This window comes from Adiantum capillus-veneris, chromosome 30 (genome assembly GCF_014529385.1).
Source record: "Adiantum capillus-veneris isolate H3 chromosome 30, ASM1452938v2, whole genome shotgun sequence".
Taxonomy (NCBI): Eukaryota; Viridiplantae; Streptophyta; class Polypodiopsida; order Polypodiales; family Pteridaceae; genus Adiantum; species Adiantum capillus-veneris.
In genome coordinates this window covers 104,551,714-104,623,802 of record NC_140960.1, presented here as the reverse complement: position 1 = coordinate 104,623,802, position 72,089 = coordinate 104,551,714, and the positions used below count along the sequence as shown (strand labels likewise).

General features: G+C 42.6%; 1 protein-coding gene across 1 annotated transcript; it reads right to left on the bottom strand.

Annotated features, from left to right (window-relative positions):
- Positions 1-38,830: 38,830 nt before the first annotated feature.
- LOC147418561 (uncharacterized) lies at positions 38,831-66,946 on the bottom strand. Its single transcript, XM_086507120.1, has 2 exons — positions 66,060-66,946; positions 38,831-38,942 (listed from the first exon to the last, which is right to left on the bottom strand). Exons 1-2 carry the CDS (start codon positions 66,944-66,946, stop codon positions 38,831-38,833), a joined length of 999 nt encoding a protein of 332 aa, XP_086363246.1.
- Between the last annotated feature and the right edge of the window lie 5,143 nt (positions 66,947-72,089).

Sequence of the window (72,089 nt, the reverse complement as noted above, 5' to 3'; positions counted from 1 at the left end):
CGTGACATGTGACCTCTTTCACCACAAGTCCAACATTCTCTGCTATCTGGAGTATGTTGCTACCTGCTTGATCCTGCACCACGACCTCTTTGACTCCCCCTGCCTTGAGACTGGTTTCCCCTGCCACCTGTATTGTTTTGATTTGATTGACCTTTCAGAAATTGGCCCCTGCAACCCCTTGGGCCTCGACCACGACCTCTACCTCTACCTCTGTTGGAGTTAGAATAGAAGGCATGTTCAGAATTATTTCTGCCATGAGAAGAAGATGTGTCAAGGTTCTTCTCCTCAAGAATAAGCATAGAAATCAAATCTTGGAACACGGGGATGTCGTCTCTTGTATTCATGGAAGACCTAAAATGTACATACTCATCTCCTAGACCATCCAAGCATGCACGGACAATGTCATCGTCTTCCACTGAGACTTTAATAGATCCAAGAGCCTCAATGATACTCTTGATCTTCAAGGCATAATCATTGATTGAGAGGTTGTTCCTCTTAACTTGATTTAGCTCCGACTTTAGTTGAAGCTTCCTGGCCTTGGTGTTCACCTCGAACACTCTGCCTAAGTTTCTCCATGCAATGGCGGGGGTTTCAGCATCCTGTAGATAGCCCATCATGCCATCTGTGATGCTCATAGAAAGCCAATACATCACTTTGCTCTGGCCTTGTTGCCAGTCCCTCAAAGCTTTCCTTTGTTCTGCTGTAGCATTTGCCTCGGGAATCTCTGGTTCCTTTTCATTGTCTCCTTCTACATAGTCCCAATAACCTTTTCCTTTTAGGAAATTTTTTATTCTGAACTTCCATGCAGGGTAGTTATTTTTCTCAAGCTTCTCAGTAACAATCTGACTGAAACCGTCAGACATCTTGAAGCACTAAGATAAAATAGCTGCAATCTGCAAAAACCTGCAAATCTGCTGAACCTGGTATCGTGGTACCTGTAACGCTTTCTACACTCAACGAGTGTCCACAATCAAGCGTACATACAACCACTGTACTTGTACAGTAAATCTCTATGTACTGCACTTTGGAGACCTGTTCAGACCTGTTCGCATCTGGTCGTGGATTGTGAACGAAGGGATTGTGATGCTCTTGCTCTCTTAGCCTCTCTTGCCTGCACCAGGCTCTGATACCATGTAAAGAATGAGGATGCAAGAGAGCTACACAAGACAAGCACAAAGCACACAGAGATGGAAAGCTTCTTCTTCTTCACACAGAAAAGAGAATACAAAATGACTAAGTGCTAAAGCTGAAAAGTAGCACATATGTACATGCGGTCACTAAGTGTGAACTCGCTAGAAGCGTACTAGGCTGGCACTATAAGTGTAGTCCAGCTGTAGAATCACTAGCAGAGATCCTCCGTGTCGGTCACCTAACGCGCCAGTGAGTAAATGCCGTAAGCGGCCAAGACCCGTAGTGGATGCCAGCTCAAGGTGTAGAGCTCTACATCTCAACAAGAAAGTTGTAATGACATCCATTTGATCAAGCTCCATATCTTTAGTGGCAACCAAAGCAAGAAACATTCTTAGTGCCGTCATCTTGACCACTAGAGAAAATATTTCCTGGAAATCTACACCATATTCTTGCTTGAAACCTTTGGCCACTAAACGAGCTTTCTAATTCTCAACATTGGATGCAATCTTCTTCTTGTAAACTGATTTACAAGGCAAAGCTTTCCTACCTTTTGGCAATGGAACAAGTTCCCATGTTTTGTTCTTTGCAATACTAGATAGCTCCCTCTTCATAGCATGTTCCCACTAAACCCGCCACTTTCCGGAATTCAACCTCCTTCGTTGGCTGCCTATGCATATTGGTCTCATTGAAGACAACATCACTGCTACGGATTACTGATCGACTTTCTGGATTCCATAAATGATAGTAAAATTGACCGTCTACACCATAGCCAATAAAGATGAATTTATTGGACTTAGGGTCAAGCTTAGCACGCAACTCCTTGGGTACATGTGCATAACCTTCACAGCCAAATGTACGGAGTTTTTCATAAGACAACTTATGTCCTGGCCATAACTCCAAAGGTACACAAAACTGTAATGAAGCATGTGGTGATCTATTGATCAAATACACATCAGTGTATAATGCTTCAGCCCAAAATGCTTGCGATAAATTAGCCTGTGATAGCATAGACAGAATCCTCTCTTGGATGGTCCTATTCATTTGTTCGGCAACACCATTTTGTGCAGGGGTATAAGGAGCTGTAAACGCGTGCTTAATTCCCCTACTTGAACAGAAGCCTGCAAACTCTTTGGAGACATATTCTCCACCATTGTCTGAGCGTAAAGCTTTCAACTTATGTTCAGACTGAGTTTCCACACTAGATAAGAACTTTTTGAAACAAGAAAAAGTCTCATCTTTAGACTTGATGGCATAAACCCAAACATGTCGTGTTGCATCATCAATGAATGTAACATAATAAGACGCACCACCATGGGATTTAGAAGGCATAGACCCACATAAATCACTATGAACAAGCTCTAAGGGCTTTCTTTCTTTGTCAAAAGACTGTGTACAATGTGCTCGTGTTTGCTTACCATATTGACAGTGTTCACAAAACGGAAAATCAGAAAATGATAAAGACGATAAGTAGCCCAAACGAGAAAGAATTTCCATTCCCTTCTTTGAGATATGACCTAACCGGCTATGCCACAAAGCAACAGTTGGCAGCTCGGTTACAGAAAGAACATTGTTCTTGTCAGATACATAAAGAGGATAAAGTGTACCAACTTTAGAACCATGGGCTAAAATAAGATGACCTTTCACAATACGCCAAGACTGCTGATGAAAAGTGACTTTGTAACCCAAGTCATCAAGACGTCCAACCGAAATCAAATTTCGTGTCAAAGCTGGAACATGACGCACATTATGTATGGTAAACCTCACCCCATTTGACATAACCATAGCAATATCACCTTTGCCCACAATGTCACAAGAGTAGCTGTCACCTAGCGTAACAGTGCCAATGGTTTCCTCATATGTAGTAAACCAATGCCTATGAGGTGTGACATGCAACGAAGCGCCCGAATCAAGAATCCATGTATGGGACACTTCACCACTAACAAGTAGCTCTGCTAGCATAAAACTTTGCAAAGATAGAGTTTCTTGTGCATCATAAAATACATCATTATTTTTAGTCAACATATTGATGTCTTGTGCATCACAATCATCTTGCACTATGTTCAGTTCTTCAATTTTAACCGAACTCTTTGGTTTCTCCTCTTTATCATCATTGTCTTTGCCTTTTCCTTTACCTTTGTCACGCTTCCAAGCATAACAATCCTTCTTTATGTGACCAAACTTATCACAATAATGGCATTGAACATTGCGACAACTAGGAGACTTTGATCTACCCTTTGAAGCATCTCTATTGCCCTCTTTCTTGGATTCACGATTCCAAGAACGACCTTTACGCTTTTTTTCATCCTTTTGCACATAATGAGCTTCGCCATGATGCGAGCTATCCATAGCCTTGCGGTGCATTTCCTCTGACAAAAGAGAACTAGTGACATCAATGTACACTAGCGTACCATTAGGAGCAGAGTTACTGATAGATGTGCAAAAGATATCCCATGAGGGTGGCAACGAACAAAGCAAGAAGATTGCTTTCATCTCATCATCAATATTGATCCGTTGTGCACGAATCTGGACAAATAGAGAGTCAAATTCATTAATATGACTGGCAACATTGGCTGACTCCTTCACGCAAAGGTTAAACAGTTTTCGCATCATGAAAACCTTATTACTTGTCGTATCCTTTTCATAAGTGTTGCATAACTTTTGCCATAAATCATAGATAGATTCACATTCTAGCACTGAAAAGTACACTGACTCAGCAAGGTGCAATCTAATAGTAGATCTGCATAGCTCATCAAGCTCCTCCCACTGAAACTGAGTCAAATTCATATCTTCAATCTGTGTCGCATAAATAATAGGCAATTTTTGTTTCTTTTGGACAAGCACATCTTGCATCTGATTCTTCATAAGCTGAAAATTAGTGCCATCAAATTTCTTTATGTCATAAATGTCACGGTCTTTGCTAGTAGACATGGTGACAAAACTACCAAAAGATTCTTGGAAAATTTCGGCAGAGTCTCCTTTGTATTCGGGACTATGTCAACCAAAATACGAGATAAAATAACCAAGTATGTCACTCACAAAGCATAGAAGAGAGCAAGGCCTCTCAAAATAACACTGTATAGAGACCAATTGAGGCACATAAACAATCAAATTGACCATAGACGCCAACTCGGCGTCAAAAGCACCTATACCACTCTATACATGTCCTATGGCGAGGCCTCGTAAGGGATGCTCCAGCTACCTGTATCACCGAAGGTATCTCCACATTTGAGAACCTCAATAAAAACCTCACGCTATTGACCCTCAACAACGTAGGTTATGCAGCAAAAACGTATAGCCAAGTCTCAAAAATGGCGGGGACTACTGTACTGGCCAAAAGATGGCTCCACAAAAGCGTACAATGGCAGTATCCACAAAGACGTACAAGTCTGTCAAGACGCGCAGACAGGCGTCAAAAGCATGTGCCTACAACTAAACATCCCTGCGAGGAGTCAATCCGCTCTCAAAAGAGCGCAAACATTGTCAAAAGTGTCAACATATGCATGTACGCATAAACAACTGCTCCCGCTGGAACCATAATATCGCAAGCACTAAAACTTGTAGCCTGTGAGTCGATGCCAATGTCGTAAGCCCAAAGCCGAAAGCAAGGTCAAGAAGAAAAAAGAAAGCTAACCAAGACGAGGCTATGTACCTATACCTGGACCTGTATCTGTACCTGTAGTCGAAGAAGACAATGCTTTCAAGCTCCCACTCTATGTGTGTGTATGAAGCCACTCCAAAAGAGTCTACACACTCCCGAATGAGCCGTGGGCTCTCGTAAATGGGAAGAGATTGCAACAATGGTACCTGTAACTGGCTATGGAAGCACTGCAGCACAAACTACCACAAGAGGGCTGAAAATTTCAGCTTCTGAACCGTAGCTCGAATGGGGTTTCTGATGGCTTGAATGGCTCTGAAAGGGGGGTAAAACTTCAAGACACCTGCTGGAAACGCTCTCGGGAAGCTGAACTTGCCAATGGAGAAATCGGAATCCTGTTTGTACTCTTGAAAGTGCCCGCACGTGGAAATGATTTCGGGAATGAAAGCGCTCTGATACCAGATGAAGGGGAGGAGCTGGTAGCACAACAAAACAAGAATACGCACGCACGCACTCACACACACCACCATAGCCACACACACAGGTTGAAGGGGGAGAGCCAATGTACTCTGTGCCCCCTTTCTTTCTTCTCTTATCTTATGCACTAAGGCACAATACACATTGTACTTAGTGTTAGTGGCTCACTCAAGTGTATAGCTGTACACTTAGGGTTAGTGGTAGTTAGTGATGGGCGGTCGGCCACATGGCCATTAAACCTAACATGGTTGTGGGTACAAATGCCACTGTAGGGGATATCACAGGTTACATAAAGGTATCGAGGTCCCCATTGATGGAGTAGCTCAATCAGGAGAGGCAATGGGTACAGATGATCCTGATGATGAGACACCTCTAAATTTGTTTGAGAGGAAAGAGAGATTAGAGTATTTTTGGGTATCTCCAATACAGGTACTACAACCACCAATTGTGTCTCATGAGGATAATGAGAGAAGAAAAAGATTATGCATTATATTGGATGTGAATGGCCTACTCATAAAGAGGTACAAAGTATCCTACCACAAAGGGAGAGCAAGAAAATGTTTGTCTCATAGGTAGATTCCGGCCTCCAATATCTACGTTAATTTCTCTCTCTCTCTCTCTCTCTCTCTCTCTCTCTATGGATGCACCCTCGATCTTTTTTCTTTTTTCTTTTCAACAAAAGATCCTATGTGTAGGAGTCTACAAATAGAGATAGCAGCAAGGGAGACTTTCCCTTGGTGCAAATGTACAAATGATCGGATACAAGATGGGATACATCATACAAGGGGGGAGGAGGAAAGCCATACAGGAGGCCTATAGTGCCAATGGGGGTGTCCAACACAAAGAGTGTAGAAGGAGCCCCTGCTCCAAGTAGAATGGAAGGCCTGCCGGTGTAGAATCGCACGATCAGAGTCTCTCTGTATACGATCATACTGACCACGCAGGGTGTGGATGATCTCTTGCCAAATCGCCCCGCGTGAAATGGATGGCCTGGCTAGCGCGCTCCGCCTTGTAGCTCAGGGCGGGTCCTGAGGTGGTGGACCAAGCTGCCGCTCCCGATGTGTAAACCCCTTCGCTGAGAGAGATGTCATGATGCGAAGAATCCTTAGCCAAATCTGTTGTGCCTGTGGACAATCCCAGAAGCAGTGTTGATGTGTCTCTAGCTGATGTACATAGCCGCTGCATGCCGGCGGCAAGCCACTGTAGACCAGCCAGCTACCCACTGTAGAACCCCTATGAGCAACTAGCCACTGGAATGTAGATATCCTATGACCCTGACGACTAGCCCAGAGGCGGGTCCAAAAATCTTCTAGGAACTCATGAGTCAACCCCTGCAAACGCCAGGATGCACCCTCCATCTCCCTCACTAGGACACAGATTACTTGGCTCATCAGGCAGGACTTGATATAGTTGGATACGAGGGGACATGGATACAGCCTACACATGAGGTGGGTACAAAGATGGCTTTAGAGATCATCTTTTCCAGCTTACGGAGGATGGATTTGTGATCAAACACCAGGATACATGGATACTCATCTATCTCATGGAATACAGTGTGCTATTGGTCAGATACGCACATCCTCACACCAGCTAGAGGTCGAGACAAGTAAATTTAGAGGAGTAGCACATGAGTCCAAGATATGTCAATTGTGTTAGAGAGAGCCGGAGATAGAGTTACATTACATATGTCACTGCTCAGTGTATTATGAGATACGAGGCCACTTTCACTGTCTATTCAAAGAGGGTTTCGGAACACTTTCTAGAGTCATGAGATACCAGGATCAGAGATGCCTCAGATTATACTTATTGCAGATTTGCAGACATAGAAAGGACCTCTTGAGGAGGGGCCCAGTGAGAGAGATACAGCAACAACGGAAGATTATAGATTTTTTTCAGTCACAGATTGAGGAATCGGGCATACCTCACTGGATAGCGGCACCAAAGAAACTAGAGGCACACTACTCAACTGGGTGATGGAATTGGGGTGGTCTCGTCGCCCACGGATGAGGGGGCCCTCTCGACATCGATGTAGATTGACACAGAGGATCCATACCATACTGGTGCAACATAGGAGACGTCCCGACAGAGTGCTCTCCATGGAGGACATGAGATTATCCGCCATCGTTCGCTGATCAATATCTTATGATATTTCTGGATATTGATATATATGTATATGGAACCTCTACAGTTTCTGGATACCCAGATCTGGTATTAGATTCACTACATGTAACCTTTTGGTCTCATAGATCATTTTGGCCTTTTGAAGACGTTAATATTACATTTGATTTCATTTCATTTCTCTCTCTCTCTCTAGACAACAAGGTTACTAGACCCCGAAATAACTGATATGACGATGAATGTTGAGAGATAAGGACCAAACTTCACAGAGAGGTAGCGGCATGGATCATTACACATAGATAGTCATAGATAAATTTTTGGCGCCTTGTAAGGCGAAAGAACCACACCTTTCTAGCCCGCCTTGAGGAGGAGCTATATGAGTTGTTCTTAAGTCAGGACTCCAAAGAAGCATGGTCGCCTTTTGAAGATCAAGGATCTCCCATACCCATTACCTCTAGGAGACTTGGGGGTAGTATGTTATTAGTTTATATACGGTACTAGATCTGCCCCTTCTAGCATTGCCCTCAGGGCCCCGTCCTTAGATATGTGCTTTCTTTACTGAGAGCATGATACACGCAGCCCTTGATAGGGCAAAGCATATGACCACGAGAGACTGGTTGCTGAATATTTGCGGCATGCACAAGGTACATTGGCACGCTTGCTGGAAAACATAATTAATTGAGCTGTAGTTGAGGGCTTCCCCGAGAGTTGGAGCTCTAACATCATTGTGCCAATATTCAAGACGGGGAATCCTACGTCCTCGCCTACGTCATCTGGTAACTGTCGCACAATCATGATATGCCAAACATTGGCTAAGCTTTATGTTTCTGTGCTTGAACACGAGCTTGGTCGATGGGCAGAGAAAGAGGGTGTAAGAGCACGTGGGCAGCTTGGATTCAGAAGAGGCTTTACTACCCTTGATCACATATTTACTCTTTGAGCCATCTCAAGGAGGGTCGAGCTTGTGGGAAGCTTATCTATTGTTGCTTTGTCGACTTCCACAAAGCCTTTGACACAGTGCCTAGAGCAAGGTTGATGTGTAGACTATATGATCTTGGTGTCCCAAGTGAGATTACATGGGGTATCCTTGCACTATACGAGACAGTAACGGGTAGAGTGCGCACAGCTAAGGGCCATTCAGAGATTATTGACTCTAACATTAGACTGAAGCATGGTTGTCCACTCTCCCCTACTCTTTTTGGCATGTATATTTATGAGGTTTCAAATCATATTGACAGAGATGGAGACAAAGGTGCATTGTTATCAAGGACTCGGATACCCTTGCTATTGTATGCAGATGATCTTGTGCTCATTCCCTGCTCATTTCCGAATCATCAAAAGGGTTACAGAGCTAGCTGGATACATTGGAGAGATACGCTAATGATAGATACTTGTGAACTTCAGCAAGACCAAGGTGATGATTTTCAATACTACAGCACAATGGGTGAGGGCATCAGCGCCAACGTTTCTATATGGTGAGGAAGAGGTGGAGTTGGTTCTTAGAACTACACTTACTTAGGGGTTGTCTTCACAGGACCCTCCTTTCTCCATGAGAGAGGTAGTAGCTGCCAGAATTTTATGCAACCCTCACACGTTTAGAGCAGATGTGCTCACTAGTACAGTTCCAAGAGCCCCAAACTAAGCTATGGCTGTTTCATACGCTGGTGACATCCACACTTTTGTATGGAGTTCAGATTTGGGGACCTAGTCTTGACCACCGCATACGGTCTGGACAAACCTCTGATGGGTGGAGGGTGATGGAGAAACCACTTGTCACTATGATCTCCAAGCTGATCCGATGCAAGGTAGCAACACCCCATGAGATTGTTACATCAGAATTTGTAGCTACTCCGATGGTGGTTAATGCACATACCAGGTCAACTATATATGTACATGGCTTGTGGGATCTGTCAACTCATTGCTACGCTAGATTGGGCCTCGGATCATCCTGCCAACTAGCTTTGGGGGGCAACCCCAGATGTTGGTATGCAAAGATGTCAGAGTGATTTCAGCTACATGGTTTCTTGATGAACAAATTGCCACCTTTTCAGTACTCCCTCGATGCACCATCGCTCGCAATGACGCACCTAGTGATCAACAAGATAGTCAGAGAGGATTTTACATAGCTCGATACACAAAGGACCTAGCTGAGTCGCCCCTCGGGAGCTGGAAAAGAAAATGGCTTTTATAGAGAGCAGTTTCTTCACTCTTTTGAGGATGGTTTCGTTGTACGGACGAGGTACATGGACTCACACCTCTCGCATGGGCTCCGATGCATGATAGGTAAGATCCACACGTCCTCTCATTAGCTACACATAGAGACAGGGAGATACACTTCAACACCCACAGGGGAGCAGATATGCAAGATATGTGACATTGAGCCAAAGACAAAGGAGCACTATATCTGCCGATTTTCCACTGTATTATGAGATTAGGGGACGTTTCCATCAATGTCTCTTCAAAGATGTCTTAGGGTCCTTGTCTAGGGTGATGGATTACACTGATTAGAGATATCTTGGGATTTTCCTACTGGAATTACGGTAACACGGAGAGGACTTACTACAGAGGATGAGGTGCTCTAGGCACGACAGCCTACCCCGCATCACGTTGGACTTTGTTAGAGAGAGCCACAGAGATCAGCAGATCTCAACACCCATAGCCTTCTCGCAGATTACGTTGTCATTCTGTCTATTACCGACATATACAACTTTTATTGGGAGATACAGAGCGACTCCTACGAGGTTCTTCATAGAGCAAGGGATTGATATCATGTTGTAGAGACCCATGAGAGAGTTCATGTGATGATAGAGGAGGACCAGGCCCAGTAGGGCACCCTCCTACACCAACCACTTTGAGCTCAGCACCTTGTTCTTATACCAAGAAAACCCCTCCCCCCTTTTTCTAGTCATTCACTATTTACTTTAGTACTTTATTTTTGTATTGAACACTTTGACACACCTGATGAGGATATGATGTATTGGTCTCATAGGTGTTTTAGGCCTTTTGTGGACGTTAATAAACATTTCAGTTTATTTCTCTCTCTCTCTCTCTCTCTCTCTCTCTCTCTCTCTCTCTCTCTCTGTTGCTCGCCCTCGTCCACTTGTCCTCATCCAATATCGCTCGCCCTTGTCCAAATGCTCACCCTCGTCCAGTGCCCCCCACACTTGCTTGTCCACCCTTCTTGCTCCCCATGTGAGATGGTGTGCTAACATGGACCCACTCACAAATGCAAAGGGCGATGTCTATCAAACTCCACCCAAGGCGACAACCACCTTCCGGTGAAAGGTGCGTGATAGTGTGCTGGCACCGAACTCTCTGAGAGCAGGCAAGCTCAGCAAGATTAAGGATGAAACCATGTATGAGAAGGTTCAGATAATGATTCAAGCCGAACGATGATTCAAGCTGAACTTAGTATTATGAGAGCAGACATGGAAAGGGAACTTGTCAAAGCTAGAAAGGCATGTAAACTCCAGTTGTATAACGAACTGACAACAAAAATGTAGAACAAAATGAGGGCAGAAATAGAGGTAACATAAGCCCTCTAGAGAAAGGAATTGGATGCAACAATCACCACCTTTGCAGTTTGGTAGTCAGACATGGAGAAGCGTATGAATGAAAAGGACACCTTGATTGAAGGACTTGGGAGGGAGTTGGCTGAGTGCAAAAGTAAATCAGGAAAAGATAAAGAGGTCCAGCCCATAGTGATCGAGGAATTGAACAATATCAAGGAGCAGGTAAAAACTCTTAAGGAGGAGGAGCAATAGAAAACACGGGAAGATTCTTAGTGGGCAGACAGGCTCTTCCAAACGCAAAGGAAGGCAGACGAAGCGGAGAAGTGTTTTGAGACTGCAAAGAAAGGAAAAGGTGGAATGCCAACTGCCACACCTCCACCCACGATCATTAACTTGACCTTAGAGGAAGAGAAAAAGAGGAAGACGAGAGCTCTTCATGTATGTGTCACTGGTCTCAAGGACACTAACAATGTGGAAGAGGAAGTTAAGGAACTTCTGAAACGAATGAACATCCCCGAGACTACTCACACCGGGGCCTAGAGAGTGGGGAAGAAAGGGAATGATGGGACATGTAGCTCCCAAGAAAGAGCGCTCATTATACGCTTTCCTACTGGGAGGCCAGGAAGGAGTTTTTGAAGAAAAGACCAGTACTCAAGAAGACCGGAATTTTCTTAGGGGATGATCTCACCCTAGCACAAATAACGCACATGTAAGAGAAGATGTCGGAGATCAAGGTAGCAAGAGAGAGAGGGAAAATTGCTTTCTACAGAGGAGGGAGAGTAGTGATCTTGGAAAGACGCACCACATGATGGTGCGAGACCTATGGGACCAGCCTTAAGATGGCAACGTGGAATTGTAATGGATCAATGAAACTGTATGTAGGCACTTTTGAGGATAGCTTCAAGGGAAGAGACATTACTTTTTACTCATAGACACATCAGACTCCTGGTGGCACCCTACCTAGTGTGATGGGATAACTTTGGGAAACTACCTGTAGACATGACATGAGATAAAAGCATAGAGGATGTGGGTCAGGAGGTATTTTAGTCTTGTTTGGGGAGGAGCTACAACCCATCATTCGTATGGTTCGAAGGGATAAGCATGCCAGATACATGTGGATCAACAGACTGAAAGCGGAGACAGGGAGACCACTCTACATTGCAATACGCTACTTTCCCCCTAGAACATCTCATCATGCATCGCCCAAGGGGCAGTCACCTTATATAGTATTGGATGAGGACATATGGGAGTTTTTCCAGGGACGGGAATTTCATTATACTGGGGGATTTTAATGCCAGGATGGGTCACTCTCAGACGGCTTTTTATGATACCTCAAACGAAATGTAGAGAGAGTTAGATATCAGTGACATGGGATTGACCAGGTGCTCGCAGGATGAGGAACATACTAGGTACGAGGGATATTTGACAGATATGGGGAGTGCACATGGACTGGCCATCTTGAATGGCCTCCAGAGATTTCCAGCATCGAGTGGGTTTACCTATTTTCCTCACAGACATAGAGATAGAGAGGGAGATAAATAGGGGACCAGTACAATGGATTATGTTCTGCCTTAGCCCAGTTTTATACCCTCTATTCAAGACTTCACAGTTGGACCCCTGCCTATTGGGATAGCAGTGGACCATGCCCTCCTCACGTTTACTGTCTCATTTCAATTCAACACAGTCCGAGTGGCACAGACATCTACGCATACCCGATACACTTTTACATCGGAGACTGATTCTGTCTACATAGATGGTATTTATAGACGCTTTTGCATGGAGGAGCCAGGGAGACCTTTAGAGGAGCTCACTTATATATTGACACTGACACTGCAGGATGCAGCAGCAGAGGCAAACCCACACATTGATCCTGGGCAGAGACGATGTCCTGGGAGAATACCCCAGAACAGCTGGTATGATGAGGAGTGCACAGAGACGAGATACCGACTTTAGAATGAGGTACTTCTAGGGATCATTTCTCACAGGTAGTCACAGTTTGCCTTCCGGCGCCTAGTGCAACGGAAGAAGAGGGCTTTCGTAGCTCGATTAGAGCAGGATTTATACCATCTGTTTTTGAGCTAGGACTCGAGCGAGGCATGGTGACTCTTCCATGAGCACTCTCCCCTGCCAGCCATCACTTCTACGGAGGTATGAGGTCAGTATGCATCATCTCTCTACACAGTCTTGGGGCAGCCACCTCTCTCGGACCCGCCAGAGCCATGCCCACCCACATGTGCTTTATTTACCGCTGAGATGGTAATGAAGGTCATTGAGAGGATGAGGACTAGGCGAGCATATGATCATGATGGCCTAGTAGCAGAGCACTTTATACATGCCAGAGACCTGCTTACAGAGCTTCTAGCAGTGATGTTCAAGTGTGCCATGTTTGAGGGCCTACCTGAGACTTGGAGCTTGTCTACTATTGTACCTATTTTCAAGTCAGGGGACCCCATGGAGCCTGGGAACTACCGCACTATCATGATTGGACACACTTTGTCCTTTATCTCTATTGAACAAATTACAATCGTCCCTCGTAGTGTGCTAGGCATCCTCTTATAATTTGTTACCTACCTATGATTCTTCGTGTATATTTTATTTTTTTCCTTTTTCTAATAAGGCAGAGAATTTATATTAGTGAGAAAGCAAAATTACAAACAAAATATTTGTTTTAATGGTCGCTTGTATCTCTGTTATGCTTCGTGTATTGTAATTCCTCTACTTCTTTGCTTTCTTAAAGAAGCTTTAAGATCCTTCCTAGCACGTTTAGGTGCCTCGCCATCACCTCCCTGGTCCCATATATTCATTTGTGCCTTTGGTGGAGATTATATATGCAAGCCCGAGCTCATGTCTAGCAAAGCAAACCTCCTCTCTTGCCTTCACTTGCACGTTCTACTTACTCCCCTCTTTAGTTTGTGATGATCTTGCAATGTGAAGGACAACCTTCACAACAAATCTCATGGTCCCACCACCATTTTGGTAGAGGAGAAAGAGGGATACCGAGTTAGAGCGCTTTTGCACATGGCAACAGGTTTTCACCACTCACGTCAATCTCTATTCTTCTTCCCTTTTTGCAAAAGTCTACAAAAAGCGAGGGGTTTCAAACCTTGTCCTCTTCCCCAAAACCTTGCTCTCCCCCTCCCAACTCAACCAAAAAATGGTCGAATTGGGAGGGGGAGGCATTTTAAGCTTTTCTAAAGCATGGTGAAGGAGAGATTTGAGTAGAGAGAAGCATACATCGTTCAGTCTATAGATCCCTTGCAACTAAGCGGAAACCTCAGTTGTAGGCTAGAGCAACTAAGGAGAAGATGAGCTTGAGGCCATGTGAGTCGATGGGAGAGCTACCCATTAGTAGGTAAACCATAAATACCCCTACCTCAAGTAGATGCACAATTGTGAGAACGGGGATCGAGCCTTTGAATCTTGATTCTTGAACTCAAAGCCAAGCACTTGACTTACAAGGCTACAAACAAATAGAAGTATATGTTGGCCATATTTCCATTGGGAGGATCTTGCCCATGATTCCCCCTTTTGTTCAAAGGAAAAGGGGGTGTGGAAAGTTTGGGGAAGGGGCGGTCATAATAGAGAGGTAAAAAGGGGGAGAGAGAGAGAATCTACAACACTACCCTCGACTCTCTCCTCCCCTCCTGTAAGTGTTGTTACACTTTCTATTTTGAGAAGGTTTTAGAAATGATACCCATCATATACGTTTCTGTAAGTGATTTCATTTTAGAAATAGCTATTTTTACACACAGAGAAACACATTATAATACATACATTTCTATCATTTGACTTCAAGCATTAAAAAAAAGTTTTTACACTTTTGGCAAGGTTTAATACTTAATACACTCCAAATCAGAAACGATTTGCACAAAGTGGGACACTAGTTAGTCTAGGTGCTTTTAATGTTTGACGTAGATAGCAAATGCTAGGCTTTGCATCACATGTAAGGATTGTTTTCATTTTCCACTCCCTCCTTTCCCACATTCCCCAACATGGCAAGCATGTAAAGCTCAAGGCAATCATGTGAGGGGTGTGGAAAGAGTTGTAGTTTTTGACCTCACACATGGTTGCCTTGAGCTTTACATGCTTGCCATGTTGGGGAATGTGGAAAAGAGGGAGGGAATGGGACATTAAATTGAAAGTGGGAGTAAGATGAGTGCATCATCATGTTGTCAAGAACTACAAATGTTGTGCCGTCTTGTGCTCCTCCCCTACCACATCGTCATGTTGGAGGTGGGTGGAGTGCCTCTCATTTGCTTGATTTGAAGTAAACAAAACAAGAGCAAATATGAAAAAGGCGAAAGATGGGGGGGGGAGAGCGAGCACGAATAGTTTGTGTGATAAAGCCTAGCTTTGCCAGCGGCAAACAACTTGGCATCCACACTCCAGATCATGACCTGCCAACAACGTTCACCCCCTCCCCTCCACTTTGGATCCTCCCCTTCTTATCCTAAATTCTCATTTGGTAGCATCCACATGCCTTTTTGGCCTTTACGTCCATTGAAGAAATAGGGCTCTCCCCCCTAGTGTACTAGGCACCCTTTTAAAATTCTCTACCTACCTTATGCTTCGTGTAATATACTTCCTCTACTTCTTTGCTTTCTTAAAGAAGCCTTAAGCTCCTTCCTAACTGTTGGACGGATACGCTGCGACGAACGTCAGCACAGCGAGAACTCACCTAACATGTAATGTGAGCTAAGGACGAAGCTCGATCCGCAGGCGCATGGAAGCAAGCATAAGGTGTCAACCTACACTCGACCGACTCCTAACTAATTCCTACATAGGTCTCTACCAATTGTCTAAGTCACAGCCTTCAAGAGTGCATAAGAGGAAACTTCCTACAACACTTTTTAGAGTCGAACACCCATCAAACAATCTCGAAACACCATAGAACTTGAAGGAGACCCTACTAATACCAATATGTCGCTCTCCGTAAGGTCTATGAACCAAAATCCTGACCCAAAACACCTGGTGCAGAAACACGTAGGATGTCTAGCCGAAATCTGCAGGTCTTCGTTTCCAAAATCTAAAGTGCTTAATGTGTAGTTCTACTCAATGTGAACGCGTGGATATGCTGCAATGCAAAATCGGACAACGTATGCTCACCCAAACACCCGATGAAGCTCGTAGAAGGAGCTCGCAAAACCGGACCATACGCGCACAATGTAGGTATCGACGCGTAGCTCTCGTCAGGGGCAACACATTGCACTTCTCTGCACTCGATTCCGACCACCGGAGCACACGTAGTGTCAAGATGAAGCTCATACTCTCTCTCTCTCTCTCTCTCTCTCTCGTACACAGTACGCTCACTCACAGACTTCAAAACTTGTTTTTTAAAATGACAAAAGGGATTTTTTATTAAGGTCAAAAAGTGGTATATATACCTTACAATTCTCAAACCCTAAAGTTCCAAAATCAACCATTTACTCGATCTAACCATTAAAACTGGGATACAATCTGGAAACTTTTGTAAGTCCCAATATTTACAAGGTGAAAAATCAGGTTTTTCTCAATGAATGAATAGTTACAAAATAATAATCCTCCGAATAGTTAGATGCCGTGGGGTGTGTCCAGCTTCTAACACTCCCCCCCTCCTTGCTCATGTCGCCCCCAACATGGCCTTGATCTGCTGCTTCATCGTATCGTTTCTCGCATCTTTAGCAGTGATTCGTATCTGGCATGCAGGTTCAACATTGTTGGGCCAAAAATGTCAGTATTTATGGTGAAGAAGCCTGTGTAGAACGCCTCTTCGAAATCCTGGAGGTGATAGGATGGTAGAAACATTATCCTTTGATACAACGCATGTATCACCTCCTTGGATGGCTGACCTGACAGATCATAAGCGCATCTGTATGTATCCTGGAAGAAGAAGATGCTGTCGGTCACCTAGCTTGGCTTGAAGGTCTCGAACACTGCTAAGATGGTTCTGCAAATTTTCCTCATCATAATGCATGTAAGGTCAGGTGAGCCAGTGAACAACTTTATAGCGCCCGTTAGGGTTTTCACCATGTATTGGACAGTTATTCTCTCTCCTACCTTCAAGCCCGGTAGCTTAGGGTAGTTCAGCCAAGTGGGTTGGCTTCTTTGCCAAATTTCATTCCACGTGAATGTCATGGAAATTAGACCTGGCGGCATCCTCTACTTCTGTGGCCTTTTCGTGCACATGTGGAAGTACTAGTTGTATAACTGGCTCATGATTGCCACTCTTGGGTTGGCAATGTCTTCAAAGGTGTAATTCCCCTTCTTCTCTTTGTACACCTTGACCTGATCCCAGGTCTAGTGCATCTGCTACAACCCGCTCATGTTAGGAAATAAGACGTAGCTAAATAGATTTTTGAGTAGATTACTTAATGGAGAGAGATAGATTTCACACACAAGAGATTATAGAGTAGAGAGAGAGAGAGAGAGTACACACGATATACGTGGTTCACCCAATGTGGGCTACGTCCACGGGAAAGCAGCCACTCAATGGCTTTAGCACTTCAAAAGAAGAAGTAGTTTACAAAGGGATTAAACCCTTGATAGAGCTCCCGCCTTGCTTCACTCTCACCACCTCACACTCACCTTGTTGCATCAACTTCACACTATGAAATGTGTATATAAATGGCCTCCTTTTATAGGCCAAAAGGGCTTCCCTCTCTTATGAGAGACAGCCATGTGTAGCCGCCCTTGTGCGAATAAGTCCAAATCGGACCCTCCAATCCACCCATGTGTGGCCGCCCTTGAGAAGACAAGTCCGCTTTTGAATTCGGCCACCGGCCACCGGCCATTGACTTCCGACCACCGGCCAACCGACCGGTTGTTTTCCGACCACTTTCCGGCCGCCGTCCGGCCATAATATTCCGGAAAAAAAGAATATTCCGGCCTAGACTTGTACCTTTTCTTCCCACCTTCTTCTTCCTTTAGCTTGTACACCCATTTGTTTTGAAGTGCCCGCTTACCTTTAGGCAACTCAACCAACTCCCATGTTTGGTTGCGATGTAGTGAGTCTATCTCCACTTGCATGCTCTTCGTCCATTCTTCTTTGGATTCATGTTTCATAGCTTCTCCATATGATTCCGGCTCTCCAGAATCTGAGATCAAGAGATGGTTGAAGGAAGGAACAAACCTTTCTGAAGGTCTACTCGCTCTTGTAGATCTTCGGGGAATAGGTTGAGGCTCCTCATTTGGTTGACGTTGTTGTACATTGTCACCGTTTGCAGTCCTTGAGTCTTCACCGTCCTCAAGCTCCATGTACTCATCACCTGTTTCTTTTGTTTGTTTTCTTTCCAAGTAATCTTTGTACATATTTTGTTCGTTAAAAATTACATCCCTACTCCTTAAGATTTTACCATCTTCAGGATTCCATAGACGATACCCAAAGTCTCCTTCTCCATAGCCAATGAAGAAACACTTTTTAGACTTTGCATCTATCTTTGATCTTAGGCTTCTATCTATGTGCATGAAAGCCTCACACCCAAACACTTTGAGAAATGCATAATTCACCGGTTTACCTGTCCATGCCTCTTCTGGAACTCCCCCATCCAATGCCGTTGAGGGTGACAGATTGATTAAGTACACAGACGTACTTACAGCTTCCGCCCAAAGCTCAAGCGGTAGGCCTGCATGTAGCCGCATGCTTCGTGCTCGTTCCATGATTGTCATGTTCATCCTTTCCGAAATCCCATTTTGTTGAGGTGTCCTTGGGGTTGTCCTTTGCCTCCGAATGCCATTGCTAGCACAAAAGCTTTCAAAAGCTTGGCTGCAATATTCGCCTCCATTGTCGGATCTGAGGCATTTAACCTTGGTACCTGTTTCATTCTCCACAAAGGCTTTCCACCTTTGAAATATGGAAAATACATCGGATTTATTCTTCATGACATAAACCCATTATTTTCTAGTCGCATCGTCTATGAATGTTACATAGTACAATGTGCCACCAAGTGATGGTGTACTTGCAGGACCCCAAACATCAGAATGAACCAACCCAAGTTTTTTATTTTTTCTTTCATTTCCTGATTTTTGAAATTTTACCATCTTTTGTTTACCATAAACACAATCTTCACAGAACTCTAAGTCCACTTCTTTCAAACCTGGTAGAAGCTTCTTTGTTTGAAGGATTTGCATTCCTTTGGCACTCATATGCCCAAGTCGGTAGTGCCACACCGCACTGTCAACTTCTGTAGTTGCAGCGCAAGTTGAAGGTTGCGTGCTAACAGTACACAAGTAAAGTGTACCGACTTTTTCATCCTTGGCAACCACCAAAGATCCCTTTGAGATCTTCCACTGTTTGTTTCCGAATGCAATGTTGTGACCTTCATCGTCCAATTGTCCTGTAGAGATCAAATTTTTGCGAAGAGAAGGAACATGCCTAACATCTTTAAGCTTCCATTCATTTCCGTTAGCAGTTTTGACAGAAACTGTAACTTTGCCGACAATCTCACAAGCTTCATCATCTCCCAAGTATACATACCCAAAATTACCTTTGGTGTAGTCTTGGAAATGTTGCTTGTGTGGTGTCGCATGGAATGAAGCCCCGGAATCTACTATCCAGGAATTAGACACATTGTCTAATGAGAGAATTAGAGCATCTTGCTCTACTTTACCTGCCACATTGACCTCCGATGTTGGCTTGTTGTCTTGAGACTCTGTCTCCTTCTTCTTCTTGGACTAGCAATCCTTCTTGACGTGGCCCTTCTTGCCGCAGTTCCAACATTCAAGAACTGACTTTGTGCGTGACTTGATCCGCCTTGAGTGATCACGACCCTTTTGGTTTTTGAACCTCTCCTTAAGCCTTCCTCTTGTTTCCACTGATAGTGCAGCACTTGATGATTCCCCTGTGCTTCTCCTTCGCATTTCCTCGCTTAGGAGAACACCCACAACATCATCAAACTTAAGAGTATTTGTGCCAGAGATAGAATTACTTACATCCATCACAAGGCTGTCCTAACTATCCAGTAGAGATGATAGTATAAGGAGAGCTCGCACTTCGTCATCGAAATTGATTTTCACTGATCGAAGTTGACTTATGTTTGTGTTAAAGTCATTTAGGTGTTCTGCAACTGAACCATTCTCTGCCATCTTTAGATTGAACAAGCGCTTCATAAGAAATACCTTATTGGATGCCGATGGTTTCTCGTAGAAGTCTTCAAGTGACTTCATCAAGTCCTCCGTGGTCTTCATCTCCGAAACATGAAAGGCCACCGTTGACGCCAAGCTTAACCGAATTGTTCCCAGTGCCTTTCGATCAAGGACAATCCATGCTTCATCTGCCATTGTTGCGTGCTTCTTCGCAAGACCGCTTAGTGGCAAATAGAGGTCCTTCTGGTAGAGATAGTCTTCAATCTGCATCTTCCAATGTTGGTAGTTTTTGCCGTTGAACTTATCAATCTTGAGCTTCCCTTCCTCCGCCATAACTCCCACTCAATTCAAGGAATCCTTTCCTTGAGATAATTTAGCTATGAGCAAACCTTGCTCTGATACCAGTTGTTAGGAAATAAGATGTAGCTAAATAGATTTTTGAGTAGATTACTTAATGGAGAGAGATAGATTTCACACACAAGAGATTATAGAGTAGAGAGAGAGAGAGAGAGAGTACACACGATATACGTTGTTCACCCAATGTGGGCTACGTCCACGGGAAAGCAGCCACTCAATGGCTTTAGCACTTCAAAAGAAGAAGTAGTTTACAAAGGGATTAAACCCTTGATAGAGCTCCCGCCTTGCTTCACTATCACCACCTCACACTCACCTTGTTGCATCAACTTCACACTATGAAATGTGTGTAGAAATGGCCTCCTTTTATAGGCCAAAAGGGCTGCCCTCTCTTATGAGAGACAGCCATGTGTAGCCGCCCTTGTGCGAATAAGTCCAAATCGGACCCTCCAATCCACCCATGTGTGGCCGCCCTTGAGAAGACAAGTCCGCTTTTAAATTCGGCCACCGGCCACCGGCCATTGACTTCCGACCACCGGCCAACCGACCGGTTGTTTTCCGACCACTTTCCGGCCGCCGTCCGGCCATAATATTCCGGCGGAAAAAAAAAGTCTTGGGGGCCTCCGCCCCCGAGGCCTTTAATGTTGCCCCTGATTCTTGTCCGTGAAAATTTTGGTTTCCGGTGAGTGATTTTCCTTCAGCACGATGGCTTCTCCTCATAATGGGGGCCTTACAAATGTGCGCTTTTACCACAGAAAATTACAAGGGTAAATCAGGCTCCATACTTAACAGCTCAGTGATTATTATCTCTGTTTCTGGTCTGCCTTGTAAATCTGTTACTTTGGCCACTCCATCCTCCTTGATGCTTGTCACAAACTCCCAGACTCTCTTGATGTCCACTCTTGCCGGTATTGCTTCAAAGTAGTTGTGGAGATCAATCTTCTCCAAGTATCCGGCCATTTTGCTTCGTACGAACTCATTGAGTTCTCTCGGCAGCATTGGTAGCTGAATAACATTGCCTTCAGTGTCCTTGAACACTCCTTGGTAGATCTTTAGGTCGTTGGACTCTAACAGATCCTCTTGTATCCATGTGCTGGTGGGCTTTAGTGTTCCTTCTGGAATGACGAAGGATTCCACTTCTTCCAGGTAATCCTTGATGGTCATTTTCTTCTTCTTTGTAGGTGACTTCGAGGCTGCCATAGATCCTGTTGCACTCAGTAGTCCGAAGTTAGCGTTTTTTCCATATTAGTTGCGAATCTGAGTTTTACTTATCCAAATGACTTGAAAATTGAAAATGAATCTTAAAGGGAACTTGTGAAGCTGTGCATGTGCTCACAGTGAAAATCTGGCCAAAAATTGTCATCTAGACATCCTACGCATAGGATGTCTTTTTCATCAGAATTGGTTCATATTTGACATGCTGGTAGTGTATGGCTCATGGAACATGGCTATATGCTTGGATTTGAATTTGGATATCAAAAAGTGGATTTTTGGGCTGATTCAGGCTTTAAGGTCACAATTTTGGTAGAATGTCCATCATAGGTAGCAATTGATGTCCAAATGGGTTGAAAATTGGTATATGGGCTTATTGCACCATGGTATTGGCTCCCATGATGTCACTCTTTGCACAGAAGGCTAACTTTATGCTGGAGACATCCTACGCGTAGGATGTCTTTTACATCAAAATGACATGAAACTTGTTTTGTGGGTTGTCCTTGGCCTAGGGAACATGGCTATGTTATTGGATTCGAATTTGGACAAGATTTGATGCTTGTAAGGGCCTGTGTGGTGTTTTTGGGCTCAAAAAATGTATCTTAATAGTATTGGGGGTCAAAAGTGATTAGAATGGCTTCAAACTTGATATATGAGCTCCTGATGATGAGGTGATTGAATCTGGAATGATCAAACATCCCTTGCTGGTCAAAAAAGTCAAATAGACATCCTACGCATAGGATGTCTATTTCATCATTTTTTGCTTCTGACCACACAGATTGTTTGTTGATGTGTTGGTGAATGTGTTGTGCAAGTTTCATTGGATTTGGACAAGATTTGGTAGGTCTATGGCCCATTATTTCCTCTATGCCCTAACTTTGCGTTTTTCATTCATATGAGGTCAAATTTGGTCCAAATGTGATGAGACTTGGTGGATAGCTTGTAAATGTCATTCAGAAAATGTGCATGATGAAAAATGTTGGAGTTTGTGCCCAAAAGTGCCCTTGAGACATCCTACGCGTAGGATGTCTCCTGGTGATTTTTCCATTGCTGGTGCTCCCAGTGATTGTCCTTGGCCCCCCTAAGTCCCTTTTGAGCTTAACTTCAACAAAAGTCAAATGGATAGAGAATAACTCCCTCTGTGGACTTCAGAGCCTCCGAGACGTTTTTTGACTTTTGGAGTGCTTTTTGGCGATGCAATTTCTTGATGTTGGTCTCCATAGCTTCCTGATCCCTTGGGGATCCTTGCCGTATGGTTTTTGTCGACTTTGGCTTCACCGGAGCTCCATTTGGCAATTTGTCGCTTTAGAAGCACCCGTGGTTGTGTTTACATACCTTTGATGATTTGTGGTGTTCTACCACCATAGAACTTGGTTGTTGATGGTCTAAGAAGGCCGCTCGTGAAGTTTGGTGGCAAACTGACTTGCGGTTTGGCCGCAAGTGCAATTTGACGCTTTGTATGTCTGATGCCATTTCTGAAGTTTAGTGCCGCTTCGGGTCACTTTTTAGTCATGCGGGTCATATAGACTTGTCGAGCATGTCGAGATGCTCCTACCCATGAATTTTGGTAGCATTTGGTCGCCGTTTCGCCGATTTACCATTTGGTGTCCTCTTGCGGGTTTCTGGGAATGATGGTTTTTCCCGATGGTTTCCTACTGCCTTTGAACATTCAGGATTGGTATCCTAGACTAGGGTAAGCTGCCGATGAAGTCTTGTTGCTTTCGGGTTAGCCGTTAGGCCGCTGTCTCTACTTGTAGGTCTCTACTGCCCGCTTTGTGTGTGACCCCTACGCTAGTTTTCGCGACATAATGACAAACATGCGCGAAAAGCTCAAGGTGGTAAGCCTACCTCTCATGTCTGGAGCTCGTCGGGTAGTCGTGCGCTTTGTAGAAGTTGCTGGAAGGTCGGTCCGCTCTAGGTGGCAGAAGCTCTCTCCACAAAGTCAATAGTGAGAATGAGCTAAAAATGAGGTGAAAATTTCTTATAATGGAGGTCCCCGAACCACTTTTCATGAAATTTGACACGTGCTCCTATCTTCTTGCGAGATGCGGTTTAGGCTCAAAAATTTCTTGATTTGGACTTCATTTGCTCTGTTTACCAGAAATTTGGCATTTCGATCAAAACCAAACACACTTTCCGTTCCAATCTCATAATTGCACCCCCACTGTATACACACACCTAGGGGCTTGATTTGGCATTTGGCCCCATATACCTATAGATACATGCTGTATAAGGGCATCTATACTTGGGTTACTCTGGAAAATTTAGCAATCAAACAACAACCCTTAAAATAGTCGAAAATCATGCCCTTTTTTGCTGTTTCTGTTATTGGTTCCATATTTGAGAGTGCCTCTAGAATGCCTCCCCCCCTCCTAGCCGGAGTCCTCCCGAACGACAAGGTATCGACTCGGAGTTTGTGCCATGCATAGGTTGAAAAAGTTATGCTAATGCCATGCCTAATAATGTGGCCCTATTTTATGCATACTCAGTCAATGCATGGAAAAATTAATGTTGTGCAAGAGAAGGGAATAAGCAAGATGCTTATTGGCATTCCCCGTCGAGGTTTCCTGTTTTCTTTGCAAGTAACAACTGTAACTCTACTGCTCTCTGTTTAATTGTCTTTTTTGCAAAAGGCAGAGCCGTAGCTGTGTCTAAGGAGAGAATTGGCTGGGCCGTAATGGTGATGGGCCTTATTTCCCTCGCTCTCCATTGGTATTTTGTTGCTGCCGGTTTTTGTAGATGTTTTGACACTTTCTTGTTTGCCACTGGTTTATTGTTGATTGGCATCCACATAAGTCCGTTTTCTCTTTTCAAATGCAGTTGTCTGCCTTCCGTTGTTGCTTGTACTGGAGGGAGTTCCTTTTGCTTTTGCTTTGGTATCCAAATGTGAGTGACATTTGGGTTATGGCTAAGCATTTTCTTTGGGATCCATATCTGTTTTATGCCCTTGGTTTGTGGTTGAACCACCTGCTTTGTTGGAATTCTTTTGTTGCCTTGTTGTTTGTCTGCCATGGTATTTCTATCCTTCCGCATCCATACTTGTTGCCCTTGTTTTGGTAGCCTAGATCTGTGCATTGTGGCCAGTGACTTCATATGTTTGTAAGTCACCTGGTTGGCTTTTACTTGATTGTTGGTTTCGGTTAGCAGGTCGTTCTTTGATGGCATTTTTGCTTTTGGCTTCTGTTCCAGTGATTGCATGGCTTGCATCTGATCATTCTAGTATTGCTGAGCAAACCTATGACCTGTTGTTCATGTTCATGCTGGATTTTGACTGCCTTTGCTTTCCAATCTATTTGCACATTGTACTCTTTTTGCCAAGGTTGCCCCAACATCATTGGGTGTTGTGTGCCTTCATCTGCCACCACATAGAATTTGTGTGGATAAATATATCGATGTATCTGTACATGCAATATAGTCCATCCCAATGTTTTCAATGGGTGTGATGTGCTACTTTCCAACACTTGAGGAGTATGATGAAGTTGACCTGTGACTTTGAGCTGTTGGTATAATCCGTAAGAGATCAAATTTGCTTGATTCAACTTGATTGCTGCCAACTTTGACCGCAATTATTGGCTCCATTGTTTCTTCATCCAACTTGTCAATCGAATGGCATTGATTCGCAATGGTGGTCCATTTTGTTGTTGTTGTCGCAAAAGTCTTCTTTTTGCAATGCGTTCTTGTGCTTCTGCTTGAGCTTCCTCTCGTACTCTCTGTTTTTTCCTTCATTCTTTGTTTTCCTTGATGAATTTGTTGGAGCATCTCCTGTGTGAGTGGTAGATGATATCTCTTCAGTCTACATCCACTAATCCAGTTTGGTATTTCTTCACCTGCTAATGTAGCAAGCTTGACAGCTCCACTTTGTGATAGATCACTAATCACAAATGGTCCCATCCCTCGCTTTTTAAGTTTCTTGGCATGTTGCCTCAAGGTATAAACAAGTACGTAATCACCTGTTTTGAATTCTTTGGTACGCACATGTTTGTCAAAAAATTCTTTTTGTCTTCTCTTTTTAGCATAGATTGAAGCCACAGCTCGTAAGCGGAGTTCATCTAGCTTTTCAAGATCATCTATTCTTGAAGAGAGTTCATGCCCTGTCCATTCTAAGCTTTTTGCTACTCGTAGAGTTGGAATTAAAAACTCTATGGGTAGTATAGCATTTAGGCCAAACACCATGTTGTATGGTGTTGTTTCTATTGATGTTTTGTAAGCTACCCTGTATGCCCATAGTGTTGAGTGTAGCTGCTAATCCCAATCTATTCTTGATTCGACACTATTTTCGTGAGAACCGTGCATAGTGTTTTATTTGTGGCCTCAGCTTGCCCATTGGACTGTGGATGGTATGGTGCAGATTTCCTATGTATGACCATGAATTCCTCTAGCAGGTATTCAATCACTTCATTGAGAAAATGTGTCCCACGATCATTGACAATTTCTATTGGTAACCCGTAACGTACAAAAACATTCTCATACAAAAATTGTGCAGTGGTGAGTGCATCAGCTTTTTGTGTTGCCTTGGCTTCGACCCATTTTGTGAGATAGTTCGTAGCCACAATGATATATTGGGTATGGGTGCGATATGCAGGGGGTGATATAGGTCCCACAAAATCAATGCCCCATTTTTCAAATGCTCTTACTCCCATCATTGGCCGTAATGGCATCTCATCTCTTTTTATTGGCACCTTGGTGCGTTGACATGCATCACAACGCTTTACAAACTCTTCAACATCCATGTGCAATGTAGGCCACCAAATTCCTGCGGGTTAAGAAAATTTTTGCCGTCTTATCGCCCGAAAAATGGCCTCCACTTATTCCTCCATGTGCATGTTCTAGAATCAGCAGGTATTCGCTTTCACTTGCACAAATTCTAAGTTGATTGTCCTTCCCCCGCTTATAGAGTTGGTTCCCAATTAACTGAAAGTCACGAGCTTCCAGCTCTATAGATTTTTTTCGTGCTCTTGTGATGTTGTCAGGGAATGTCCTAGTGGTTAACAAGTCAATGATATATTGACTCCATTCAGGTGCTATGTTTACCTGAAACAAAGTTGCGTGATCCACTGGTCGTTTGGCACTACATATAGTACAATTGGTAACATAAGAATGTGTGTCCGCATACATAGTTGTCCAATAAACCCCTAACTGCTTCAGTCTCTGGTGTGTCTTCACTGTTGAACATTGAAATGCACAACCCTGGACATGTGCCTCTTCAAGGTAGCACTCGAATTCTTCTGGATTTATACATAATCGTAGGATTAGGTCCGATCCAAGATGATACAGCCGTCCTGCTATCAACTGGAAGTTTTTTGTTTGTCGAATTGTTTGTTGTTTGGATCTGCATTCCGTATTATCAAACCTACTTCCAAAGGAAAGAATGCTAACAATTTCCTGAGACCATTTGGGTACCATTTCAATATTGAAAAGATACGCATCTTGTATGTCATCATCTACTCCTTCAGGAGCTTCCCCGTTGTGTATCCTTGAAAGATGATCCGCTCGTAGATGGGTTTTACCCTTTTTGACCACCACTGTGAAGTCAAATTCTAGCCATATAATAAACCAACGTACGATTCTCCCTGTGTTTTAAGGTTTATTTACCAAATACAAAAGAGCTTGATGATCTGTGAAGAACACAAATTTATTTGCGAGCAAATAATGCCGAAATTTCTTTACAGCATAAATCATTCCTAACCCTTCTCGCTCGGTGGTTGTGTAGTTATTTTCTGCAGTGTTTAATTGTCGGCTCGCATAGCAAACCGTAAAATCCATTGTTCCGTCTCCAGGTTGAGCCAGAATACTTCCAATGGCATATGCTGAAGCATCTATGTGCACATGGAATATCTTTTCCCAATCTGGTGCTTTTAGTACAGGTATAAGGTTTTCCTTCAGCTTTTGGAATGAAGTTTCACACTCCTCGGTCCACTCAAAATTGACTAGCAAACGATATAGAGGTTGTGCGATAACCGCATACATGTATATGAATCTTCGCTAATATCCGCAGGGTCACATGAAGGATTTCACTTGTTTCGCATTAGTAGACCTGGGTAGGTCTACAATGACTTTGACTTTGTCTAGGTCAGTGGGTGTGCCATTTCGTGAGACAATGTGTCCTAAGATGCGGCCTTGCTTAACCATGAATACACACTTTTCCGGGTTAAGACAGATTCGATACATCCTGCATTTTTCAAAGACCTTTTGCAAATGGTCGATATGCTTCTCTCGTAGAAGAGAGTGTACACAAAGATCATCCATGTAAATTTCTAAGAATATTCTTAGGTATTCCTTGAATGCGTGAGTCATTAACCTTTGGAAACTGGTTGGGGCATTAGTTAAGCCAAATGGCATAACTCGATACGCATAAATCCCCCATTCTGTGGCAAACGCTGTTTTGTGTTGATCCTCCCTTGCTATTTCTAGTTGGAAGTATCCTGAAAACCCATCTAGAAAGGAATAAGCCCGTTTCCCGGCCACTCGCTCAAGTACATGTTCTGTGATTGGCAACGGATAATTATCCCTTATGGTTGCTGCATTCACCTTTTTGAGGTTTACACACTCTCGCAGTTTTCCATTCTTTTTGGGAACTACCACAATAGGTGACACCCAATCTGTATGTTCAATCTCATAGATGAATTCATCTTCCATCAGTTTATCAATCTCTTCTTTGATTCGTTTGGCAAATGTTTCATTATATGTATAAGGACATTGTTTGCTAGGTTTTGCATCCGATTTCAAAGGAATTGTATGCTGGCATATCGATGGATCAACTCCTTTGAGGTCTTTATAGGACCAAGCGAACACATCTTTATACTTCTTGAGAAGTTGTGTTAGCCGTTCTTCTTCTTCAAGCTCTAAATCGTTAGCTATATAGACCGGTTGAGGCTTTTCACCTGGTTCTGCGAGGTTTATCTTTTTTGCATTTTCAAGCCCATCGTAAGATTCTTGGTTGGTTCTTTCCCTGACTGGTGGTGTCATGATGATCTTTTTGTCCTGGATAGTAAATTTCCGATAGTGTGATGGTACATTCATGTTCCCCTTTTCTGACTCCCCTTTACCATCACTATCTTCTTCAGTAGTCCATATCTCACGTAAAGACCGTTTCAGTTCCTGGTATTTCTGTTTACGCTCCAATTTGGTACACTCTTGGTCTTTTGTTGTTTCTTTTTCTTATTTTTTTTATTTTTGTGATTTTGTTTTAGTTTTAGCTTTTCGTAACTGTTTTATTTCCTCTCGCGTTCTTTCTTTTCGATTTTTCGAGAATCTTCCTGATATTTGATCTTTTACACAATCCTCTGCTATTACAAGCATCAAATAGTGAGTTTTACCTTGAATCCTGGGCATCAGGTTCTCTCTCGCTTTGTTTTTTGCTTGTTTCCTCCTATAGCGTTCCTGATGTCTAGGGTGTTGATTAGCAAAATCATAAAACTTGATATTCTCGGTTTCATTTCCACACTCACTTGAGGTGTCTGAACACTCATTATCTGCATCATCATTTACCTCCAAATGTTCAGAGGAGTTGTAAAACTCTTCTTGTTTTGGTGGTTCTACAGTCTCTTTTTCTGGTATAACGCTTACCATGTAATAGGGTAATACATCATAGCCATATTTATCACAAAATTTTTTTGTTGGACTGTCGGTAATGGTACAGACATCCAATGTTGCTAGTGTGTGTTCTCATTCGAGAGGTTCCAAGGCATCTTCAGAGAAAGGTTCCGGAATATACTCTTTGTCCTCAATTGCTCTTTCTAAGATGCATTCATGTCTTCTTAAGCTTCCACAATGTGAAGCTCCGCACATCCATAGCTCTTTTGGTTTCCCTAACCATGCTCGGAGTTCTGATCCTGCTACTGTAGCTGAATCAAACTCTTCCACAGGTGTTTGGTTCATATCTTTGTAACTATGGTCTTTCATGTGTATTTTAGTTGTTGTCTCGCCATGTCTGAGGTATATGTGGTCATAACCCCAATCTTGGACCATCTTCAATTGTCACATGAATGGTCGTCCCGAGATGATCTCATAATTGTTCTTTTTGTCAAAATCGACTATTGCAAATGTATGCTCATACTCGATTCCGCACGAAGTGACAATCACTTTTTCTAAGAGTCCTAGGGGCTTCTCCATGAACCCATCTGCCAATTGTAGTTTCATTTTGGTATCCCTCAAAGCTGGTTTTCCCCATTTTTTCCAGATTTCCTTGGTGGCGATAGCAACTCCCGATCCACTGTCAAGAATAGCTTTGGAAACTACTCCTTGGAATTCTACTGGTAGTGTGGTGTTTCCATGTTCTCCCTCGCAATATTCTCCAACCTTATTCAATGGTACTGGCCTAGTGTTTAGTTGAGGCCTGTCCAACTCTTTGATCCCTTCCTGTAGCTTCAAGGTGGGGTCTTTCACTCCAAATTTTTCTAGGCACTTACCTATTGTGGTCCACATGTTTGGCCTTAACCTTAGGAGTTCTGCCAATGTGATTGTGCATTCCACCGGAGTGGACAACAACTCAATCAATCCTTGCGAATCCATCACCTTGTTAGAAGAAAGTCGTTGAGATAGGATTGCTCTCACTTCCGACTTATCTTCATACTCTCCTAGGTAAGAGGGTAAAGTTCTCAGCGAGTCTGGTTGGCTGTGCCCCGAACTAATTGATCCTTGGTCTCCCCCTTGTGAATGTATCTCAAAGTTCATTTGCGATCTTGCCTCAAATTCTTCAATAGGAGGTAATATCACATTCTTTTCTTTTCTCGTGCTATTCAGGTGGTTACTTATCCTATTAGCCTCGTTGGCCTCACGGATTTGCTTCCACAGATCGTCTAGACCGTTACAGTCCTTCCCCATTTTTGCCAAGATTTTAGGCTGGACCCTGTCACTTGTCCCATCTGTGGTATTTTGCACTATGATAGGTTCTCCTCTGGACTCATAGGCATTAGTGATTTTTTCCTTTGTTTCCACATGTTTCTCTAAAGTTGGTTGGATAGGGGTTGGAGCTGGTGCCTCATGCCAATTCGCAGGTTTACCCAGCGGGTCTTCCATCAATGATTGAGCTGTTTCGATCATCTTTTTACACATATCCAACCTCTGTTTTTCTATTTATGCATATGGATAAGTCATCCACCTTTGCTCCTGGGTTTGGTTTTTTTAAAGTCTAGCTTCATAAGCTTTTAGAAGTGCATCCAACTGCTCATTTACCTTGTCAGCTAGTACAAATCCTCCTGATCCTGCACTTTTGGGCTCTACTATTTCCTTGGGTGCTATAGTTGCCGTGGTGTGTGAGCTTAAGCTAGCTAGATCCTCTAACCGCTCCAATCTATCCTTTGTATGTTTCGACTCCTCGGATAGGGCTGTTTGCTCTCGTTGCTTCCTGGCTTTCCTACGCGCCTTTCTAGCTTTCCAAGTGCTTCATTGATTTCTCGTTTCTGAACTTTGGGCGTCGGTTTTTGGTTCTTCAACTATGGGTTCGTTCTTCCTTCTTTGAGCTTGGGCTCGTGTTACTGCCTGAATAGGTATGATTGTCTCATTTTCGGATCCTCCACTGGAAGGTACTGTCTCTAACATGTTCAAGGTGGTTTTTGCTCCTTTGCTTGGGTTTTTAGGGCAATCGGGAATCAAATGAGTAATTCCACATTCTGGGCAATATGCAGTGACTCTAATGATTTCATCATGAGGACAGTCTCTCAGCCAATGGTATCCACCACACTTGTAGCAGGGTCCCTTGGGTTGTTGACGTGCTCCTTGAGCTCCTCTTTTTTGGTAAGCATGTCTCTGTCTGCCCATGCCTCCATTGGCTATGAACATCAGTGTTCGTTCATCTAAGCTGTATCTTCCTTCTCCTGTTGCCTATGCAGCAGATGGCGGTCCTGTATTCCCTATCATACTCCATGGTTCTGGTGTCGGGGGTTCTGCCGGTGGATAATAGACAGGGTTTTCCGCATATCCATTGGGATCTTCATAATATGCATGCATAGGCACCAAAGACTTATCCTCTGATTTAGTTACTGTTGGTGTGTATCTCATACCAATTAGTCGTAATCCTGGTAGGGGTGGTTGTTGCCCCAACACCGGTTGTGGTCTTTCTACACCTACAAGTCTTGGTAGGTTGCCTACTTGATATCTAGGAATCGGTGGAGCTTGAGGAGAAGCTACCGGAGCTTGGGGAGCGTAAGGTCTCTCTCTCACATATCCCTTGTTATAATAACATTCCTCGGTCCCATGGTTTGTCCATTTTTGTTCAATAGCACACCACTTGGGCTGTTTAGCCTGGGGTTTGGCGTATAAGTTTATCTTTTTTAGCACTTCATCTACGAGCTGCTCCTGGTTTACAGCCACTTCTCCTTTCGGTGTTGTCTTAGAAGACTTGCTTCCACTTTGTTGTGAAGACGAATCGTCATCAAGGTCCTTGAACTCCCCCTCTTTGTAGACCGCACAATTGTCCACTAGGTAAAGAGCTTCCTTGGTCAACTCATTCAACGTCGTGCTCCTCTTCATATGTAAGTCTTTCTGGAGATCTGCATTCCTTAGTCCTTGGATGAATATCAGCATAAGTCTGGACTGAGTTGGCAGTTCTTCAACAGAACAGAACTTAGCATATCTTTTTAGTCTTAGGGTTGCCTTTCGTACAGATTCTTCATCTTTCTGTTTGAATTTATGGATCTGTGATACGATATTATGAGCTATTCCCCTTTGTGAAAATTCCTCAATAAACTCGTCAAACACTTCCTCCATAGACTCAAAGTCTCTACGCTCTACAGAGTCAAACCAAGTTGCAACATCATCCTCTAGGGTTATACCAAACCCTGCAAATTCGGTAGGAAAGTCTAACACCTCTTCAGCTCTAATTACACGCACAAAGGCTGCTACATGATCTCTTGGGTCTCTGCTTCCTGTGTATTTCTTGTTTATCTATTTTTGCACTTGAGAAGGTCTAATTCTTTGATGGTCTACAAACCTCATCATTGGATCTCCCCGTCCTAATCGATATACCTCCTCGGGCCTTCTATAATAGGATTGTTCCTCTCCCATTGGTGCTCCTAAGCCATAATTTCTAATGGTTCTCGCTGGAGGTGGTTCTTCTCTTCGAACTTGTTCTATGGGTGGTCCTCCAGGCTCTGTTGACCCTTGAGTCTTTGGCTTACTCGCTCCTTGATACCTTGAATAGAGTGGTGGTTCTTGCAAATCCCTTAGCCCTCGTTCCGCTTGGATAACCATCTCGGTTTCAGTCTGGTTCCATTGTTGCACTCTGTCGAAGCCATGCTTGCAATGATGGCTGGTTTGCCGGTTGGTCTTGGCTGTTGAATTCTTGTGGTTGGGTGGAATGTGAGGTAGTGTCATACTCATCTCACAAAAGATTCGTTGACTTGCTTGGGGTGTAGGTGGCTCTTGGCACTTCCTCAAGGGCATATGCTGATGCTCCTGAACCTGTTGCCCTCTCTACCTCCTCTGGGAGAATACGTTGGTATTCTCACTCATATCTATCAACAAAAACTATGCCCTTTCTCATAGCAATTTCATAAGAGAATAAGTAAAGAACCTTGTCTTTGCTTAATTCGTTTACGTATGGTTCTTTGCTGTGAAAGTAAGAGACTATATCCTCACTCTCATGTTTGTAGATTCCCACGTTCTCGTTATAAGTTGGAACCCTGATTGTTTTCTTATCATACATAAAAATAGTTGCGGGCCGATCAATGTTTGGTGGCGGTTCTTGAGTTTCTCAAAACCATTTTCCCTTTCGCCAAGTTATCTCCATATCTTTTGTAATCTTTAGGGTTATTAACTATTAGATAGTGGTTCCCCTTTTCGTCTCAGAATCTATCTCCATCATCATAGACTCGGATTATCTCCAATCTTTGGGTTGGTCTCTCTTCGATACAAATGCACTTGCGTCCTCGATAGTCAGAATAGACTAGGGCTCCTCTCGAGTTTGTTCCCTCTAAGAAGATCACCGTGAGCTTGGAATCATTCAAAGGATTTTGGGAGGTGCTTCCTTCTCGCATAGGTCCATCATAGGTGAAACCTCCTGGCTATTGACTACCCATCATGAAGAAAGATTTGTCTGACAAAGTGTCGGTATCACTACCTTCCTCAATAATCGGTGCTAGCGGATCTAGCCTTGCCTGAGTTACACTCTCTCCGGTGGACACTAAGCTACCTTGGTCACCTTCCACCTTCTGGTCTCTAACAATGTATCTTCCTGATCTTAAATTCATCAAACTTATCAATGCAATTTATCACAAATCCAACCACTCACCTGGCAAAGGGTCAGTTTCTGCACAACTTCTTGCTTTGTTGCTGAATATACCTGTACACAAGCGTTTTAATTTCGGCAATTGAATCAAAGTATTTATCTGCTAGAGTTTATCTTAGTAATGATTGGTATAACTGGAGAGTTAATCTCAACCACTACTATGTTTTATACACTGCTGATGTTCTGGATTATGTTTGCTTAATCTGAAATTGTACTTCTCTTGGATGTTGGTCAAATTACGCGAAAAAGTATGAATTCAGTCTTTGCTTCGTCAAATGGGCAAACAAGGTCCAAATTCACTTCTGAAATAAGTTCTGGAACCCTTAAGCCAAATAGAATCTCACTGTCTATGCCAGGTCAAATTTTCTTTGCAGTATGCCTCAATAGACATCCTACACATAGGATGTCTCCTGCTGTGTTTTGCTCGGATTTTTTCACTGTGGTTTCCCCTTGTTGTGCCGAGCTTACAGCTGCTTTTACTTTTTGATTTGGACACCTATTAGCTGGTCAATGAGTCAGAAATCTGTTCCGACAGCCTGTTGCTAATATTGATCAGTCTAATCAACTCCAATTTGGACCAAAATTGACTAGGAGGCTTGCCTTAGGCTATATAACACCTTACTATGCTCAAAGTCAAAGTCTGGCTTCAATTTCTTGCTTAAGACATCCTACGCGTATGATGTCTTTTTCATCAGAATGGCTTCAAACTCAAAGCCCAGGCTCCCCTTGAGTTGCTGATCACTTTGGTATACTCAAAATTTGGTTTGGAGTCCAAAATCACTCAGAAGACATCCTATGCGTAGGATGTCTTTTTGGCCTGTTTGACCACAGACTTGTCCCACAGCTTCCCCTTGATGTCAGTAACCCAGTGGTATGCTTAGATTTTGGTTTGGATTTCAAAAGTCCCAAATTTCAGTTGTTCTTGCCTTTTTCAGTCAAAAGTGCTAAAGTCCGCTTTGAACCCAATTTTCTCACCGAAATGAGGTGAAACCCCTTTTAGTCACTCAATATATCATGCAAGACATGCTCATGCAGCCATCTTATGGTATTGGTCTCAAAATAATGTTTTGGCATAATTTGGATAGGATGTCTGGCAATTTCAGTCTATCTGGCCTTATCCTGTTAAGATATGGCCAAATTTCCACTTTCCAGTTGGAATTAGGGTAAACCCTACCTTCTGAACACACTGGTCAACTCAAAATCCCAAAATTCCTCCCAGATTAGCCTGTAGACATCCTATGCGTAGGATGTCTCCTGGATTAAAATTAATTTTTTTTTGGACAGAAATGCTTCTGATGCTCTGTAGATCTATCAAAAACACTCACAGTAACTTTTGGACTTCAATTAGGCTTTCAAACACACTTTTGCATCTTTTACAAACTTGTGATGACTTTACCAACAAAGTGTACATGCATGAAATGCTCTAGATCCTGAATCATGATGTCCTACTTACTCTACTCCTACTTATCACGTGAAATGGTGTTAATGGTGTTTTTGGTTGCTTTTTGGCCTCTCCGGACTCTCAAGCTCTCCTCTCACCACTTCTACCACTCCAACTCCTACTCTAGAACTCGACCACTACCTAAAACTACCTTGGTATACCTAATCTACCTAAGTCGAAGGATCTAGGCCAGGCACACGCTTCCTAAACTCCTTCTAAGACCTACAGAGTCCTCCACCCTCTGATCCTATCTAAATGTAAAACAAGACTCTTGGCAAGCCAAAAATCCCAATCTTCAAGGATTAGTCTTGGTCAGCTACCTAAGCTTTTTGTCCCCGGCAGCGGAGCCAATGTTGGACGGATACGCCGCGAAGGACGTCAGCACAGCGAGAACTCACCTAACATGTAATATGAGCTAAGGACGAAGCTCGACCCACAGGCGCGTGGAAGCAAGCATAAGGTGTCAACCTACACTCGACCGACTCCTAACTAATTCCTACAGAGGTCTCTACCAATTGTCTAAGTCACAGCCTTCAAGAGTGCATAAGAGGAAACTTCCTACAACGCTTTCTAGAGTCGAACACCCATCAAACAATCTCGAAACACCATAGAACTTGAAGGAGACCCTACTAATACCAATAGGTCGCTCTCTCTAAGGTCTATGAACCAAAATCCCGACCCAAAACACCTGGTGCAGAAACACGTAGGATGTCTAGCCGAAATCTGCAGGTCTTCGTTTTCGAAATCTAAAGTGCCTTATGTGTAGTTCTACTCAATGTGAACGCGTGGATATGCTGCAATGCAAAATCGGACAACGTATGCTCACCCAAACACCCGATGAAGCTCGTAGAAGGAGCTCGCAAAACCGGACCATACGCGTGCAATGTAGGTATCGGCGCGTAGCTCTCGTCGGGGGCAACACGCTGCACTTCTCCGCACTCGATTCCGACCACCGGAGCACACGTAGCGTCAAGATGAAGCTCACACTCTCTCTCTCGTACACAATACGCTCACTCACAAACTTCAAAACTTGTTTTTTAAAATGAAAAAAGGGTTTTTTTATTAAGGTCAAAAAGTGGTATATATACCTTACAATTCTCAAACCCTAAAGTTCCAAAATCAACCATCTACTCGATCTAACTATCAAAACTGGGATACAATCTGGAAACTTTTGTAAGTCCCAATATTTACAAGGTGAAAAATCAGGTTTTTCTCAATGAATGAATAGTTACAAAATAATAATCCTCCAAATAGTTAGATGTCGTGGGGTGTGTCCAGCTTCTAACACTAACACGCCATGCATCTCTAGGGTGAATGTCCCAAGTTAAGGACATTCAGATTGAAATTGACCGTGCATGATCGTTCTAGATCCGTTTTGCTCGAATCCTAACGCAAACAAACGCCCATAGATTTGTAATCAATAGCAAAAGGCGACAGTCAAAGCAGCAGCGCACAGAGGAAACGCGATAGCATGTTTTGAACTACTATGTAAAAAATGAATGCCCCAATAGTGACGAACACACCCTTGCTAGTCACGGGACAACCCATCCCAAGAATTGGATTCAATAGCTAGCCTTTTGGAGGTGCACACATCATCCTAAACGTCCCATCTCTCGCTCATGTTGATCTTCAATTCGAAAACATTTACACGTTTAAAAGGCCTCGTCAGTCCCCCAAAAGTGTCCTCCTTTAGGGACCTATCCAGGTTTTGGGGCTTACCCTATATTGGGTTAAGAGGTGGCATTAAGGAGATTCTCCTTGCCACCTCCTACCCCCCTCCCTCCTCCTCCTCCTCCTCCTCCTGTGCGGCTATGCACAAGAGACACACACCACACATCCCCTCCCTTCTGTTGCTATGTGTAGACACACACCACATACCCTACCTGCATATGTGGAGAGAGCCTCCTAATAGCATAGGCACTGATAGCACAAGTTGTGTGCAAGGCGATCAGAGATACAAAAACATTTGTGCAAGGCGATCAAAGATAGAGAAAGTTGTGAGTAGTGTGGGAAACTTTGACACAAATGGTGATGAATCTAGGTACTATGGGACTATTCAAAGGATACTAAAGGTCAATTTTAGACCCCTTCATACCTTCATATTTGAGTGAAAATGGTTTGCAAATGTGTCTAGATGATATGAGAATGGGCTCTACATGGTGGACTCTAGTGTGTATCACATGGGGAGGTATGACAACTTTGTTTTGCCATGCAATTGTGAGCAAGTGAGTGAAACCTTCTTTACCCTTATTTTCTTGTGACGTGATACCAATGTCACTCACTTTAAACTTCTCTTCTGTAGATCATCTATATACCATCAACCAGAACTTTTGTTCGTAGTTCCCTTAACACCTCGGGAAAGAGCCACTACTGAAGTGGAGACCATCTTCGACCCTCTCCTACCTATTACATTGGATGACGGGGAGTCACGCGAGAGAGAGAGAGAGAGAGAGAGAGAGAGAGAGAGAGAGATGGAGATGACTAATGATGAGATGGAAGATGATAAGTTTGAAGAAGATGAAGCCAACACATCCACAAATGAAAATTCAATTTCTCTCTTTATTGATTTAGGAGCCATGGGTTTAGATTAAGATCAAGCTACTTGTAGAGATATTTTGAAAGATGATATATTTTGTATATTTTATGCTATGAAATCTTTTTGTCATGTCATGTCATCCATTCATTGCTCTCTCTCTCTCTCTCTCTCTCTCTCTCTCTCTCTCTCTCTCTCTCTTACACACACACACACACTCATTCATCTTGTTTAGACTTTAGTCTTTACCCGGCACAAGCCCTTGATCTCGATTCTGTATACATTAGGAAGAGAATGGAGTCTATGAGGGCCTCTTTATTTGGCAGTTTAAGGAAGTCAAACCTTTAGTATTAAGAAAGTAATCAAAGGACAGCTTTTGAATTCAAACAAGCAAAACGGCTAGTTTATTTGAATTCAAAGTTTCCCCCCAAAAGGGAATTTAAAATCTAGCGAGTAAAACCATATCATGTAGCATATCTACGGAAAGAGCTCGATGTGTAGATTGCAGATCTTCGATCTCCACTCAAATCAAAGATCGTATGTGGGACTTATGGGAGCCGAAAATCATAAAATTATCCACCTCCTTTTTGGGGGGAAAGTGTATCCTTTGACCACTGTTACACATTTCTTACACACCCACCATTCTTGCATACATGGCATACACCTATTCATCAAAATGTTAATCAACTCCATAAGCTCATGGAAAATAAAGAGGACCTCCTACACCCCATTCTCTTCCTAATGAAGACAGAGTGTCAATCTATATGGGCTTCATCTCAATTAAGATGTTGTGTTCAACAAATAGCCTTGGAGATGGTTTTGCAAGCCGTACTTGCAGGTTTGATCGCTTCCTTTGGCACTACCATTTCTCGCAAGAGTTTTTCTTGTGGTGGCAGTAGCACCAATGAAGGATCCTGTTGCCCACTAAGAAGCAAGGATCACAGCCCTCAAGGCAAAGATCAAAGAACTCATTAGAGAGAATGAGCGACTCAAACAACATTTACGCAAGCTTGAAGACGTGCAACAAGTAGAGGGTCAAGCTCTGCTTGCAAAAGATAATGAAGTGAAAGCCTCCCTCACCAAAATTGTCTTGGCAGCTTAGAAGAAATCCCATGAGGCAACACACGAGAAGATTGACACCAAGATACAAGCAGTCTTACAAGGATGCCAGCTATAGGAATCTCTTGGCCTTAAGGTCGGGATTGAGGGGCTCCATCCACCGTGGTGCACTCACAAGGACACCCTCGAGGACGCAATCACCAAGCTCAATGACATTCTTCAACCTATCCACATCAAGCCCAAAACCTTCTCTTGGATCAATGACACATATAGGCATGTGCCACCCGAGCATTGCATCCCCACTTTCAAGGACAAAGACGAGCAGTTGAAGTTGCCACGCCAATCATGATTTCTCAAGGGAAAAAAGATTTGGATTGCTAAATAATTGATCACAACTCAACTCAAGAGTAAAGCAAGTGAGCTCAAGAAGATGCATGCATCATGCAAGCAAGGTAAATGGGCAGTCTATCGAGCACCTACTGAGGCAGCAATGCCATCATCAAAGAGTTTTGAACCCCCAACCTGGCTCTTTCCTCAGTTGATCCCCTTTAGATTTTATTCTTTCCTTTCTTCTACCCTATCAATGGACCCTCAGTCTTTACTGATGTGTATCGATCACCCTCACTTATAAGGAACCATTGTAATGTTTTGCTTTGGTCCCATGGGTCATATATGACCTCTGTGGAGGATAATTCAACCCCTCTCTCTCTCTCTCTCTCTCTCTCTCTCTCTCTCTCTCTCTCTCTCTCTCTCTCTCTCTCTCTCTCTCTCTCTCTCTCTCTCTCTCTCTCTCTCTCTCTCGCTAATTTTGTCAAGCATGATAAGTTGTCATTGCTGTTGGATTCCAACATTATCCCTAGTAAACTCTACTTAATCAATCACTAGACACCAAGTCAAAAAATTTGAGAGTCAATTCCAACTAACCCAGCCTTTTATCAACTGCCACAATGGCTAGTTCATGATAAAAAAGTACAGAAACATGAGGGCTACAATAATGGAGGCAGAGGGATCCTTGCAACTGCTTACCTCACTCTAGGACTATCTTATCTTTCCATTGCACACTAATTAATACACTCTCACTTGTGTGCCTTGATCTTCCTTCGTCTTCTCCAAGCTGTGTGTGTTTTCTTGCAACCTTAATTTCAACAATTGGTATTGGAGCAGGTTGCGTCCTCTTGAGGTTAGTTGCCAGCAGCTCCTGCTCACTTTCTCCAATTTTTGTGATCTTTGGTGAGCGTTAGCAGGTCAAAAAATACTTTGGGAAAACTGTAAATCTTGGTCTGCTCATAATTTTCATTTGGGCTCATTTCAGCCCCCGTTTCCAATACAAGCAGTATTGCACGTGCTATTTTTTCATTTTATGCAAATTTTTTGTGAATGTCATTTTTTGCATAATAGGTCCCTTATAATCTTCTACGGTTTTGCTATATAGCACGTGTTATTCCAACATAATTTCTTCTCTTTTTGGGAAGTCTAGGGCTGGCAACATCACAGATGTGTTCAAGGTGTTTGTTGTTGAGGATAGATTGGATGGGGACAATTACCCTATGTGGACTTATATGCTGCAATATGTCCTTGTGGCAAAGGGCATTTGGAATATTGTGTAGGGCATTGATGTATATCCTACTTCTAAGGATGTAGACGATGTTGAGGATGTTGCAGGTTTTGGTTGTAGGATTGCTGCTGCCAAAGTTGTTTTGCCTATGGCTGAGCAAGCTTTCTGTAATGGAAATGGCCTATGAACTTTGTGACTAGCAGAATTAAGAGAATTAAAGTGAGCATTTTTGTGAGATCACTTTGAGAACATAGAGGGTGAACTTAATTGATGTTAGCAACAGAAACATAGTACTTAATTAACTTGGCATGGGCAATACTTTTGCAAGAGAGAGAGTATTATAGAACATGACAATAGTTGAGGATCGGATTTACTTGGAGCCGGTCCCCCCTCCAAAAGGCGTTTGTATTATAGATTCTCTCATCAAGAGAGACTTGGTACAATACAATCTTTGTGTTCCTTGTGACCTTGGTGATGCTATGAAGATGGAAAGCTTCACACATCACCAACATAACATAAACTTTGCAAAAAGCACTAACTATCCCAAGCCTCAGTCCCAAGGCCTCAAACACCTCGAAGTTGGAGATATCCAGCAGGGAATGAGGGTAGGGAAGAGGAAGAAGAATCATCCATAGGAGAAAGAAATAGTTCTTCACTTATCATCACTCTTATTGCTTAGCATAGCATAATAGCATAATAATGAAGATGAAGAAGATGGCAAGCTTAAGCATTGAAGCATGGCTCTTGGTTGGATCATTAGGAAAAATGTGGACTCTCCTTGGGCCACATAGGATTAAGGTTAATTAGGCTCCAAGGGCGGGCCTAATTAACCTTAATCCTATATGGCCCAAGGAGAGTCCACATTTTTCCTAATGATCCAACCCTTGCTAATCACCCCTAATACAACACATGCACATGCATTAGACAATGAGCTTCCACTCAAGAGCTCCTTCTAGAGAGGTTGAGCTTGGCTTCTCAAGCTATAGCATAGTGCTCTCCCCCTTTTTGTGCTAGCTACACCCTCCTTTTATAGCAATTTTGAGGGCTAGGTTTACTCCTCTAACCACGGTTGGGTTAGATTTTCAGCACTTATCTAATTTCTTTTGCTTGGAATTATCAAGAAGTTGGTGGGGATAGATGAAGAAGAGAGAGAGGAGAGAAGTGGAGGTGATAGGACTTTTCATAGTAGGTTAGTGTTAGTAAATTAGTAGAGTTAGTATTTTTATTGATTTACAAATGGAATTGGATATTTACAATGGGAGTATCCAAGTAGGATACAAATAAGGAAGAAAAAAACTCTTAATAGGTAAGAAAATATGGATTTCTTACAATGTTGATGCTCCAAGTGTCTTGAGTAGGATCAATTTTGACGCTTGTTGATGGTCCACTAGCTTTGACGGTACGTTTTTTCTCCATTCTTGACCTTCCTTGGGAGACAAGGTAAGTGAACATGAGTAATCAATCACCATGATGCTGTCTTTCAAGAGAAGAGGCTGAATTTTGTGGTTTTTTTATAGATATGGGTAATATGGATGAGGAAAAATGAGACTAGGTGGTCAATTTTGGAATGGAAGTGTGTGTAGGAGACATGAGTTCACCATGGTTTCTCTTATTCTTCAAGGTTGAGAAGAAGGTGAGTAGGGTGCAGAGAGGAGTGGTGAGAGAGGTGGGGATGATGAGTGGAGAGGTGTGTGTGAAAGAGAAAAATGGTAAAGTGGAAGAGGGAGTGTGGCTGCATAGCATGGGCAAACTGGGGTCCACCAATAAAATCATAGCTCATAGCTCGTAGCTCAAAAACATATGAAAAAATTTGAGGTGAAAGTTCATCTCACGAGCTATAACTTTTGCTTGTATCACCTTTTCAAATTCGGGGAGCATGTGATCTTTAAAAATTCAGCAAAATAGACTGTTTTTTTCCACTGCACAAAATCCTTGTGAGGTCCTTCTTTGGATGATTGTTTTGAATACCTCCAAGAGTGAGCCCCCCATGGTGCATGCATGCATTCCACATACTCTTGACCTTATTTGGTAGGTCTATAATTGAAGATATTGTTGAGATCATGATTTAAGTGAATAGTACAACTAAGAAAATCAAATATTGAGGGGTCTAAAAAATATGTACATGTCAAATATAAATAATATAGGTGGAAAAAATATAAAGGCATCAAAATAAATCTCTCTCATTATAAGTCTACCATAAAAAGATGAATATTTTTGGTGGTCTAATTTATGAGAGTAATAGAGAATAGATGTAGGAAGGACAAAATCACAATAGTGAAAAAATTTACACATAAATAGAACTAGTTTTTTTTGGATTTTTGTTGGGATGGAGTTACACCAAAAATAAGAGAAGCTTGCATGAAATTATTTTTATATGGAATAAAGAGTATGCAAAATGGAAAGAAAAAATATGGTAATGGTGAGTCAATGTACATAGCATAAATAACACACACCTAAGTATAAATATTTAAATAAATACCAAAATAATTATGAAAAATCCTTTTATTTAGGCCCTATATACAATGAAATATTTACACACAAATGGACCATAATATACTTATATTTTTTTTTATTTTTTTTATTTTTTTGGCTCAACTAGCCCAATGACTAGTTAGCTAAGGGTTTTTAAGAAGATATGGGAAAAGTCCCCTAACTCACACACACCTATATACAGTGAAAGGGTGAGGGTAACCACAGTGTTTGAGTGATTTGATAGGGTGAGGTAACTCACTATGGCAATTACGGAGAGCCGAAAAATGGCTATCATTAGCCCTCCCCCAGGATAATAGTATATTCATGTACCATCATAGAGCATCTTTTCCAAAGAGAGTGCTTCAGAGTCCTTGACGAGATCTTCATTGTTTGGCCCCTCGGCATTTTGGCTCGAGTCACACTCATTCTTCATGTAACAATACTTACATGAGACACCTGTCCTTTGACAGATCTTTGGTAGATCCTTTGATAGAAGGCGACTCAAATAGGGCTTCAAGCGATAACCATTTACCTTCCTAGAGTGCTCTTTCCCCTTCAAGTCCATAAGTTGATAGTAACTTGAATTGAAAGCCTTCTTAACTATGTATGGCTCCTGCCATATAGTTTCAAATTTGGCATCAAAACGATTATCGAGTCAATTTTCATACCTAAGCACTAGATCTCCTTCACTGATGCCTTTGTCATTTAGTTTCTTGTCAAGCTTCTCCTTTGTCTGTGTGGCTTTCCTCTTGTAGCACTCGTATGCTGCTTCTCTTTTCCACTCAAGCTCAGCTAAGGTAAGAAGTCGATCCATCCATGCTTCTTGATCATCTTTTGCTGCTTTGCCATGAAGTCACATTGTTGGAATGTTGAGCTCAATTGGTTGTAAAGCCTCTTGACCATAGACCAAGTGAAATGGTGTAAACTCCGTGGCTTCCCTATATGTGGTTCGATACGCCCACAAGGCACCATCCAAGAAGTCATCCCACAACTTTGTCTTGTTTCTCACCATCTTTCTAATGATGCCTGCAATGACACCATTAGCTTGTTCTACCAAACCATTTGATTGGGGATAGTAGGGTGTACTATGACGATGTAGAATGTGAAGTTCTTCACAGACTTCTGTGAGCAAGCCGTTTCTAAACCCTGGACCATTATCAGAAACAATCTCCAAAGGTGTGTCAAATCTACAACAAATGTGAGTGTAGACAAATTTGCTCACTGTCCTCTCATTTATCTTTGCCACACTTTGTGCTTCCACCCACCTAGTCATATAGTCTACAGCCACTAGAATGTAGAGTTTACCATTTTTTGTCCTAGGGAGAGGACCCATAGCATCAATGCCCCACTTTTCAAAGGGTCCATTTGCAAGCACGATTTGCCTTGGACCATAAACCAATCTTCTATTCCCATTTACCTGACAATTGTGACAACTTTTACACCAATGTTGGACATCCACATGCAGACTTGGCCAAACATACCCCACAAGAAAAATCTTCTTCACAGTTAATTCTTGGGCAAAATGACCACCACATGTTTTTTCATGCAAACCTTTTAGAATGGCTGGGATCTCCTCAATAGTTGGTACTCTTCTGCACACTTGATCCTTCACTCTTTGATAGAGGGATCCTTCTAGGAAGAGATACGTGCTTTCCTTTTTCATGAGTCTCCTCTTCTGAGCCTGAAGTCTTGTGAGTCAATGTACATAGCATAAATAACACACACCTAAGTATAAATATTTAAATACATACCAAAATAATTATGAAAAATCCTTTTATTTAGGCCCTATATACAATGAAATATTTACACACAAATGGGCCATAATATACTTTTATTTTTTTATTTTTTTTATTTTTTTTATTTTTTTGGCTCAACTAGCCCAATGACTAGCTAGCTAAGGGTTTTTAAGAAGATATGGGAAAAGTCCCCTAACTCACACACACCTATATACAGTGAAAGGGTGAGGGTAACCACAGTGTTTGAGTGAGTTGATAGGGTGAGGTAACTCACTATGGCAATTACGGAGAGCCGAAAAACGGCTATCAGTATAAAAGTTTAGAACCTAAGAAAGTAGAGGGAATAATAGGGTTGTCCACTCATTTATTGCTTTGTCTCTTAAAGGGAGGTGGATGGATAGAAGGGGTAGGGGGAAAGGGGGGGGGGGGGGGGGGGAAGTGGTGGATCCACAGATACGTTTTTGCAAAAACTCTAAAATTTCAAAATTTTCAAAAAAAAATTAAATTCAAAATATTCCATCCAAAACTCCCCCCAAACCTACCCTATGATCAAAAAGTCATTTTTTCACTCTAGAACCTCTTTCCCAAGACTCCCTTCCTCCATAGCCCCTTTCCATAACACAAAGCTCCCACTCTCTCTCTAAACTCTTACACCCTCCTCCTTCCTCAAGCTCTCCATTGCAACTTTAAGCTCCCACTCTCTCTCTAAACTCTGTCTCCCTCCTCCTTCCTCAAGCTCTCCATTGCAACTTTAAGCTCCCACTCTCTCTCTAAACTCTGTCTCCCTCCTCCTTCCTCAAGCTCTCCATTGCAACTTTAAGCTCCCACTCTCTCTCTAAACTTTGTCTCCCTCCTTCTTCCCCAAGCTCTCCATTGCAATTTCAAGCTCCCACTTAAGCATCCATGGCCAACAATGGTTAAAATAGACACCCCAAACCCATCATTCAAAGTATGGTTCTCCACAACGCGAATAATGAGGAGCAGCAATGGGAACCTCAGTTTTTCAAGAAGGTGCTTGGGTCTACATACAACCTTCCGCAATCAGTCTCCATCATGTTCGTGAAAGAACAAACGTTGATCTCCATTGGAAGGGAAGACTAATAGGCTTCAAGCAAGTAAGGGACAAGGGTACGGTGGCAATCGTTCAACATGTCTTCATGTTTGGACACATGCATCTACGAGGGATCACCAACCCAAGGGATTTTCCTTGTAGTTGTATGTCCCTTGCACTTCAATGGTTTTGGTGGTAAAAAAATTGGACTTTTTACATCTCACGGACTGTTTTGTTTCTATGTAGATGTTTTTCCTTCTAGCCTTGTGGAGGAGCAACTGCTCTCGTTCCTTTCAGGCACATTTACGGCCATGCATGCAAGTCTTGGGGATATTCTCTTCCCCAACACAACTTCATCAAACCTTGCACGGCAAAGGGTGTTCTTCTACACCCACAAGTACATTGTACCTACAAATGAGCAAGGCTACGGAGAGCTACAACCTTGGGTAGCATGGAGTGGCCAAAGCCAAATGCATTCACTGTAATGTCTTTGAAAGCCAAGATTGTAGCTGATGTGAGAGCATCATTAAAATTTGGAAAAGCCTCGCGTTCCGTTGGGCTTGGATGGTGTTGTCCTGCTCATGTCTTCGCTAGCATATTCGGATCTTTGCCTTTCCATCATACAAACACTATGTATGTTTGCAAAGATCTACATTACGATACATTGGAAGCCATCCTTGGTGAGAAGTGGGGGTATCTTGAAGGACTCCACAACGGAGATCGCTTTCGGTGTCAGGTTGGAAGTTTCGGCATTGTTATACTTTTCATCAAGGTGTGCTTCACCCTTTACGTGCGGTACTTCTATGAAAGATGGATGTACAAGCTGAGTGAATGGATTCCATTACAATCCACCGATGCTACAATTGAGGTATTTGAAATTGCAATCAAATTGTCGAGTGGTGTTGTTGAAACCGTCCAAGTGAACAAGCATTGGACATTGGCCAATGTGCGGGAGCACTTAGTGATAATGGGTTTAGAGCATGGAGAAGCTACAAAGTTTTGCATTAGACTACGTAAGGTGAATGATCTTTCTCTCTTAATTATGTTATCTTTATGTTCTTTGGATTATTCCTCACTCTAAGGTGGGTATGCTATTTCTTATGTTTTTGCTAGATTGGTAGCCACATGGAGAGCACGATTCAAATTGAAAAGGCGTGGATGACGGAAGAGAATCTGATTTTATCATTAGAGTAGTTATGTTTTGTACTTATATTTCCTATAATATCACAATTGTAATTTCAAACAGATGGTTGTATCAAATTTTGGCAATGCACATTATCTTAAAGTCGTAGTGATGTGTTTTTAGAGTTAAATGATTGTAATTTAATTTGAAAGTTTTTTATAACTTCTTGTTATTTGTGTTACTGTGTGAAAATTGTTTAATATTTTAATTATCTTATATCTATATTAAAAAGAGAAGGTCAATAGCCAGGTGACAGCAAATCCCACTCTCCAGCCTAAGCGCTTCCCATCCCACTCTCTGACCTTATGCATCCAGTCTACGTGGAGGTGCCTCCAAGATTGCCTCCCGCTGCAGGCAAGAAAGCTTTTGGGTTGCGGGCATGAGAGCGTGAGTGGGAGAAAGCATCGGCTTCGGGCTGCGGGTATAGGTAAGAAAGCGGGTTGCCATATAAAGCCAACGCCTCATTGAAAAATTCTTTCCAGCCCAAAACGATTCGCTCAAGCCTCAGGTAATTTCACCAACACACACACACACACACACACACACACACACACACACACAGAGAGAGAGAGACAGAGAGAGAGAGAGAGAGAGTTGTATCAGTGGAGGTCGCCTCAGGTAATTTCACCACTTGAGAGAGAGAGAGAGAGAGAGAGAGAGAGAGAGAGTTGTATCAATGGAGGTCCTTGGACTTGCTGACCACGTTTTGCACGCTGCAAGCACTGCACTAGAGCGTTGATATAGGGGCTGCTTTAGTGGCTGCAACGTGCTATGAAAACGTAGGCCCAGCTGGCTGCATTGTTGAGGGCTCCATGTGATGTGGGGACCCCGAACTGCACGCCGCAAGGCTGGGAGATAGATAGATAGATAGATAGATTTTATTATCGTCCTTGGAGGTCAAATATGACCTATGGGACCAAACTTACATGTGATGTAGTATGTGTATGGTTGATGAGTGACTCTCGATGCTCCAAAATTGTAGTGATAAGAGTCGCAATGGAGAGCCCACACTTTGGCTGGGAGAGGAAAGTGTGTAGGTCTAAGTTATGGATGAAAATGTGAGAGAAGCAAGTTCGGATGTGATCAAAAGATGAGCACTATAGTAGTGTGTGGTACTCAGACTCTCGAACTTGCAGTGAGCATAATGTGCACAATCGATTTGACTCTTCTGCATTGCCCCAACGCCCTATCTCGCATCGAAGGAAATGGGAGCTAAGCCGAATTGCTGCGATAGTGCGTATCGCGGACAAGGGAATAGGCTCAAGCATGTAAGTGTGAGTACGGTTTCCTCTCTCAGCGAAGAACATGGTTTTGTAGTTGGGGGCAATATAGGTGGTGTAATGTATGAAGCGTGACCCACCGGATTTCTCCCAAGCCGTAGTACATTGGCGTTGTAGAAAAGCTTCATTCACTTGAGAGTCAATTGAAGCATCATGTAGCAAGTGTAATGCATCCCAACTCCCAAACCACTTCTTTATGTCTTGCATCCATCCCGTGCTCAAGATCTTGCTTTTATGCGTCTTTTGAACTTTTTTGCTTGCTTCCCATGCAATTGTAGGAAGTCGATGTGAGGGGTTTTGACGCATCTTTATCATGTACTCCACAACCCTTTCCATGCCCATAACCTCAATTGGAAGAGATCCCGACTCAAGAAGTAGGAGCATATATGGTGTTTGTGTCTTAACTTGGAGAAAGTTTGTAAGAAAACGCTTTTGGACATTCTCAAACTCTTTCCAAGTAGACTTTGAGATGCTCCCGCCCCACAATTCAACTCCATAAAGAAGAACCGGTGTCACCAATGCATCAAAAAGATACTTCTTGAGAACCCAACACTTGATGTTTCCCGCATTACACATGTTTTCAAATGCATAATATGCTCTCTTTCCCGCTTCCAAACGACGCATAGCACATTCATGCCACTTGTGATTGGATGGAACCTCAAGGCCAAGGTACTTAAAGCTCTCAACAACTTCAAGTGTCTCGTTGTTGTAGACAATGCATGGCTTCTCCTTATGGTTGGTTTTCACAAGCATAACCTTTGTTTTGGATTCATTTACAATCAGCCCACTATGCAAGCAAAAGTTCTCAAGGACAACCATAAGCTTTTGTGCATCTTCTAAAGTGTGTGCTAGAAGCACGACATCATCCGCATACAACAAAAGCATGATTACTGCATTGCAAATAGTGACCTCTTCAATGACTTCTTCTTGCATAAAGTCAAGTACCATTTGTTCCAATTGATCGATGCATATACCAAAGAGAGTTGGTCACAATGGACATCCTTGTTTAACCCCAATAGTGCTTACAAAAATTTCTGAAATTTCTCTTCCCATGTGCAATTGACAAATCACCTTCTCATAGATTCGAGAAACCGCAAGCATAAACTCACTTGGCACTTGGAGTTCTTCCATCCTTCTCCACAAATTGTTACGTGGAATCATCTCAAAGGCTTTCTTAAAGTCCACAAAACAACAATACAATCGCTTGCCTTTCAACCGACTTTCCTCCATGAGAACACGAAGAGTGACAAGATGATCAATGGTGCTATGGCATCGACGAAAACCCGCTTGTCCCTTTGCACGCTTGTCATTCTCTTCAGCCCAATCACTCAATTTCATCTCCATTATGCACCCAAACAACTTTGCCATAAGAGACCCAATCATTACAGTCCGGTAGTTGCTTACATTCTTTACATCCCCTCCTTTATGCAAAGGCTTAACCCAATTAGTACTCCAATCATAAGGCATACCATGTTGAAGTGCAAGGTTGAACATATCACACATCCACTCATGGGTAAAATCTCCCGTCCATTTGATCATCTCCGGCTTGATACCTTGAAGATCTCCCGCTTTGCGAGTGGCCAACTTTTCAAGCCCACCGCATACATCCTCAATAGTAAAAAAGGACGGCATACATGGGAGTGAACCATAAAATGACATTTTTTCAGTATTTGCTTGCTCATATAATTGCCTACAATGTGTGTACATATCCACTAGACTCAAGTTACCAAAATTCTCAACCCGCTTGCCTCTCAAGTTTCTCCAAAATCTTCCACATGCATGTGCTTTTTCTTGGACTTGAAATTCTTGTTGCTTTACTTCCCATCTTCTTCTCTTCTTTTGAATCAATGCCTTGTATGTATGAAAATGACTTTGATAGTTGTCTTTGTCCATAGTTGCATCAAGCTTTATCAAGGACTTTCGAGCATCTTGACATTCTTTATCAAACCACCTTTTGCGTGATCTATCTTTGTTGATACCATGGAGATGCTTTATAGCAAAGCATTCTTCCGCACAAGAACAAATAGCTTTCTTGAAAGCTTCCCATTTAGTTTCCGATGGTGCATCACATTGAAGCTTTGTCATCCATAATTTTTGCTCAACCATTTCAATGTACATTGGTGCCCGTTTGAAATCCATACATAGTGATAACTTCTCTTTCCTTTGGCTGAGATTATCATGCTTAGTTGCTTCTCCACATGAAAGGTCAATACATAAGGTGCGATGGTCGGATTCTGGGGTCCATTGACCAAACATAAAACTTTTTATGCGATACATGATGGCTTCAGAGAGTAGCATATACTCAATCACACTATCCCCATTATGTCTCCTACATGTAAATCCATTGGTTCCACTCCACAAAGATACACCATTGGCAATGAGCATACCCGTGCTATTACACATGTGTAAAAGTAACTTTCCATAGTGATCCGGCTCTTTCTCATCCATTGAAGTACGATCATACAAGTAAACTTCCTCCAACTCCCTTGAAATGTATGGCATATCAAATTGTTGAGTATCATGTTGCAATGTTTTTGTGCGAGCATTCATATCCCCAAATACAATAACATCACCTTCACCTTTGAAATAAGCAATGTCCTCTTCCAAATCAGAAAATGGTTGATCTCTATCCATGCAAGCATAAAAGGGAGAATCATGATGAGGAATGTAGCAACCGGCTACAAAAATGGGTGCTCTTTTTGGTTTCTAATTTTCAGCCATACATAACGTTTGTACTTGTCATCTTTCACAATTGATACAAAATCTTCCAATCCTTTCTTAACCATACATGATAACCCTCCTTGTCCTCTTCGTTGCTTGAGATTCTTTGACCACATCAATGAATGTACATTGTAATCCTCGAAGCCGTTAATCCTTTGTGTATCATGCTCCCAAGTTTCAACAACAAGTACAACATCGGCTTTGCTTGTTAGTTCATCAATGCCAACCCCCGCATTCCATGGGTATCCATTACAATTCCAAAAGCATATTTTCAATTGTAACTCGGTCTCATAGGTCACGCATCCCTATTTGCTTGAGAGACTTGCCTCCTCCTTGGGCACATTTTCTTCATGAGATATCTCCTTGTTTTTATTATTCTTTTCCTCATCTGCCTTGCGACGCATATTTTGTTGCTTAATAGTGCGATCTTCACATACAAAACATTTTGTATCCCTCGAATAGATCCAACTATTATCAAGGATAATATTTCGCTTGGTCTCATCCGGCATGGTGCATACAATTGGCCGTTCTCCCGAGCGAGGAGCTCCTTGCTTCCCCACTCTATGTGCTCCATAGACCATAACTCCGGACATGCCAAAGTGGGTTTTGAAGAAATCTTCAATAACAATGGCAAGAGAAGTAGGTGTCTCTAAATTCTCTTCGGGAATTCCACGAATAACAATGTTCTTGGAACGTCGCTCCCGTTCCTTCAACTCCTCCACATCCACATTCTCAACATTCTTTGTTTGAACCATAGCTTGCATGAGTGAGGAATTAGAAACCACATTGCTACCACATACATCAGCCCAAGACTTGTTTGTGCATACATTTTTCATGTCGCATACATCACGGCTCATAGTGTCAAATTTCTCCTCTTTCAATACATGGTCATGCTCTACTTGGCTCATCCGCTCCTGCAAAGCATTCAAGTCCACAAGAGAGCGTTTAAATTCCTTGACTTCCTCTTCAAGTTGCATCAAACGTGTTGTTTGCATCTCAAGTGTCCTCTTGAGATTCTCATTCTCAACCACAAGTACCCTTAGTGTGCCATTCTCCATTGCAAGTGCTCGTAAGTCTTCGCCTTGTTTGTTTACGGTCTCTTGCAATGATACCAAGTACACCATGATCATGGTTTTCGATGTCGTTGGTTGGGTGGTTGTGTTGCTATCTCCACACTTAGGAGATTTTGGATTATTTTCCACAATGGTTGTGGACCTTGTTGAAGAAGAAGAACCCTTGCGAGTGCCAGAAGAAGAAGAACCCTTGCGAGAGAGAGAGAGAGAGAGAGAGAGAGAGAGAGAGAGAGAGAGAGAGAGAGAGAGAGAGAGAGAGAGAAGGATGCCCCCCACTGGCTACCATTTCCTACTACGCGCTTGAGGCTGCTAAAAACGTGTGCACTGCGCGTTGCTGAAGTTCTGTGTGCCACTTCGATTGCGCTTCGCCACGTCGATTGCCAACGTCCACCAAGTCGGCTCACTGCACCAAGCCACGCGATAGTCAGCTCCTCGAGCAGCAGGCACTCACGCCAGGCCACGTCGATTCCACTGCACCATTGAGATCCTCAATCAACTACCTTTTGTTATTCACCTCTAGCTGCGGGTAATCAAGCCAAATTATTAGTCGCTAGCAATTCATCGGTAGCACCATTCAAACGCCACTAGAAAACGGCCTTACCTGCAAATCAATCAACTTAAAACCCTTAGAAACCGGTGTATCCAGAACATGGCACAACATGTTGATCAATTTTCCCCGAGATGATGAGGAATCCACCATACATTGCTCAGCCTGTCGTTGCTTAACCTTAGCGGACTCTCCTCTCAAGCTCCATTAAGGTAGCAGATACACATCGCAACGTAGATCAATAAAGTAATGAGCAATGAGCATTAGCAATTTCTAGATGTTGAAGCTATGAGAAGACCAGCTGATGTTGTTACATGTAGTGAGATCAAGCGTTCATGTTCAGGTGGGTAGGAATCTACATTTTGCGAATCTTTTTTTGACTATTCACACTAGCAGCTGTATGTTGTAAAACTAACTCCGAGGCCTTCGCCGAGGTGAAGGTGAAGGAGCTCAAGAACAAGCGCAGGCCATTGTCTTTGGCAAGGGCCCCGTTGAAAACCTGTTCGACCACCTTGCCGACATGTTGGGATTCCTTTTGGCACAGCTCACAGAAATGGGGCGAGAGAGAGAGAGAGAGAGGCGGCCGAAGGCTGCCGGCCACACTAGTTTTTATTAATTTTTGGGGGTGGGAGGGCACGCTATATAAAGCCTCCTAAACCCTACCATTTTCACAATTCACCTACATAGCCTATTCACACTCTCATTTGAGCTCTAACACTCTTTACATGGGTCTACCTTAGCAGCTAGCATCATGGCATCCTCCTCCACCCCTCCCGAAGCCACGGCGTTACAACACTTCCAAGCGTTTTTACAAACAACTGAGTGGCAAGATCGTGATGATCTCCACAATTTCTTCACCCAATTCCCTGATGTGAATGCAACTATTCACCTAAACATCCAATCTTTTCAGCCTATCTTGGAATTTTTTGAAATCTACATCGACAAGTATGCTGTACCAATTTTCGGACAAGAGGAATTGTGGATTCCATGCGATTTGCTTCGCTACATACACAAAGGCAATCAGCCTTTCACCCAGCGGCTTCAGCGATTTTGTGTAATTGTGGGTGAGGCAGGTCAGTATATTGAAGATTCACGTTTGATAAAGAACAAGGTCGGCACCCAGTTTCTAATCCGCTTAGCGACTTTTGTGTTTCTTCTTGCGGAGGAGCCTGAAAGATCTGAGGTGAGTTTGCCTCATTTGCGCCTTGGGGGTGTCGTCAAGGACACAAAGGAGCCCATTATAGCGCCCTGGGATGCAAGAAAAGAGGGCCATATTCTTGCCCTAACCTACCCAGGAGGTGTCATGGATGCCGCAAAATCCATGGGTGATAAGGGTGTAGAAGCATTCTTCAAGCTCGCTGCAGATGCGCCGGAGGAGACATTAACTCCGGAGGTTTTTTGTGAACACCTCTCCCCAATTGTCATAAATGGGGAGGAATTTTTTTTTTTACATGATCTTGAAAAAACATTTGATATCCGCATGGATGAGTGCCTGTCCATCCTCTGTGCCACTGTAGAGTCCTCTGCCATTGACCCCTCCTCTGATCCACTAGATCAAAGCCTCCTACCCCTTGGAGAGAGTGTGGTAGATACACTGGAGTTGGCAATGGTGGCGGTGACAAATGCACCGCACTCATCTGTGTCGGAGGATGCATTTTTAGCTACATGCGCATTGCTTGAAGCCCAACGCACTCCTATGCATGTTCATATGGATGAACTTGAGAGTGTCGCTATGGCTCCCAATTCATCCATTTCTCTTGACAGCAAAGGCATAAACGATGAGGACGACGAAAAACAAGAGGTATCAATTAATTTTTGGTTTGTGATTACGTTAATTTTCATTGTTGCCTTCTGAAATCTTATTTACCTATTGATTTCTTTGTAGAATGTTGTGGAGCTGTATGAGCATGCAGGTCGGGGAGGAGATGGTAGGCACCAAGCTTTCGGATGGCAGTCATCCCTTGCGCATTACCTTGGCAAGCTCCCCCAGGACAGCTTTGCGATAATCCACGAGTACACTCCTTGTGGTCAATTTTGGGTGTCAATGATGAAAGCAATGAGCCGCATCCTATGCCTGTCAACCATATCTCAAGCCTCCCAAGTCATTTATCTTGTAAATAAACCTCTGGCCAGTGCTGCATTTCCGACACACATTTGTGGTCGTGTACTTTGTAACGTGGCCTTAAGCCAAGCTGTAGGTCTAAGCAATGTGGAAAAAATTGCTTGGGATGTGCTGCACAAACAGCTTCCCTGCGCCCAAGAGCGACGAGAAAACATTGCTCGCCATATCTTAGATGGCTCAAGCACTCAATAGCTGCATATATCTTGTAATTAACTCTTTCAAATTTGTAATGGGATATATCACATCTTTGTACTTTGCTATTTCCAATTTGGAATGGGACTTGATTTTAACTGTGAAATTCTGTATTGAGTTTATGGTACGATAGACAGTAGGTGATTGGCTCTATATTGTGGTATGATTGTGCAATTCTCTGAACCAGGATCAAGATTTTTTTTTCCACATAAATAACACCAAAAAGGCATAATATTAGTGCAGCTTGACAAACCTAGCCAAGAAAAGGTGAAAAAAACCTGTCTGGGGGCCTGCCGCAGAGGCACGCGAGAGGGCAAAAGTAACAGTTACTTTTTCCCTCTCGCACGCCTCTGTGACAAGCCCCCAGACAGCTTTTTTTCACCTTTCCTTGGCTAGATTTGTTAGGCTGCATTGATATTATGCCTTTTTGGTTTTTCAATTAACCACAATCGGTTGACAGCTCTTGTAATCCACTTCTATTGACATGTCTCTCTCTCTTTCTCTCTCTCTCTCTCTCTCTCTCTCTCTCTCTCTCTCTCTCTCTCTCTCTCTCTACCTAGTTCTACTTAAAATCATTTTTTCTTTGAAAGCCATTTCAACCACAAGAAATCACTTTTGAAAGAAAGAACGGACATCAAGAATAAATCTCACAGCATCATATCACCTATAAACACAAATGTTCAGTACGATGAAAAAGAAATCACTAAAGCCACAACTCGTTATATTTGAAAAATATATCTTTACATTGCCAAAATTGCATAACAGTCAAATTTAGTCTCTCTCTCCTCTGATTCGACGCGCAAGAGCTATATCCTTGGGCATTATTGTCACCCATTTTGCATGAATAGCACACAAGTTTGTGTCTTCAAAAAGAGAAACTAGTTGATATTCTGCCGCTTCCTGCAGAGCTTCTACGACGATACCTTGAACTCGAAACGTCATTCATAACTTTGCATGATCTCTTTCACCAAACGTGCGAATGGTGCCTTGCAGATGAGAAGGTCTGAAGTCTTTTGATAGTGACGAATCTCTTGCAAGGCCTTTGGAATCCGTCGCTTCACAGAGGAGCCCGTTGTTGAGGGATGGTAGGATCTGGGACATGGGTCTTGCGAGGGCAAACCTTGAAAAACTTTTTCTTTCTACGAGAGGGCTTGCGATGAGGAGCTTGCGCATCTTCAAGCCCACCATGTGCTCCGACTGGCTCTTCAACTTCACCGTGCGCTCCAACTGGCTTGTCTTCTACATCCTCAAAATCCTCTTCATTTAGTAACCCATGATCACGTCTAGGCTGATCTAACGGCTGAGCTCCGAAGCCACGTGGAAATGTCTTCCCAGCTGGGACTGATGATTGCTTGGGATCTCCTGTCCGCTCCATGGTGGGCTTGGTGCTTCACTGTGCATCTCGGTTTCAGTGTCTGAAGTCACTACCCGTTTCTTCTTGCGTGAAGGTTGTCCATCTTGTTGCTCTTCACCTGACCATTCCCTGTCCATCTCTTCTAGGAGCTCTTGTTCGTGTATCCAAGGTGGTTTTTGAGCACCTTGGACGGATGAGAGAGGGTGAGCAAAAAAAGGTTGATCTTTTCTTGCTGTTTGCTTTGTGCGTGCCATTGTGTAAGAACCGGCAATATTGAAATGAGACTCCCTCTTCTCTAAAAGCCCCCTATTTTTAAAAAAAAATAGGTCTCTTCACACTTGACCATGCCACTTTAAAAAACTCTTAATATCATCAAAATATAAAAAACAAAAAATGGATAAATGGAGAAGTATTATATGCAACTCAACAAAGACATCTACAAACATAAACATTACATTGCATAGCATCATTTGTTTTACATGTTGGGTAACCAACGTTTGCCCACTCTATAGCGATTTTCACGCCACCTAGCATGATTAAGGGGTCCGGTGGAGTTTCTCCATTTCTCTTTAGCATTAAGTCGAGATTTCCTCCTAACCTCCTTGTCAAGACTTGACTTTCGCGCTCGCTCTATGGCATGAAATCTCCCCAAAGAACAACGAAAGAACCAATCAAACATCTCCTTCATGTAGTTGGATCTCGTAGTTCCACCACCGTTACGTGTATTTTTAAAGTAAACACCTTTGGCTCGATAATGTGATTTCTCCATTCCTTGAGTGCTCCACATGTCTAATGAACCATATTTTGACATAAAGAATGCTCCATGAGCATACAAAATATGCTCCATCAAGAAAAAATGCTTAGATCAAATGAATGTTTATGTATAGCATCAAAATTTGAAGTGAACAAAGTAACTTACCATGTAGTGTGTGATATTTCTCTCTACCCACGCTTGCACAAATGCTTTAGTGAAATTAGAAATGTGATCTTTGAACAAATTTTGTTGCTCGCTTGTGGTTTGGGGTTTCCACATGATTTGAAGCACTAACTTGAAGTGGTGCCACACTTGCCTATGCAGATTTACAAGCACGGGATTTGAATCTTGATCGGTCGTACACTTGCAAAGCGCTTTCCATAGCTCCCATGGAGCATCCTCCTCATCCCTCTCCTTTCGCATCTCTGGTTTCTTGAAAAACCTACGTGCTTTCACACCATTCATAGATACTTTTTGTGGCACTTCATGCATATTTTCTACCTCACCGATGATAGAAACATTGCCACCATGACATCCAATCGAATTTAGAATTGCTTCAACAATTCCAATGGCTTCCACGGATCTAGAAAGTGGTTTCATTGTGAAAGCGTACTCTATGTGAAGCTTTAACAAGCGATCAAATATACGCATGAAGGCATGCAAAGTGCAAAAGTGTACATTTGTAAGTGGAAAATTGATAATGGGATGCCATGTTCTATCTTTTGTCGACCGATTGGGGACCTCCATGATAGGACACTTCAACACCGAGCATACCCATTCCCTTGCATCATCATCCATTGACCCTGTTGCCTGACTTCCCTTGACACTTTTCTTTGAAGACGTGGAGCCACGAGTACTCTCCTTGTATCCTCGTACACAATATGGACAAGGAAGAAGTGATGAAGCACCTTGTTTACACCCAAGTATACATTTGATTGTTTTTAGATCACCTCCTAAGTGCCACTCAACATCAAATGTACCTACTCCATCTACTTCTAGCTTTTCTCCCTCTAGTTGTGCCTTAATAACCTCTATGATCCACGGGATCATAGAGAAGACCCATCCAACACCTCATGAGTCTCTTTCAAAACTTCAAAAGCTCCTAACCACCATATTTCCTTTCCCTATTGTACACTAAATGATGGTTTCTGAGAATGATCACCGATAGCATCGACTTTTGCAAAAAACATTGCCTCATTCATGAGTGTCACACTCATACGTTCCAATCTCCGTCCTTTGACAATTTGACATTCATCTAGCTTAAGAATAAATATGAGCTTCTCTCCAAGTACTGAAACAACACAGGAATTGAATTGTTATACTAAATGATATTCAATACAGATAAAAAATGACATTACCATAGCTCGTTGTAGTCGTTTCAAGTCAACAAAAATATTGTTGAATTGATGATAACCAAAAGACTTTGCCCCGTTAGGAATAGTATTCCCCCCCTTTATATTACCACGTGACTTGGCACTTGTGAAAGAGTACATCATGGATCCTTCAATGTGTTTGTATTCGCCAAGGGATTCCCGAACGAGATCATTGTTTGCTTTTTTTGCAAGTCGGACCCTATGTGGAATAGGAAACAAATTCTCGGTGATGCCTTGCTCTCGTAATGCATCTTTCATCAATCCATGAAGTGCATGGTATGCATTTGTGCTGATCCCAACCTCATCACAACCTCTCTGGACATTCTCCTCAGACACAAGGTTAGAGATCTTTTGTAGGATCTCCTTTGTGATGGCATCTTTCATGTGTTTGGCCTTTTCGCAACCTATGATGTAAAGTATATCTTCCTTTGAGATGCATCCTAGGAGAAGATTGCAACGGTCCTCTTGTCTAAAACTTCCACACACATCTTGTATATATGTCCTATTTCAAAAGGTGAACCGAGTTACAAATTGATGGAAATTATTATAAGTGATGAACACTGTGAATTAAAAGAAATACCTGGTTGCCGTGATCCGCTTCTTACGTGCCCCTCCATTAGAGGCTAAGTTTTCAATGGAAGAGAACTCCCTCTTACGCTCACGCATGCCAAATGGAGTGGCTTTTAGGTGCATCATTGCAATCTGTAGTTTAGTTACCTCTGTTTCTGTAGCTTTCATCTCCTCTTTAAGATCTTTGAGTTGTTTCTCTGCGCAATATAGTTGTTTTTGGAGGTTTGTGGAATGAATGTGTAACACTTGACATTGTTGTCGGAACCATGCCGACACACCTGCGTGATTGGAGTCCAATCTCTTACAATACCCAAGAAGACCACGTTCTCCTTCTCCCACATATTTGATTAAGCTTGGGAGTGTACGGAATGTCGGAGCCCACGGGCGGATCTTTTGGATACAACCCTCCATCAAGCCACAAGTCAACATTGGTTTCTCCTCGAAACCGTCGTACGGATGCCGGTTGAGATGCTTTCTCGTCATTTTTTGTTGTGGGAGCAAATTCCATCGGTAGACGCAGACTGACATTAGTTGACCTAGTAGATGCAATTGAAATTTTTTAAATTTTAAACATTTCAATTTTTAGGCTTTATAATTATTAGATGGACGTTTTGATGATGTGGCATTATCTATTTATTCTTGGAATTAATGTAGAGAGGGACCCAAGGAATTTTAGATTTGGAGCTTATAAAAGCTAGATTCTTCTAAAAACATACTGATATATATATATATATATATAAAGCCCGAAATGAAACGATGTTGCACTGAAGAGGACTCGAACCCCTAACTACCTGGTTCGAAGCCAGGGACTCTATCCAATTGAGCTATCGGTGCGGGGGGGTTGGGTCAAGGAAAGCCCAACCTTGGAAATGTTTTTTGCGTTATTTCAAAATGAGTTTACGTAATTAAAGAAAATTAACTCAATTAAAAGACAAAAAAGTCAATCTTTGTCGTTGATGATCTCTCGGTTGGTTACCGAATAATTTAACCATCCCTTCCCTAAAAGAAAGTAATTACTTGATATATGTAATCCGTAATATTCGGATTCAGTCGTCAGCTGTGGTTTTTACCCTCCCCAGGGTGTCCGCTCTGCCCGTGAGTATATATATATATATATATATATATATATATATATATATATATATGTGGACCTTTTTAAAGCTTAAAAGATCCTTTTTGAAGATTTTATAAAAAAATCATTTTTTGGGGTGAATTGATGCACGAGCTGAAAAGTGGATTTTGTCATAACTACTTACTCTCTTTGTTTGGTGATAGGTACAGAGAGAATGGTTGTTCTCTCTACTTTTACTCCTCTCTCTCTTTTTACCCCCCTCTCTCCCCTACTTTACCCCCCCTCTTCCTCCTACTTTACCACCCTCATTCCCTAATTTTCTCCCCTCTCCTATCTAAAGATAAGTTAGAGAGAGAGCTACAAAAGTAGCCCTATTTATTGTCTTTGTTCCCTCCATCCCCTACAAAATTATCTTTAATCCCTTAAAATTAGGAATCCTTACATGGCCCCAAGGGGGTCCATTTTTTTCCTAATGTGGTGTAGGTTCTCCACTTCTCAACAAGCTTGGAGAAAGAGATGGAGCTCTTGCACTTTGCACTCCACACAATGAGAGATGTGTGTGTGTGTCTGTGTATGTGGGAGAGTATACCCCCCTCTCATGCTTGGTCCACCTCTCTCTCTCTCTCTCTCTCTCTCTCTCTCTCTCTCTCTCTCTCTCTCTCTCTCTCTCTCTCTGGTATTATTTAATAATTTCATTTGGACATGTGTCCTCTTTTTCCTCTTTGAGAGAAATAACTTAATTATTTATTTTTATGCATCTAAATTCTCATTAGACCCCTTTAAAACCTATCCAATAGGATTCAAACACATCATGAAGGCCACATGTGGAGGATCATTTGAACATGTATCTTTTATGCTTCTTAAGTCATTTGGTTTGAATTGAATACTTCAAGCACTTAGTCAATCAAGCATGGAAACCTTTTATGCCTCTTGAGAGTTTATCTTTGAATTGAACATTTCAAGAACCTTAGTCATTTAAGCATAAAGATCACCTCAAGCTTTGGGCAAGGTTCCCAAAAACACTTTAGGCACTTTAGTTAGCAAGCCGACAAGCACCTCATGCTTGGGTAGGATTACCACCTCAAAATCAACCCTAGCTTGCAGAAGGTCAAAGGACCTTTTAACACTAGCTTTTGGAGGTCTTTAATGAAGCTAACCCTAAGGTCATTTAAGCTCCATTAGATGCACATTGCTCTTTGATAGACTACCTCCTTTTGGACCCCTATTGAGATGTAATCATCTCTCCTCTTGGTCCTTTGTGCTGAGGTAAATCTAGAAGCACTTATTGCACATTTCTCTTTGGTAGAACGTCTCCTTTTGGACCCCTATTGAGATGCAACCATTTCTCCTTTTGGTCCCCTGTTGAGATAGGTCTAGAAGCACATATCTATATCCTAACTCTTGTTCCCCTTTTATCTTCCCATACTAAATGATCAGTTTAATATGAGAAAATCATTTGGTAAAGTTAGATATTATATTTTATGAAGTTACCTCTCTCTTGAAATCATAGTCGTCCTTGACTATTACGTAGAGAAGATAAAGCTTAGTCATTAGTCCTTGTTTCTTAGCGGGTAGAGGAACCTTTTTTACCCTACGATATCATTCTAGAATGGATGACTAATCCATTTGGTGCTTGGGAGACTTAGCTACTGCAAGCATGTCTGCTCTTTAGAACATATCATACTTCCAAAGTAGAGTGACAAGTTCTACTTGGTGTTTGGGAGACTTTGTCACCACAAACATGATCCTAAGCATGCATACTCTTTAAATTTTGTGCACAATAAAATAAAGATAATGAGTCTAATAAGACAAAAACATTGTTCATTTAAAATGCATTTTCATTTGCTTACCCTAGTATAGCATTGTAAGCATTGACAAGGTTCATATTATCCTTAAGCTAGGTTCCTTGCATCCATCTAGCATCTTTAAAATGATAATTCTTAAACTTAACAAGATATCATTGGGTAACTTTACCATTTCTTAGTACCTTGTCTTCGTGTCAAAGAATCGATTCGGGTTGCAACACCTCTTCTTAATCTTCGATCTTTAGCGGGTCCTCCATTATTGGTTCTTTTTGTGCCTCTCCTTTGTAAGGCTTGAGTAGCCTCACATGGTTAGCATTGTGAATGAGCCAATGGTTGGGAAAATTTAACTAATTATCCATCTCATTGATTGTTTTAAGAATTTTTAAAAGAAAGGATGATAGTCTCTTTTTGCTAGTTTAGCATAATAGTCTTGGTGGCTCGTAGGATTCTTGCCCGTAGTATGCCTTAGACGACCCTTGAGAAACTTTAGCAAGACACAATCATTTTTCTTAAAGGCTAAATCTCTTATGTTCTTATTAGCAGCAGCTCTTTTTGCCTTTCCTTTGAGATGGATATAACCACTTTAATCTTTGGAAAAGATTCTTGTGAGTCTTGGCTATATTCATTAGCAGCAGCGAAGATCTTCCCATGTACTTTAAGTAGTAAGGGACTTTTGGATCTTCCCTTTTTAACCTCAAAAGGTGCTTTCCCCATAGAATTATGTACAATGTCATTGTACGCATACTCTATAAGAGGTAGGTACTTCTCTCAATGAGAACGTTGATCTACTTCCATGACATAGGCTTTTAGTAGATTCAAGAATCATTAGATTAGTTATTTCACTTTGCTCATCTGTTTGTGGATGATAGACCAAAAGACAAATTTAATCTAATTCCTAGATTCTCAAAGAGACCCTTCTAGAAATTACTCGTCATTCTAGGATCTTTGTCAGACACTATGGATGTTGGCAAGCCATGATACTTGAAAATTTTAGATTTAAATAGGGTTGCCATTTGATGTGCCTTAATAGTCCTTTTGACAGGCATAGAGTGTGTTTTCTTGCTAAGCTTGTCAATTGAAACAATCCAAGTTGCTTCCCTTAATCAAGTTTCAATTTTTGGTATACCACGCATTTTGAAACATACTCTTGTATGTTTATTTTTCATGGTAGACCAACAGAAATACATTTCTACTCCTTGAAGGGTAGATTATGGAATCCTTCTTTGCCTCTCATACTGAGAAGCATGGGATTTATACTTGACTTTCTTATTGTATGGGTGAGTAACACATAGCCTATTGCCGTTTGGAAGATAACCATCCTCCAAGGTGAATGGTTCTTTTTTTCTTCCCTAATGCAAAGGCTGTAATTACCTACTTAAAGTCTTGGTCAGTAGCATACTCATCTATCATAAAAGATAGATCATCGTGAGTTGCTATAGACACCACATGTACCGTTGGCCATTGTGAAAGGACATCGACCACTTAATTGTGCTTGCCAACAATGTGAGCAATATGAAATTTAAATTACGAAAGAAAATTTGCCCACCTCATTTGTTTGTCAAAGAGCTTGGTTTGTGTCATGAATTTCTTGAGGCTTTGTGATCCATTCGTAGGATGAATGGAGCCCCCAAGAGAGAGTGCTTACATGTGTCTAGGGCATGTAGAATAGCTAAAAGTTCTTTTTTGTATATGCCCAAGACCCGTTCATCGGCATTGAGCCTTCGACTCGCATATGCTATGGCATGCCATTCTTGAAGCAAAATTGCTCCAAGGCAATCACCACAAGCATCACATTGGACCTCAAATGGCTTTGAGAGATCCGAAATCATAAGGACCAGTTGGGAGGTAAGCTTCTCTTTGAGCTTATCAAAAGCATTTTGTTCTTTGGCAGTCCAAGAGTACTTAACGTTCTTCCTTGTTAACAATGGTCCTGCTATTTAAGAGAATTTTGCTATGAAGCGTCTATAGTATGCACACATACTAAATAATGCTTTTCATGTAGATTCCTTGGATTAGGCCATGCTTTTATTACCTCCAACTTTGATGGATCCATACGGATACCATCTTGAGAGATAATGTGACCTAAATATTGAATATCTCGTAGAAAAAATTTACTTCTCTTTTGATAAATGAAAAGCTTATTCTCTCTCGCAACTTGAAAGATTACCTGAAGGTGTCACTTATACTCCTCAAGAGAATTTGAGTGGCCTGAAGATTTTTGTCCATTGTGAGTTTGAATGCGACTGGAGCATTTGTTAGTCCAAATCTTGTAACTTATCAAATAGGCCTTCTACTCGTGGCACGGGAAATGTTTTTAAAAAATAGTGATCCTATTTAGTGCTCTATAGTCAACACACATGTGATATGTGGAATCTTTCTTCTGCATTAAAAGTAATGGTGAACAAAATGTAGAGGATCTAGGCCTCACCATCCATTTTTCCACCAATTCATGCACTTGCCTCATGATCTCCTCTTGTTGAGCTTGTGAAACTCAATGAGGAGGTTTATTAGGCAGTGAGCTTCCTAGTAGAAGCTCTATTGCATGGTCATCATCCCCTCGTTTTGGAGGTAGCTCACTAGGGATGTCACCAATGAAAACATCTTGGAATCCATTTAGGAAATTAGACAACTCTAATTCCTCTTGATTCCATTTATTGCTACTTGTGAAAACATTAGAATCATTTACAGATTCTCTAATAAAAATCATATATGCAAAAATAGAGCTTTTCATTGACTTATCAAAAGCAAGCGTATGTACCAGGGATATGGTGTTCCCCGAATCAGTAGCATCTATGTACATGCTCTTTTTCTTGTAGGTGAAATAGATTCTCCTTTCAGGGAACTTCACGTTGGCAGCCATGCGGTTGAACCATGGTGCCCCTAGGATAACATCCTTATGTTGGAGAGGAGAGATAAAAAAAATTCTTCTTTGTCAATGTAGTGTTGGACATGAAGCCTCAACTTCCCAATCAAGGGAGTACTGGAGGCTTGCTATCCCTTGAAATCTCCATCGGCAGTTATAGTATCTCCCATCTTAAAAGCTTGAATGCCCAACTTAGTGGCCAACTCCGTTGATATGAAGTTTTAAGTAGATCCAGGGTTAAAGAGAATAAGGGAATTATTCTCCTTACTTTTCCCTAATCATAGGAGAGGTATGAGCCTTTGCAATGAGTATCCTCTTTTGGAGCTTCAACCATGGAAGCTCTACAAGTGTCACTGAGTACATTTATTTTGGGGCAAAAATGATAACCATGTCCTTGCTCCCCACAGTTAAAGCATTTATGGACTTTATCAAAGGCCTCTACTTTTTTGGGAGAGAGCTTATTTTTACCTTTGTAAGCTCCTTTCTCCTTGGCCTTGTTGTTTTTGGTGTTGGTGTTGCCTTAAGAAGAGTTTTGAGCATTACTCTTCCCTTTAGCTTCATTTCGATCCTTGTTTCCCATGGGCTTGAAATTTCTTCTCGCCCCTTGTTGGAAATTGATCCTTGAAGCAACCATAGTGTGGTGGATGACTTCGGTGATAGTGCTAGGCCATTGTGAGTTGACATACTCGGCCATTTCTTCAGGTAATACCACACAAAATTGTTGCTTTTTTTAAAAGAAGTCTATCCTTTGAAAAACTGTAGCTTTGAGATGTAAATCCCAAAACTTGTCCACATATTTGTGGATAGACTAATTGCAGAGGAGCTTCTTCGGGGGTTCACTATGTGTAAAACTACCATATCACGTGCATTCAAGACATGTTGTAAAACCCCTTATCTGTAAATTTTGTTAGGAATATAATGTACCCTTTTCTTTTAAAACCTATAAGTTTTTTAAAAATTTGAAAAAATAATGTTCTTTTGTATATATATTTTTGTAAGTTTCAAGAACCTTAAATACCGTGCAATTGAACTCACGTGATAGGTTACATTTTTCTTAGGTGACCTCCCCGTGGGAGCTTCAAGCTCCACCATTTGATAAGAACTTTGTCCTTTTCATCGCTTGCAAGGAATTACTTTATTATGGAAACTTGTAGAGTTTTCCATGTCTTTGAGGCCTCTCCATTGCCACAAAGGCTAGCCCATTATTGACGAGCAGACTTCTAGAAGTGGATAGCTACATGGTGTAGTTTGGAGGACTCTGTGAAGCCCTCTTCTCCAAAGGCCACATCAAATTTTGGGTGAAGGCCAATACTTTGTTGGTGGCACCAAAGGTGCCATCATAGGTGAGAAAAGAGATACTCTTTCCTCCCTCTTTGAATTTCTTAAGCTTTTGGGACCTTCGCCATGCATAGTAAGTTTTGTGATGCCCTCTCCTCTTGTATTCTCTAGGAGAATAGCTATTTCTTTCGTCAGAAGAGGAGGAAGGAGAAGAAGAAGGAGAAGAGTGTGACCTCCTTCTTGCCTTTTTCTTCATTTATTTCCTCTTTCCCTTTCGGAGTGACAAGAAAAGGACTATGGGTTGATCGTTTCATCTTGGGAGGAGTTGGCGATGAGCAACCTTTTTAATATGCTGGCAGCTGCATTACTCGATTGTCGAGTAACATCTGGGAAGAGCAGCATGTTCTTACCTTCAACCAGTGTTAGCTCAAATCTATTTGCTATCCGGCTCACATCCAGGCTCTCACACCTCTCCCCTAGTATGTGCTCCAATAGCGCTGTTAGGGTCAACTTTCCCGTGGCCCCGGGCCCCCACAGAAAGAGACTAAACTGCTCGCGGGTATCCAATGTAAAGACTAGCCTCAGGAAGGCTCTCAACAAGTTTAACTTTAGGACGTCTCCATCCATCAGAGCAAGGAGGAAGCTTTTCTGGATGGGGGTCATTGGTGTACACATATCCAGCTCAATACCTGCATAGCTCGTGCAGACCCACAAGGGACTGAGCGGGTGTAACAGCGGCCCTGACTCGTGAGGGACAAGTACTCCATTGAGAAAGGGGAGCCTTGAATCAACCGTCCTGGCCCGCTTAAGGAGCCGGCGCAGGCACTCCTCTTCTGATTTAAGAAGATGTTGGGAGCTCATTCTCTTCCTTTGGGGTAGTGTGAACCCAGCCCCCATTCCCTTCATCTCCTTCTCTATCTTATTTAGTATCTCGTAAGCCCATCCGGGCGGACTATCCCACCTTTGATTTTTATACTCATACCACTGATCGTCCGGAAGCAGGTAGGCCCAGGTATCCTTAAACCGATCGGCCAGTAACGCCCCTATGTGGGCGTCCAGTTCAAGGTCCAACTCAACCGTATCTCCTCCATATTCGCCTGCCTGCTCATCCGCTCGTTTTTCAAGGATTCTCAAGAGGTCGAGCTCCTTTTCCTTCTCAAAGGGGGGATCGCAAAGATAGCGAGCTTGAAAGATGAGGGTCTCCTTTTGCATAGCCCATTTACCCATTACCTGCCTGTAAAGAGTGTTCCACCGGGTCCCCTTAAGAATAGGCGTTCTAACCTCAGCTACGCAACCCTTCTAGGCGGGCCAGAGAGGACGCCTAATCCGGCAAGGGGGGCCCTCTTATAGACCTCACGGCCCTCTCCCAAGATTGTTATTCTCCCACTGGAAAAATACTCTACACGGGCGCCTGCTAAAACACAAACCGCCCTTCATAGGTTTCTCCTAGAGGGAAATCCCCCGCCCCCAAAGATGGAGGTCGCCTGAGGGTGTCCTTTCCTGTATAAAGGAATCGTCATTCCCAAGGTAGTCTCTAATAGCACGCGCAACAAAGGGATCGTCCACATCTATAAGGCCAATTCCATGAGGGAGCGAATCCACATCCAGCCCTATAGACCCTCTGGGATGTGGTGCCCTTACCGCGCACTCTCCTACCAAATCCTCTCTGATCACCCTCCGTTCCTTTTCCGCCGGGAGACGTTGTTTACCCTTCTGGAAAAACAAGTGGCACCCGCAGTTCCAAAGGTTGCTGATCAACTCAAACTCTAAATACGACAGGGGGATCAAGCATTGATCCAGTGGCTCCCCCTCTGTTCTATCAACCATTAGTTATCTACCTCCACCTGCTTTTATGCCCGGTTAATGAAATCCCATGTAGAAGGCGGCTGAAAATAGATGGGCACGATCTTCACGCGCCGCTTAGGATCCCGTTGCCGAGCCCTCCTTTCTGCCTCTGGGATTTTTATGTATTGTAGGATCATGACCTCTCGGTCCCCCTCAACGCCGCTTGCAACTGGGAAAATCATTGGGGTAACCAGGGATCTTTCAAGGATCTGGGCCTGTTGGATTATCTCGGGTGCTTTGAGGTCAGGGCGGTCAAACTGGTCATAGGCCTCCGCTACGCCTCGAAGGTGGAACGTTTTTGTTGCTTTAGACCCCTGGTTAGGAATAAGGCTAACTTCAAACATCTTTTCGGTATTCTGAGGCCCCTCAAACTGCCGTACTTGCCCACCAAAGGTATCTGGTAGGTCTTACCGCTCGCAAGGTAAAGGGTCATCTTGTACCACCTTATTTCAGACGATTACAAAGGAAGCAACACTATTTCGAGCCAGTGGGAAATAAAAGAGTACGCAAAACACCTCAGGTTGGATGAACCCAATGGCCATTGAACCACCTCAAAATCCATTCTTAATGGATATTTCATTGCACTGGTTGCACTCTTTAAGCCATAGTAACCTGTTACTGTTATTACCTCGCCCTTCTATAGCCTAAGTGGAACCTCGTCAAATGGATCTATTGGCATATATTGTCCACCTCCTTTTAACGGATCCCCCGGGGTGGGTATTCATAAGGCGCTGCGTAGTTAGGAGTTGGCGACGTCCTTGTAGGGGGGGCAATTCTTACTAATTTTTTTGCGGGATTCTCCCTCCCCTTTCGACAATCCTGTTCTCTCCTAAACTTGCCTTTAGTTATATATATGGCGCGTCCGCTAGGCGTTCCATCGTCAGAGGCGGAGACGGCCACCCCAGGTGTGCCTCACACCTGACTGTCGTACAGTAGGTACACCAGAAAAATTACAAGTAGGACGATTAATAATAATGCAACTATTGTAGAAGTGCCGTCTAATCAAGGCAATTGAATTGCCCCGCGCAGATGATAGCCCAAGTGCTTCTCATTCTGGGGCGCGCTGATCGGGGCGTCCTTCCGTTCCACCACCGTTCAAACCATCCGGGAGCCTGCACAAGAGCCGACGTTGGCCATATTCGACGCAAATCGACAATAAAGGAGCCACATCTTTAGAGGAACTTAGGGATTCACTTCTTTCTCATTCTTTGGATTCCTCCTCCCTTATGGGAGAGAGTCTTCTTTTGGGAGTCTCATCAAGAAGGCTCCTAAACTTTCTCTCTTCCTGGAGAGGAAGAGAAATCCCATAAGCACGAAGTTGTTGGGTAACTTCAGCTGGCAATGTAGGGTTGCCCATAGCTTAATGCAACCTAGTAACAAGATAATTGATAAACATGGGGGCATCATCATTAGCACCTTCATGTGCAAAATCAAAGTTATCAATGTTCATTCTACTCTCTTGGTTATTGTCAAATGATTTTCTCATGTTAAAATGATCATTTAATATGGGAAAGTGCCAGGGGAGAAAAAGCTAGAATATTGGTTAAGCTAGCAGACCGCCCACAGTAGGGATCCAAAGAAGGGAAAATAGGGATCCAAAGGGGAGGCCATCTGCAAAAGATCTATGTGCAACAATGGGCTCAAAAGACCCTCAAGTTCAGCCCATTAACACTTCCAAAATGCTAAGGTTTCAAAATTCAAAGGTTTTGTCCAAAGGTCAAACATGAGGGGAACTGGATGCTTCGAGTGTGTGTCAAAAAGTCTTTGTCAAGCCCTACATAGGAGGGGGCAAGCCCAAGAAGTAGGGGTTGAGAGAGAAACACCCACACACACTCACAGGCTTCATTTGTACACAAGGGGAAAGAGGGACACATGTCATCTCCCTAGGCCAGATGCCCACAAGGTGTACTCAAATCCTATTGGATGGCCATGGAGGTGGACCAATGAGAATTAGGCTCGAGTAAATCTAGTTTAATTAATTTAAAACCACTTAATAAAAGAACCAATAATAATTAAGCTCTCTAGAAGACTATTGGACAGTCTCCCAAGGAGACCAATGAGCATTCAGTAGCCCAATGGCTTGCCTGATTCCTATTGGCCACGAGGCAAAGGGGTCCAATGAGATTTTAGTTGGATTTATTAATTACCTAAAGCTCTCAGAAAAGGGGAAAGGGGGACACGTGTCAAAAGGCTACCACTTATGCTGCTTAATTTCCATTGGTTGAGGCTGGGGAGGTCCAATAGGGCTGTAGCATTAGTAATTAGCAAGGGAGGTCGACCAAAAGAGAGAGGGGGCTGATTTCTACAAGGCATTATCACACACACACTCACACAATCTCATGTGGGAAGCAAAGAAGAATCTCTCTCCTTCTCAAGCTTTAATGGAAAGCTTACCACCTACTCCAAGCTTGTGAGAAGGGAGGCCTACACCAACAACTCTTGGCTTTGTGATGCAAATCCAACCAAGAGCCAAGCTTCAATGCATGCTCATCTCCTCTATCATGATAAATACCAAGCTAAGCTACGCTAATATGAGTGATTATGTGAGGATATGTACATCTTTCTCGTAAGAATACTCCTTCTTCCTCTCAATCTACTCTCATACCCCGCTAGCTCTCACCATCTTCGAAGGTGTGTGAGGTCTTGGGTTTGAGACCATGAGGGAATTGATGTTGTGTTTGATAAGTGTTTTGCTTAGTGCATGAAGTTTCCATCTTCATTGCACTAGCTAGTATTGAAGGAACATAAAGAATTGTATTGTAAAATGTCTCTCTTGATGGGAGAAACCATAATACAAAGCCTTTTGGAGGGGGGACCGGCTCCAAATCCGGTCCTCAACTATTTCAATTGCTTAATTTCTCTCTCTTTTGAAGTATTGTTCATGATATCTAACTAGGTGTTATGCTTTTTGTTGCTCTCTCCACCCAAGCACTCTTGTTATTCTCATTAGGAAGCTATTCTAATGAAATGCTCACTATGTTCATGTTATTTTCCGCTACACACAAGTTACTAGACCATTAAATGTTACATTGGTATCAAAGCACAAGGTTTCTCTTTTCTTGCTCAAGATGGGAGGTCCTCAAGCTAGCTATAAATGGTTGGTACTATTAATTGCATGTGAGTAAGTAGAATAGGGATTTTTCAGCCTTGCAGTGCGCCTACCTTTGTGCACTTAACGGGGCATCACCGTCGAGAGCTATGGTCTTAATAGTGGAGTCCTACGGGTCTTGCCTATTGCTTAACCACTATTGAGCTATTAAAAGCTTGACAGGAGCCGGTGCTGTTTTGGTGTTGAACGACCCTCTCTTCTATTCCTTGCAATTAATGGTATTCGAGCCACGGGTACAGTAGGCTTGAGTGTTTTTTCTAAAGGGGTAAAGAGGAATAGCAACTAGGTCTTGAAGTACCAAAGTACACCTAAAAAGTTTACACCTAAAAGTTGTTAGAATGGATGACAATAGTAAAGAGAGTGAAATTAATGTTGATAACTTTGATTTTGCTAATGAGCAAGCTACTAATGATGCCCCGATGCTTGTTAACTATCTTGTTTCTAGGCTTCAACAAGCCATGGGCAATCCATCCCTCCAAAGTGAAGTGCAACAGCAGCTTGGTGCACATGGGATTCTCCAAGCTCCCACCATGATGAGAGAGCACCTGGGAAACCTCCTTGTGAGACTTCCAAAAGAGGTCTCTCTCCGATTCGGGAAGAAGAAGAGAATCCCTAGGTAGGGCTCAGAAATTTGCTCCTTGATGACGCATCTCCTTCTCAAAGGAGAACTCAAGAGCCTCCACCGAAGGTACGAGAAAGAATTGAGTCTCCCGCTACCTTGACGGAGATGGCTCCACAAAGACGACGGGCTAAACGCTCTCCATCGCCTCCAAAATGGAGAAGACCATCACATACTTCTCCACACCATACTTCAAAGAGGGATGACAAAAATCAAGAGAAGAAAAAGGCGAGAAATAGGACACCCTCTTCTCCATCTTCTTCATCCTCTTCCTCTTATGAAAGTGATGGTGAAGACAACAAAGATCAAGGCAAGAAAAAGGCGAGAAAGAGGTCACCCTTTTCTCCATCTTCCTCAAATTCTTCATCTTCCGAAGAAAGTGATGGTGCAACCTTTGAACCATAAAAATGAAGAGGCCATAGGAAATCCTATGCCACAAGGAAGAGGTCATCCAAGCTCAAGAAGTTCAAAGAGGGAGGGAAGAGTGTCTCTTTCCTTACCGAAGATGGCACTTTTGGTGCTACAGACAAAGTCTTGGCGTTTATCCAACAATTCAATGCGGCGTTTGGAGATGATGGCTTCACGGAGTCCTCTAAGATATTCCATGTAGCTATGCACTTTCAAAAGTCCGCCAAGCAATGGTGGTCTAGTCTATGGGCCAATGGTGAAGCTCCACGAACATGGAAAGCTTTAAGAGCTTCCATTATGAAGCAGTTTTTGGCCACCGATGCCAAAGACAAAGTACTCACCGAATGGCGAAGCTAAAGCTCTCTCCTTACGAATCCATTCACAAATAT

Excerpts from the sequence above, each read along its gene's own strand:
- LOC147418561 (XM_086507120.1), bottom strand. The coding sequence starts at position 66,946 with ATGGGTAAATGGGCTATGCAAAAGGAGACCCTCATCTTTCAAGCTCGC. Across the intron at positions 38,943-66,059 it reads GCTGCCAGCATATTAAAAAG|GTTGAAGAATGTCATTGAGC; the intron begins GTTGCTCATCGC and ends TGATGTGGATAG.